General features: G+C 38.6%; 4 protein-coding genes across 4 annotated transcripts; all 4 read right to left on the bottom strand.

Annotated features, from left to right (window-relative positions):
- Positions 1–13,316: 13,316 nt before the first annotated feature.
- Positions 13,317–27,718, bottom strand: LOC122402017 (KIN17-like protein). Its single transcript, XM_043404510.1, has 4 exons — positions 27,470–27,718; positions 15,279–15,364; positions 14,699–14,923; positions 13,317–14,635 (listed from the first exon to the last, which is right to left on the bottom strand). Exons 2-4 carry the CDS (start codon positions 15,357–15,359, stop codon positions 13,979–13,981), a joined length of 963 nt encoding a protein of 320 aa, XP_043260445.1. The 5' UTR covers positions 15,360–15,364; positions 27,470–27,718; the 3' UTR covers positions 13,317–13,978.
- A 539-nt stretch (positions 27,719–28,257) lies between these two features.
- LOC122402040 (hyaluronidase-like) lies at positions 28,258–31,632 on the bottom strand. Its single transcript, XM_043404551.1, has 5 exons — positions 30,347–31,632; positions 29,909–30,123; positions 29,409–29,835; positions 28,857–29,061; positions 28,258–28,760 (listed from the first exon to the last, which is right to left on the bottom strand). The coding sequence occupies exons 1-5, from the start codon at positions 30,409–30,411 to the stop codon at positions 28,527–28,529; spliced, it is 1,146 nt and encodes a 381-aa protein (XP_043260486.1). The 5' UTR covers positions 30,412–31,632; the 3' UTR covers positions 28,258–28,526.
- A 2,200-nt stretch (positions 31,633–33,832) lies between these two features.
- LOC122402000 (glycylpeptide N-tetradecanoyltransferase 1) lies at positions 33,833–37,153 on the bottom strand. The gene is made up of 8 exons (XM_043404489.1): positions 37,077–37,153; positions 36,264–36,499; positions 35,972–36,182; positions 35,783–35,899; positions 35,549–35,719; positions 35,289–35,469; positions 34,944–35,207; positions 33,833–34,879 (listed from the first exon to the last, which is right to left on the bottom strand). Exons 1-8 carry the CDS (start codon positions 37,151–37,153, stop codon positions 34,721–34,723), a joined length of 1,416 nt encoding a protein of 471 aa, XP_043260424.1. The 3' UTR covers positions 33,833–34,720.
- Positions 37,154–40,454: 3,301 nt separating this feature from the next.
- LOC122402019 lies at positions 40,455–52,533 on the bottom strand. Its single transcript, XM_043404511.1, has 5 exons — positions 52,389–52,533; positions 49,517–49,557; positions 45,003–45,101; positions 41,119–41,193; positions 40,455–40,987 (listed from the first exon to the last, which is right to left on the bottom strand). Exons 1-5 carry the CDS (start codon positions 52,531–52,533, stop codon positions 40,784–40,786), a joined length of 564 nt encoding a protein of 187 aa, XP_043260446.1. The 3' UTR covers positions 40,455–40,783.
- Positions 52,534–72,089: the final 19,556 nt, after the last annotated feature.

Raw genomic sequence — 72,089 nt, 5'->3', positions numbered from 1 at the left:
AAATAAAGCAATTATAACAACAATATTTTCGGATGATTCAGAGATAGGACATTTTGAAGCTGTGTTGTCATTGCCACAATAAATGAATAATAAAAAAATAGTAAATAGGAAGAAAATCGTATACTAACTGTTAGGGAGATTATTGGAAAGATTTTTTGAAGATTTAAGAGCCGCTTAAATTTTTTTCATATTGTTTACAAAAACCATTCTCAGTTTTCCACTTTTCATCCAGTGTAAAAGAACATTTTAATAAAATTATATTTAAGAATATGAAAGTATAAGGTTTCAAACTTTGAAGCAACTCCACAAACGTTCTTTTACAATCATTTTTTACGTATTCACGGTAGTTCAACTATTTTGAGTGTTTCGATCAAGTGTCTTAAAATTCTTATCATCGATTGTGTGGATACTATTTCAGTACGATGATAAATATCACTATAAATATCATGAAAGATTAGAAAACCAACATTATTGAAATATTTGTCCGATTGATTTACAGATCAAAGATAAGGGAAAGGGGCTCCATTGCATATAAAAACTTTGTAATCCAAATTCTCAGACCTATTTGTAATCAAATTCCTATGAAATAAATTACTTAAGGAATAAATTCTACTTTTTACTAATTTGGGAGCGAAGGGGTTAATCGATCGAGTTTCTATAATTGTTTACAGCGTAAATTCGTTCGTTCTGTTATCAGTCACGTTCCACGGCGTATCGAATCTGACGCAAAACGTGATACAAGTGAATGATTCTAGAATTAATTACATCTTATCGATCGATGGGTACAACTAGGACTTCGCGTCGACGTTAATTTCACCGAATACGATTAACTCGATGAATGTGCTCCGCCAAGCAACGTTACGTCAGATCAATGGCCGTTTTCGTCGACGTTTGTAAACACTGGCCGCTTCTGGTTGACAACTCGAAACGAATTTAAAAAATGGACATTATCACTGGCTGGTTCAATGTCACTGCAGTAACGTATCAATAAGTGTAACTTAATCGTGACTCATGAGAGAATACAACGGGAAAAATGTTCGTCGAATAAACTTACGCGATTCTACGCGAAAAAAACGTGCAATAATTACGAGAATATCGGTTTTGAAAATATGTGATCGCATTGAAAATCAATTTTCTTCAAAGCTCATACGAAAATATTTCATTCCGTGTGTTTGACTCATTTTCTTACAGGAATTCGTTTGATATAGGGCATTCTGAGTATCTTGCAAGAAGACATTTTGTTGTTTCGTGGAACGTTAGCTTCTTCGCGAGCAAATATCGATTTGTCGATGCTGATATCTCGAGATACACAAAGGCAGTGGATCTTATCAGTAAACTTCTTCGGTAGAATATTGCCGTCTTTGTAATAAAGTGTAACACTGCCTGAAGATCAAGATTAGGAGAGGAGTCGCTCGAAGAGGCGACCGCGATCCGCGGTTCCCAAATAAGGTGCCTCGAAGTAGATTAATCGGGGTCAACGTGGCCATTCGCGATTAATCGGGGACGTCAGCAATACCTTCCTTTTCTTTCCCGTCGTTTTCATTCGTCGGTGCTCGAGCCAGGCTCGAACTCGGGCGACGCGATCGAATTCGCGAATTCGAACGCGCGTCGACGTAAAACAGACGAGATTCGACCTCCATGCTATTTTCGAGCGGACAGCGTCGCCGATTCAATGAAAATCGTCTCATATTCTACTTACTTGCCGACACTCCCTTCCTGCATTTAGAACGACGCACGATGAGTTAGAATCGCGATAAAAATAATTAACTGATCTCGATAAAACTGTACAGAGTGTTCGTGTCATTAATAACCAGCATTTTTTTCGTACATGTAATTGTATTCAAAAAATGAAGAATATACAAGTCTTGTCGTTTTTTTCAACCAATAAAATAGTATGTGACAGTTTTTTATATTTGCAATAATTTTCAAGCAACGAAACATTGTATGCTACATATTTTTCTATTAAAACAAATTTGACTATTTTTTTTTGGAATATTTACTGTTTAAGAAGATTTTAAATTATTTTGAAAGGAAAATTGTAAACACCATCTACGCAATGACCTTAAAGATCAAACAAGGTCAGGAATGAAAGAAAATTGATTATTCAAGTGTACCACAACCTTGATAAAAAAGCCAAATTTTTAACATAACACTTTTCAAATTAAAGGTTACGTAATACTTAGCAGAAAATATCACTGTATCTTAATTTAAAATCATTGTTAATAGATAGGCAGTTGTTATGCTTTAGTAAATATTCGATAAGTATTTTCATAGATTTTTAGACTTGTTAAGATTACTTCGATCTTAATCAAAGATTGTCGTTAAAAATATTATCATCTTTTGTGTTTGTGACGTTCATTTCCTGAGGTCATCCGCGCGTTACTTGAAATCAATTAACCAATTAGTTTCGTCGAGCTGCGAACGAATACTGGTTCACTCTGCTACGCGCCGAAAACGCGTACGGTCATTTGAACTTCTCGGGTCTATAATAATCCAGTGACTCGTCCCTGACAAACTTTCGACGGAGTCGTCATCGTTTCCGGGGATGGATGATTGCTAGCGCAATTATTAATGATTCACGACGCGCAGAATGTTCGCGTTAATAAAAAAGAAACGACCACCTTGGACTTCAGATAGCAATTTTTATCAAAATGTTTGTTACCGTTCTGGAAACATTCAGACAGCTTTACGTATCGAATGCACACAAAGTCTAAACAATTTCTTTTATTTAAACGTGTTCTATTTTTGTCCAAGGATGACCGAAGGTTGAAATTTTACGCGTGGATAACATTGCCATTTTGCCAACTCTAAATATCAATTTGTACGACTCCCTACTCTAAAAAGAAAAGTACGCAAATAAGTGTTCGTTAGAACCCGAATCGTTTTGGAAAATATTATTTTGGCTGCACTTACGCGTTGCATTTAGTTTCATTTATATGTATGCTACGTATCTGTTCTCCCATGCTTGAGTAAAGAAGACGACAAATGAAATAAATGAACGAAGTGTCAGCGCGTTCGAGAGTAACGGAAACGCGAGGGTGGAAAGGTTTCGATGTTTCAATCTTTTGTTCAATGACGGAGTACAAGGAAAATTATATGCTTGACCCGCGAAAGATGCTCGGCCGTAGGGGTTATCTAGAATTGGAGCTCCATGTGCTTCGTACATCTGAGAATTCGATAAGACGAGCGTGTGGGCACGGTGATGCCGTCGATGCATAGAAAGATAAGAGCACACGACGCCATTTCGTACCGTTTAATCATTTTTCGCACACGATAAGGAAACGCAATTATACGCGAATACAGCTGTTATTTGTAGCGAGGCGGTTCATTCGGATGTATCGATAACGATGATGTTTGCTATTTTTACTAGATTAACACGAATTACATATTATCCTTTCACGATATACCGAGTCGGTGGAAATATGTTGCGCGTTAGGCTCCAGCTGCGTCATCGCCATTGATGGCGTTCGTCGCGGTACAACCAATAGGGTATTCTAAGTGGAAAGAAGTGTGTCAATTAGGTGGTATATCAAAAGTCAATTCAAAAGTATTAATAGTATTCAATAATAATGGAAGCAGAAGTCAACGTAAACAAAATCCAATTCGTAAGAACACAGAATCGCCTCTCGTTTTTTCCAAACATTTCTGTCCCTATTATCGGTATCATTATTGGTAGATGATCATTGAATTTCAGAATATTTGTATCTTTATGTAAAATTGAATAACTTTGGAATTTTAAAGAGCATTGAAAGAATCAGCTGTTTGTATTGTGAAAAAAAATGGGCGAAGTCATGATCGAATAAACAATTACAATATTTTAGAATATTAGTTAGAACAGTCTATCACTCTTCGTTATGTCTTCTTCAGTACTCACCAAAGATCGTTATTCTATAGTTACAATTTATTTTTTCACACAGAATCTATACATGCTCGGTTATGCTCCCAGAGCCCACACACATTCATAAATGTATTAATTTAAATGTACAGGGTGTTCGGCCATTCCTGGGAAAAATTTTAATGGGAGATTCTAGAGGCCAAAATAAGACGAAAATAAAAAATATCAATTTTTTAACTGAGGCTTCAATAAAAAGTTATTAAAAAATTAAATTAAAAAATTTCAAATTATTCTGAAAAAATTATTTTCGATTGCAGGAGTCAATTACAATCATTTTTGGTCAATAGACATACCCTCAAAATCCTAACCATTTTCGAGAAAAAAATTACGTACTGAAAATATAATTTCAGGCAATAAATGTCACTCCAAAATTTCGTGCGTATCTTTAAAACGTCATAACTTCTGAACGGATTGGAGGATTTTAATGTTTCAGAAGGCAAATAATGCGTATTTTAGTGAAGAATATGTAGAGATTCTAACAATATTGAAAAAGTTGTTCCTTGACCTCGAAAAGTGAGAAAAACCACATAAAAATGGTCCAATTTTCAAACGACCATAACTCCTACGATAGTGAATATATTTCAATGAAATTTTTTTCTGAAGTAGAGCTCATAGGTATCTACCAAAAAGTATTAGACAAAATTTCTGTACAGCGTTATACAAATTTTTAAGAAAAATCGACAGGGGGTAGGTACTGAAATTTTTCGACAAAATTAAAAAATTTCAAATCGTTCTGAAAAAATTATTTTCGGTTGCAGAGGTCAATTACAATTATTTTTGGTGAATACACATACCCTCGAAATCCTACGCACTTTCGAGATAAAAATTCGCAGATTGCCGTTCTACAGGAGGAACTCTAAACGTTAATAACTTTATAGCGAAGCCTTAATCAACAAATTGGTATTCTTGATTTTCGTCTTATTTTGGCTTCTAGAATCTTCCATTCAAATTTTTCCCAGATTTCATTTAATTTTCTTCTTATCAGAGAAGAGAGAGCATTTTGTTCGTTTCTTTTATATCTAATTCTTTCTGAAATTTATTTCTAATACCTTTTAGAATTGTTACAACAGTTTTCTCCATTATAATTTTTCTTTCCTTGCTTTTATTTTGCCCTGAAAATTGATGCAAACAATTTGCACTATTCACAAGATAATCTAAGTTACATGTTCCGGGAAGCGTTGAACCTTAATCGTGACAGTTTTCGCAAATTCAGCAACACGTGGACGCGACAGAGTTACTAAGTTACTCATGTGTGATAATACTGCATCACTATAGCTACACACGATGCAGGGGAACCCCGAAAGATATCTACTTTAATTATTTTTTATATAATTTTACAACTCTGTCATTTTTCATTATGTGCTCGATTATAGAAGTGATTTGCAAAAAATAACGTAGCATGCAATTTATCTAATTGCCACGTAGAAGAAATACAATTATTCAGTGATTTGCACATTTGTTTACATAATTCTGAATTCTAAAAATGATCGTGTTATTGTGCTTTGAGACTCGAAATGTAAATACTCGCTATGCTTTATTTACATCTTGCCTGACTGCAAAGTTTAAAGAATCTAAAACTCTGTGCAACTATAATGTAAGTTTATGTTCTAAGAAACCGATTAGAATTAAAAGAAACAGAGTTAGGAACCATAAAATGGAAAATTATGCAAAATATTAGATCCAGAGACGCTGAAAATGTTGCAGAAAAAGATACACAATATGTTAATTACTATATCGAGATTAAACGTTCAAGTTTGATTCACAAATATAAAATATAAATATAAAAGTTTCAATTAGTTCTAATATAATATTTATTTTTTTACTTTTAACGTTTCTTTCCTAGAAAAGCAATTTTACATTCGTTGGAACTTGTATTGCACATATTTATGCATAGATAGAAAACTTGACGCTTGAATTTAGAAATTAAAAGTTTATCAAATAACCTTTGTTTATAAAAATTTGCAGTTTCATTCAAGCCCTAGTTACGATTATGGTGATTTTAAGTGATTATGATGCGAAACCACGTGAATCGAACTTCTGTAGAAGATGTTTGATAAGTCGATAGAGAAGTAAGATCCGAAGAAATGAAATATATATCGAAGAGTCAAAGGATCGATGAATTTGAAAATCGTAGAGTAAGTTAAACCGCGTTGACCTAACTAATTCGAATCATTTAAACGAAGTTTAATTTTATCTCATCTTTCAAGCGTCGGTCGATGAACGTTACTGCCCGTGTTAGGCCTTTAAGGACAATGTTAAGTCATAGAGGGGTTTACTGACCCAAGAGCGTACAGCCTATGCTATACACCGTTGGAAAGGTCTCGCCAAGGCGAATCGACTGATACCGTTTTTAACTTCGATATCAGATGGGATCATGTCGAAAAATGGCCTCAAAGTTCGAGATTTTGCGGTTTTGAACAAAAGAATCCGGTCGTAAAAGCCCATCCGGCCCGAGGGACCTCGGGTAGGCACCTGAGGGAAAACCGAGCGGTGTAAGCGATACTCTAGCAGATTGGGACGGCAAATGTGCCCCACCACCTTCATTTCAGTGCCGTGTTGGGCTGCGTTTGCCGCATGGGCCCCGTTCGAAATGCCCAGGGCGAAATCGCCAATGGATCAGTTGTTTTTCATGAACATAATATATTCATGATAGACGATTCGCAGGTATGAGTTGGGAATGTGCAGGTTAGTATTCAGTATTCACATCATTATGTTTCGTTCAATCAATAAAATGTCACTCCATTCACTATTGTAAGTGACGCATTAGTCTGAATACTAACCTGCACATTCCCAACTTATACCTGCGAATCGTCTATCATGAATGTATTATGTTCATGAAAAACAACTGATCCATTGGCGATTTCGCCCTGGGCATTTCGAACGGGGCCCATGCGGCAAACGCAGGCCCAACACGGCACTGAAATGAAGGTGGTGGGGCACATTTGCCGTCCCAATCTGCTAGAATATCGCTTACACCGCTCGGTTTTCCCTCAGGTGCCTACCCGAGGTCCCTCGGGCCGGATGGGCTTTTACGACCGGATTCTTTTGTTCAAAACCGCAAAATCTCGAACTTTGAGGCCATTTTTCGACATGATCACATCTGATATCGAAGTTAAAAACGGTATCAGTCGATTCGCCTTGGCGAGATCTTTCCAACGGTGTATAGCATAGGCTGTACGCTCTTGGGTCAGTAAACCCCTCTATGACTTAACATTGTCCTTTTCGAATCGTCGAATTAGGACGCGTAGGTCGAGGACGTTGTTCGATAAATTCGTCCGTCGCTAACGTGACGGCTGGCTTTAATTGACGAATTGTTTCGAAAGAACGGCTGTACTTCGTGGAATCATTAGGGCGGTCATCCTGAACAGTTTTGGACGCTTTGCTTCGACGAGAAAATTGATCTCGCGAAGAAATCGAGAAGTTGCGAACTCACGAACCACCTAATCGTCCTCCTTTTTTTACAGTTGCGCCCAAACGATCGAAAGTTGACGAAAAAATAGTGACCCTTTAAAATAAAATGAAATATTTATTAAAACTGGTTTTTAAAAAAATCTATTTAAGAGTTAACTATTTTCAATAGTCTCATATTCTTCAATTTGAACGTTTATTATTTATTTAAACGATGCACAAAAATAAATACGATTAAAATTAGTAAACTCACGTGGGTCTTTTGATGTTTGTTTAAAACTATATGATAATCTTTGTTTAATGATATTGAAAGAAATCTTTATTAGTCGACTTTTACTGCATGTGAATTCTGATGTGGGGTCGCTTATACAATTATCTTTCAGACTGCAAACTATACATTTGTGGGAAAGAATATTTCGATTTTTAAATTGTAAGCTTTGCAGTTATTCGAACAGATGGTCAGAATTTTACGGAATAAGATGTAACAATGTTCTAGATATGTTTAATCACGCTGATCTCGAACGAGATTTCGAATCTCTTTCTCAGATCGTTGATCTCGATCGTTGTTGCAATCTCAAGTAACCGAAGGCTGGTCTATGACTGATACAGAAGAAAGTTTCGCTGTTACTTTTAAATTTGAAACCGACTGCGCGTAAACAGACGTCTCGTTTGTATTTGTGCCGCGAATACGACTCATTTCGATAAACTTACAGCTCCTGTGACCCACGTAAATAGATAATAGAGTTATATGTATAATAGCACTGTCGAAACTGTATAAAAATTTGTATATGTTTTGAAACTTATTATTTTGAAATTTAGCAATTCGAGCAACTTCAAATTTTCGTTCGTGAGCTCCAGGACTCGAAACTGTGAAAATCTGAAAGTTTCCTAGAAAACCTATTTTTTCAAATCCCTCAAGCCTCAGATTCAAAGTCCCTAAACTATAAAAAATTGGACTCTCAATTTCTCTAGCTCTAAGCCTCGATATCTCATAACAAATGCAATCCGAACTTTAATTTAGATCCCCTTTTGATGTTTAATACTTAGAAATATGTAGGTAAATAAATTTTCATTAGAAGACCAAACTTTAATAAGCAAATATTGAAACGAGGTTACTTGCAATTGACAGTGAATTAATGTTAATGACAGAGATAAAATGAAAAAATTTGTAACAACCAAATCTTATAATTTATATCGAGTCAAAATAATAATGTAAATTTTGGTATCGATCTGACTGTAAGATGAAAGAATTCTTTTTATAAATGGCGGTTGAAATAAACTGCACGTTACGATTCTAGCGATAGCAGTCTACGTTGTTTAAAAGTTATAACTGTTTATCTCGTAAGTAGCGAATTCCTAAATCCAAATGACATATCGTTCTATGTTTCTGATTACTTCGTTGATAAGTCTTATCAATCAAATTCTACCTGAGATATTAGACGTTTTGTTGAAAATTCTCAAACTTTCATACGTTTAAATATTAGAATCCTCAGTTAACGTGGTTCTGGTTCTTGCTCCCAAGAATTCTAATTTTGTAGTGTAAAGATTCTCAAAAGCAAACAATGATTTGATCCTCATTGCAATCTCACGAACCAAGTCCCAGAATTTCCGAGTAGCAAGACTTAGAAGATCTCGGTGTACGAATCGTCGGATCTTTGGGTCATCGAGATCAAACTTCGAAGGTTCGGTATTATTCCATCGTCAGAGACGTACCAAACGGAGACCCTAACTGTTATAACCACAATAGACAAAAAACATAGGATAACTATCCTATAACCGCCTGTAATTTCTTCGATTTAAATGTTTTTGATTACAAATAATAATCTAAATGTTAAACAAAATGTTATCACCACAATGATCAAAAATCGTAGAATAACAATTATTTCTTCGATTCAAATGTTTTTGATTACAAGTAATAATTATAACTCTTGAACAAAATTTTTCCTTGCCCATAATTATTATTGACGAGGGTCAATAAAATAACAGTTACCAATGAGAGAAATTTTATTTCAATCGCTGATAACAGCTATTAACGAGAAAAAAACAGTTGCTCATAACTAGACTGCGGATGTTTATGCATTCATGGGAAATTTTAATCCTCAAAAAACTACAGAATGCATTTAATATGCAAAAATATAAGAAATACTTAAAGTAAGATACGAATTATTATATTTAGGGGTTGAAGCTTCTGCGAAGCTTCAGTTTGATTAATTCTATTAATAAAAATGTGAATTTGCATAAAGATCCGTAGTCTACTCATAACAGTCGTTAACCCCATAACGATCATGACTCAAAATGTGCAGGTCGATAGCTACGCTTTTAGGAACGAGCTCTGTTTAATTTGACCGTTCAAGGTTTCGGGTTCCACACTTTATTACGCTAAAAACGTGAAATACAATTAACAAAAAAAAAAAACAGATTGTTACGTGGCCTAGAAAGAGATCGAAGAAGACTGATCATTAGGAATTTCGTACTACTCGAACGATCGTAACGTCGTAACAGCTCTAACGTCAAGCGTGTACTTTCCAAAGCAACAGAGTCCCTACCGTTCATGGTGATTATCCTCGGCTCGGAGGAGGCTCGTTCGAAATCCTTCTTTCTCCACCGTGGTATACCGGCGACAGTTGTTGTCGGAGAGTTCGGCATTTAAAAGTAGTCGAACACCAGGGGCTTGTCGAGCATTGCTTGTCACCGCACCGGGGCCGTCGCGGCTTCGTCCCGGGTCAGCAACGGGGCAACATTTTCCCGGAGGGGACCGTTCGTCCCGGTGGCACGCGCGGCTGCGCCGTCAAAGAGAACGCTACGCGACCGCGCAGAAAGGCAACAGGAACACGCAACGGAGCGCTGAGCAACACTGCCGATCCGCTCATGGGTCCCCCGAGTCGGTCAGCTATGTAATCGCTGCCGTACCGATGAACCGCTCGAATCCGTACCCGCTGATTGGCCAAAACAGCTTCTTATCAGCGACGATTATTCCGCTGGAACTGGTGCCCGTCGCACGAACCGCCGACCCCGCTTATCATATTGTGTACCGATCGCGAACCGCAACTTTTGAAATCCAAATCGAGCAACCGACTGATCGGGAGATCGTTCCATTCGCGGCTGACTCTTTCCGCCTCTTTCTAACGCAGCGTCTCTCAAACCGGGGCCCGCGAACCCCTGGATGGGACTGTTCTCTGTGGGAGGGGGGAATTCCCGTGTAACGACTCTAACAAGGGAAGGTCACGACCTGGACTGAGCGATTTTCAAACAAGAATGGACTGAAAATGTTGGATCACACCAAATTCTAAAATATTAGTTGTTCAAAGTTGGCCATTTTTATAAAAAATGCCTTGAAGGATGAATGACTTCGTTCCTTTTGCAAACTGTAGACTTTGTTGAAACGAATAAAAGAAGTGTACGTGATAATGCTCCATGATTAATGATTTAACCAAAAATTTAAGGTTTTTCTTGCAATACACACGCTGAATTATAGTAAAGGATTTCATAAGTATGGTAGTTGCAAGTCAAGTTCGCTACTCTACAACGGAGGACTCTGGTTCCGAATTTCTATAGGGAAGATTTATCTTGTACAAAATTAACAGAAAATGACAAGAAATTTTCCTATAAAAAGAATATACCTCTGCAAGTGAATTTTTATTTTCATAAAATTCACGTTTCGGTCATCAACCTTAGGAAAAATTCTACGAAGACATTATATTAGATTGAGGAAAAAGGAATCCATTATTTTTCACATAAGCTTCATAATATATTTATAGAATTTATTCTGAAGAAGGCCACGCAAGGATGGTCGAAACGTTGATTTTATAAAAATATACATTTATCGAAAAAATATTTTTGTGCTGACTGCTCTCATTAAAAGCCACGTTTCTTTCATCAGAATTACAAATAGTTTAATTTTGTTACCTTAATCATTTCTCTTAAGAGAGTATTCCGGTCAAGACATAGAACTTTTAGGCCTTCTCTGTTATTTTTTAAAGAAAAATTTACTCATATTTTCAGTATACACAGTATTTTTTTCAAGCAAAAATAATGAAAATTCTACGATCTACAAATCATCGAAGAAACTTCCTCTAAGAGACTGTCCTTACAGTTGACACAATTCCAGCCGTTCTGTTAATCTGAAAAAAGGGGAAAAAGTATCTTCGTTAGAAAGTGTGTAGTTATAGCATGAACTAGGAAGAAATCAAAACCTTGATAAATAAAGAAATAGCGTTTGAAAGCTAAAGTTCCGAGTTTTTACCCTTTTTTTCATCTTTAGCATATGAAAAAGTTAAAATTCAAGTAATAAAGACACGTTTGTTGCTGATTTATTTCAAATGACAGTCAATGCAGAAAATAAGGTTTGAGAAAAATACTGTGTGTAGCAAACGTATTCAAACCTCTATAATTTTATTATTTTTGCAAATCGAAATTGCACCCATATTTCCAAGCCATTTGTTCAGAGAAAATGAAATAAAGAAACGAATTGATTTTTTCAAAATTCTAGACAGGTATACCTCCTGAGGATAAACTCTATCATCCCTTCTGCTGATCGATACATCGCAACGATCAAGGTTAGGTCATATTATGTAATCGTGGAAAGTACGTTTATCGAGGTTCTACCCTGCTTTACGTGCTTTGTCTAGCATGGTATTACGAATTTGTAACAAATTCTATTCTGGACCTAGGAATCGGTTTTATTAAGAATCCACGAAGCATCAAGAAACGTAGAAAAAGGATTTCAGATAAATACACATGTTATACAAACAACATGATAGCCAAACAAATATAGGATTCGAAAATTTTAAAGAAAACTCTTCGTTCCTGCTATTGATATTTATGTTATCATATAATACAGGATAATGAACATCGGAAAAATGAATATTCTAATATATGAAAATACTCTATACTTTCTGAAAATCGTATAATCGGTTTCCATCTTGCGATCGAGTATGTAGTTATCTGATAAGTCCAGGTAAATTGATAATGATTCAACCGAATCCAAGTATCAAAACGAACGTCATCGACGTCGAAGAACCTAGAAGAAAGCGAGAGTGACCGAAGACTCGTGTGTCTCTACTCGAATCGTGGCACTGTAACGTAAAATATGAGCTGTACGAACGCTATAATAGGCAGTATAATCAAGCCGGACGATTATCGATGCTTACCAAGCTAATTCAGTGCGTCGTTTCGTCGTCGAGTTTGCGTCTTCGTTTTAGTTAGAAGAGAAAGTATCGCTATAAGTTGTTTCGTATCGCCGTTCCCTGCGTTTCCGTCCTCCTCTGTTTTCACCTCCATCGACGCGATGCTGGCCGTGCTCTTAATTGCTTTATTTGCATTCCACGTTGCACACCTATGGCACGATTTGCCAAGTCGGACGCTTAATGAATGTTTACGTTCGACGTGGCGTTTCTTTCAACCTTCCTTTCTCTTTTAGCTTCGTTCCGATTGTCTCGTTGGATCCGCCGTCGGAGGATACCAGCAACCATCAACATAGTGCCATTTCGAAGATGTCGTTTCTTCTATCGGTAGACTGCACGAATCGTACACGCGTTAGAGTTCTCAATGCATACATTTGTAATCGTAAAATTGTTGGGTGACAGGCTCATGTTCTTCTTTGTTGACAAATTACACCGATAGTGTACGCAATAGTATCCATAGAATATGCCTGAACGAGTCAAGTTAGATTAATCGTGATGCGTTTAACTCCATTGTCTGTTCTCTGGTTGTCGAGAAATCGTGGTTTAATTTAAGATTTCAAGCAATTTTTCTTGAGCTTTCAAGATGTTCTGGAGCATACAACTGTAGAGAATCTTCTTCTAAAACTGAAATATAAGAGAATCCTGACGATTTCGCAATGACTCTGAAAAGCTACGATCTGAAACTCCAAGCATGCCAAGATTAGAAAATTGATGAGACCCTAAGTGATTTGGAAATCGCGAGGAAATCGAGTGGGTATGCACCAGGAAGATATCTCGTGCTGACTCTTTGTTTATTCTCTACGAGACAATGGATACAATATATGCTTCGAAGCAGTCAACATGATAAAAAAAACAAACGCCTACGGACGTTTACAATGTTTGCCAGTTGTGGAAAGTTAAGGTGTAAATATAAACAGACGTAAATTCCTTTATTAGACGCGCGAGTACGTTAAATAGTTAATTAATTAATAATAATAATAATTAAATATATATTAGAATTTCATCTCTCTCTTTATTCCCCTTTCAGCATCTTATCTCCAATGGCGATTAAGAATTTTCTTTTCTAACGCATCCATTTAACAATCGAGCTATAACGAGACTTCTGCCACCCAATCCAAGCAAATTCAAACGAGCAGTTTACCCTTCGTCAATAACGCCTACTACATTAACGAAATAGTACATACAATACAAAACAAAGCGTCATCCTTTTTCTATTAAAAAAAAAAAAAGACAGAGAACGAAGAACCGTCTCTATTTACAGTGGATCAAGCTGAACGGTTAAATCGTAGCTCAGTCATCGAACCGAACAATAGAATGCAGATTGGACTAGGCAACAAACGATCCTAACAGAAAAAGAAACAGAAACTATCCCGTAAGACGAGCAGAGTATTTTCATCTATACCAATAATGTTTCCTATTAATTCTGACCAGTTTGACATCTAAAGTTAACTAGCCACGCGTTTTCTTGGCGAGAGGAACGTCCTCTATACGTTCAGAAATCTTTCTTCTTATCCTTGTCCACGAGGACGTTGTCGTGGTAGCTGATCTCCTGGCCGGCGACCGCCGGATGAAGATAGTGCGGTTCGACGTCGATCTTTTCTTTCACGTCAGAGTCCAGGACCATCGAGTGATGAGGACCTCGATGAAGAACCGTCGTCGTCGAGTGATGCTGCTGTTGTTGCTGTTGCTGCTGCTGCTGCTTCCCGGACGACTGGTGCTGATGTTGGTGCTGATGCGAGTTTTGCCTCTCCTCCTCTTGGCTGTACCTCTTCAGCAGTTCCCTCAGTTTGTCCAGATCTACATCTTCCTCGAACTTGGAGAACAGTTCCTTGGCGCCGGACTCGTCCAGCTTCTCCGAGTCCTTCAGCTGTTTGAATATCTGCAAGAACCTCTCGTTAGCCTCGACGCCGTCTCTGGTGGTGTTCTTCGAGGAGTTCAGATTAGGATTCAACAGCAGGTCCGGCGTTTCGTGGATGATGTTCACGTTCTTGTCCAAGTTCTCCTCGGTCAGCGACTGAAGCAGGGTGTTATAGTCGGGTTTGATCCTGGACGTCTCCATGCACGAGCTGCAGGAGCAATTGGTGATGATTTGAACCTTCTTCTGCATCGTTATCGGGTTGTTCTCTTCGTCCTTGCAATCCAGAGTCACCTGAAAATTATCATCCAAGTGACAAAGTTCGAAACGTGTCGCGACGTCTGTTCATTCGCTTACCGTGTGCCAGACGCTGTCCAAAGGCTGACAGGAGTCACAGTAGGGTCTTATCAAGTCACCGGGTGCAGAGGGTTCGCTGTGAGGCACCATGTATGAGAAACAAGCCCCAACGCACACATTGTTGTCCAACTCTTGCGAGGAACACTGCGGCCACGTGACTACCTGCTTGATGGGGGTTGTCTTGCACCAGCTGTGCTTGTCCGGGTATAGCACGATATTGTGGACCTACAAGCAATGATTACGCCCAACGTCACTCTTTGATTCGAAATTTTTTAATAACTCTTTAACGAAGCCTCAATGAAGAAATAGATATTCTCGATTTTCGTCTTATTTTCGCCTCTAAGATCTCCCATTAAAATTTTTCCGAGGAGTGACCCTGTATATTTTACATTAACATAATTTTCAACAATCAATTTTTTCTCCAATAAAAAATATACAAGTCTTGACAAAACAATAGTTACTAAATGTTTTTTTAATAATAAATCGAAAGATATAGTAAAATAAAGTGCAGTTAGAGCTTACTATCACAGTAATTGGTACATTTACCCTACCGCACAACGAAACGGAAAGATCTATAAACCTTGTGCTCTCGATGTGCAAGCAGCAGGGTCGACTGAACGAGCAGCAGGATCGCCACCCTTAGATCACACGTCGATCCCATGATCCCTGAAACAGGTTAAGAAAGAGAGAGGGTATCCGAATCTTTCCAACTAGTGATGGGGTTTGAAGCACTTCGAATCGATTTATATACAAATATACCGAAAAATTCGAATCGATTCGAATATGATTCGACGCTTAGAACCCTTAAAAGTCTTGATGAGTTCTAAAAATCTTGAATGTCTTAGAGGATCTTAATAGAGGTCTTTATAATCAAATTTATAATAAGAATTAAGTTATAAAATTTAGCTAATTTAGCAATAACTAAAAATAGTTATTTGCAAAACCAACATTTTTAATCAAGAATTTCTGTTATAGTAATTAGTTATTTCTGTTATAGTAAATTGGCTACAATAACTTTTGATTTGTTTACTCTTTTAACATTTTTCCGTACATGATAATACATGATTCTAAAATTTGATATAATACCACCGATGGTTCGCATATCACAGATTGAGAACCGCTGCTCTAGAGACTTTCACTTTTTTTAGACATTTAGACCACTTTTTAAAGGATAAAGAAGGTATAAAAACAGCATTTCAAAAATTCCTAAACTCTCGAATTGCCAACCTTTTTTAGTCTGGGATGTTCAAGTTAATTAATTGTTGGTAAAAATGTGTAGAATCGCGTGAAAATTATTTTGATCGAAGACGACATATCATATGCAACGACCTAATACTATCTAATCTCTTAACACTCTCAAATCTATCAAGACCTTCGAGACTTAAGATACCCATGACATTTAAGAGTTCTAAGCTTCGAAACGACTCGAATCTTCGTAGTTTTAAAAACTTTGAACCATTTAAAAGTTCAGATTCGAGTGGCCCATCGCTATTTACAAACTGATCGGGCGTCGCACAGTGTGTCCAGCAATGGACAAAATTAAAAAAAAACTGAAGTCTATGTTTTATAAATTCTTGTATCCCAAAATGTTAATGAAGAAACGTAAATTTTAACGCTATCCATAACTTTTACTGAATTTACCAATTTGTTGTTGAAAATAATGCCAAAAATGTATTGTAATTTTCGGTGAAAGTTTGTGTTTTTAATTTGATTTTTGCAAGTTATATACAGTATCATAATACCTTCCAAACTGCTAAACAATATTTTTACAGTATTAACAATTTGTCCCAATTATTTGTGTTAAATGTTTATTAACTTTGAATTGAGCTTAAGAAAAAATACCAAAAAGTACCTCGATGATTTTTTATATGTTAATTTAGGGCACATTAAATTTTAATTCAACACCAATTTTAGCTGCTCGAATTTGCTCGAAACAGAGAAAATGATCAAAATCATTATTGCAAGTACTGATACCTGCTCCGAATCAGAATCGGAACTACTCTAATAAAAAATGTTTTTTAATTAATTTACAAGATAAGAAATTGTTTCTGTATCTATTTTACATTTCAATTAAAAAGAAATAAAGGAAAAACATTACACAGATGAAAAGTTACGATCGAAATGATCGCTACGATGTTTCAGGCATTTCCTCCAAACCAAATCAAAAATCTTTTCGAACAAAAGTTACACAGCAATCACTTGACAAGAAATTAATAAAACAATTTTTAATTCAACAAAAAATCAAGGTCCCTTCAAATTTTTTAACAAAAATGTATAATTTTTCACTTTGAGAACGTATGAGAGGTCATAGGTCGAAATTTGACTAGTTTAGGAGCCATGATTTTTGTCCCGAATTCCCATTTACGCGGCACACTGTGCGTCGGTGTGAAACAGTCGTCAGGTAAGAAAAGCCATGCTTCTAACCGCGGGACCAGACTTTCTCCGTTTGATTCCCGAGGATACGTTTGTCGTTGGGTATCGTCGGGTTGGAAGAATTTCGCGATTGCGATTCGAGGCGCGGCATGCACGTGTGCACGTCGTATGCGTTCGTCCCCACCCCGAATGAATGAAAGCCGTGGGTCTCGTGGTGCGACTCTCGAGGTCTCAGGTTCGACGACCGTCTGAAATTACGTCACTGGGATTTGTCGTGGTGCTGCTTCTCCGGCGCTGCTCTTCCGTTTTCTTTTTTTTTTCCCCTCCTTGGCGTGAGTTTCGTTTAAAAGCGACCCGCGCGACCCGGTACTCGTAAACTTCTGGGGACCCGCGACGCGGTCTTTCGGCGAACACGGGGTTGATGGAAAGAGAAACACCGAGAAAGTGGAAGGTAGCGGGGTCTGTCTATTGGCAACGACGCGATCGGGTCCCCATTCATAAATCGTTAGGTCGATTCTCCGATTCCCCGACGTGCGGGGATGCTCGAGTTTTAAGTCGCCGAGATTTCGAGATAACGGAATTCCCCGTGGCCTTTAGGGATCAAGGGAAAGAGGAGACTTTCTCGTCGACGTACCGGCCATAAATAGCGCCGGATTTTGGGATACGAGGCATGAATACGGGATGCACTCCGTTCCGCCGATATATAAAACTTCTCCGAGGTCGGAGGACCGAAGACCGAAACTCGAGGAGAAAAAATTACCAGATTAAGGGTTAAGAATTATTCGGAACGAAACGCTCTAGACGCGGTCCTCGTGCTACCAGGAAACGACAGCTGTTGGATGAACAACCTTCCATTGTTGCTGTTGAATTTTTAACCGTCTCACGATGTTACAAAAATCAACTCTAGTGACGACGTTTTATATCTTAGATGTTTGATGGATGAAGATGAACGCAGCCCTTAATTTCAGAGTAACAAAGGTAGTGTCTAGAAAAACATTTTTGTTTCTAGCTGCACAGCCATTATACACAGCTTTCCTTGCTGCTCAACTATAAACACTTCCATTGCATTACGTTTGTTTCCCTTTCAACTATAATAGTGTACTAACTCGCTTTAACCAGTCAGCTGTGTTTCACGACTACATCCGTCATGCGTGAAATTTAGTTACCATTTGCTATTTAAATTGTAATTTTAGCGAAAACTAAACTTGACTTGAAAAAGATTCGAGGCTGTAGAGTTCGTCTATGCCTAGCCACGGCAAACCACGTTTTGACACCGTGTACAATCGGACGTGACGTTTCTCACCCTGGAGTACAACGCTACTTAATTAACGTAGCCAGGAGCGATCGGTAATGAAGCGATAATTCTGCATCAACGAGAGAGAAGAGGGACGAAGAGTATATATATAGACCGGTCGGATCGATGGCGACGGAAAAAAGCGTCAATCTCATCGTACGATCTTTCTTGATCCTTCGGAGATCAGCGGGAACAAGTGGCACGAACGACAAGGTAAAAGGATGTGCAGGCCCAATTACGAGAGCTCGGGGCCCTTTTTTGGGGGAGCCAGAAATCTCAGATCCGTTTAACTGCGGAGGATCGGGAACCCTCCGTGCATCCTCCGTCCTTCAGGAATTCACTTTGTCGTTGGACTCGCGAGTTGAATTCCTGACAAGAGAAGGAATCTCGTCCCTCTCTGGACAATTGGTCCCCGGTATTTCCAGGAGAGGATCAACTTTTCGTTCCCCTCCGATGCATTTCAATTCCAGACCACGGGGCCTTTTCTTCTACTTCGTCCTCTTCTTCCTCTGTTGCCCCTTCGTCCACCACTTCATTCGTGGAACGCCTTTTCTTTTCCGCGTGGTTTTCGTTCCACTTTATTCTCACGCCGTCGGCTCCACGGTTTCTTGCGCCCGGGCTTCCGAGAAGCATGGATGCTGTCTCGTTGCCGCGCGAGAGGACACTCGATCGCGGATCGGCGGACGAAGGTGTTGCGAAATTATTGCGAACCGTCCCGCGGACCCGATAAGTACGCCGATAATGGAATACCTGAAACGCGTGGCAAGCTGACCGGGAAACAAAGACACGCTTACGTGGCGCGTTCGCGACAAAACTACAGTGCATTCCGCACGCATCACAAAAATCATTACTTTGGCAACCGGGATTTTTTTAATAAAATGAAAAACAATTTTTTTATAAGCAATGTATTGTCCATATTTATCAACGACTTTTTGTCATCTTTACGTTCGTAAAAGTTCTTGTTTCTGTCGTCAAAAGATTGAAACACATCATCATTCGAGAAGTTTTGCAAATAAGGAAACAAATGATACTCGGGTGGTGCAACATTCACAGCAACTAGTTATGAGAGTTAGATTCAAACGAGGAAATTTATAAATGAAATATCGACGTATCCCTGAAGGCTATGCATAACACGAAAGAAGTTTAGTATAGCGTCGATTATCACACACACAAATGGAATATTAGTTACTCTTTATACTTGGAAATTTGTATTTGCCTCGAAAATGTTAGATATGAGTTTCGTTTACACTATGAATAGTATGAGAAAAAAAATGGTGGAATTGAAAAATAAGTTTTGAAGATAGTTTCTAGTTCAGCCACGAAATATGTATACTGTTGCTGGAATTTTAAAAAATGGATTGAAACTACTAGAATTTGAGAAAAAGGTGAGTGATAAAAGCAGTAACCATTCTCAGAAAAGTGTAAAATTAACGATGAACAATCAATTAAATCAGACAACGCAGAAGTGAATATTAAATCAAAATGAGCGAAAATTTAAAAAAGAATTAGATGCCTTTCAAATATTCATCATATGAGAAATAGGAAACTTAACCAAATTTAAGAATTATTTATATACGTTTTATAATACGTTTACCATGTGTTCTTTCATATACTTTTTAAAATTATTTTATTACATAGTTGCAACTTTAGTTTTCCTAGACTGATTATTGGAACGACATTTGTCTTATTAGTTCTGACAATAAACGTTTTAATGTATAGGTATCCACAGCTGTGCAAACCTAATGCCCAAGTTCGTTTTGATCACTTTTATACAACGTGTAAATTCTGAAAAAGTATTGTAATTATATGGAAATTTTATTAGAAATTTCGGAAATTCTAATTAACACAAAAGTTTACCTAAATTCTACATAGAAATTTTACACAAGAATAACAAAAAAAAAAAAAGAAAAGCACTATAAAATTAATCGTTCATATACTTTGATAAAAGTAAAAATTATTATAACAAATGATAAAACAAGTTATTTTGAACTAGGAAAGCTTGACACGCGAAAAGTAAATTGAGACAAAATTCTTTTAGAGGCTATTAAAGCCATGTTCGAGGAATAAAAACTATTTTAGTGGTCATAATTTTGCGTCGATGACGAGCACTACAGTTAACACTTTGAGGAGAACGAACCATCTACTTGTTAGGAAAACATTCTGGTATCGATTGAAATAAATTTCAGGAATAGCGTGAAAATCGTAAGAATCCTACGAAGCTAAATTAATTAACGCTGCGAGTTTACATGTTAGACCCTGCTAGCGTAAATATTGAAGAAATAATTTCGCTTCAGTTATTCGAGCAGCAGGTGTCGAGGAAACGTCGACGTCCAGCGGTATCTTTTTACAAGACGACACCTGCCGCAAATTAGCCTAAACACACGATAGCCTAAAAATTAGGCCTCTCCACTGATTCTTGTTGAATTACCCTATAGTATAGGGCTTATACGTTCCAGCAAGGGGAAGTGTGCGGTTACTCGGCCGCCCATCTTATTCTTACGAACGGAGATTTGAATGACCGAGTAGGATGCAACAGGGACGCACTTAATCCGGACGAATCTCACGGCTTACAATAGGTACCACTTCATCCATGCTATCTAAACCACGATCCCTTCTTTGCACCCTAAACACCTTAGCCAGTCATAGTCAAGGTCGATGTAAAAGAAAGGACTATGTCAAAAATCGTCGATTTTTGGCCTTGGTCAGGACCGAAATATTCTTTTATAACATCTTTCTACACATCAGAGTGTAATATCTATTTTGCTCGAATATAATGAAAAAGTTATGAAAAATGCATTCAAACAGCCGATTATAGTATGGTTGTAATTTGTTCAGTATTTTTTTTTTTGGTATATTTGTTTTTATGGTATAATCAGCTGTTTCAATGCAGTTTTCATAACTTCCCATAATATTCGAACAAAATGGATATTTTGTTTTTAAGAATGTGTAGAAATATGTTATGAAAGAATTTTTCCTGTTTGTCTATATATCGATCTATTATCTATCTATTATCTGATCATGATATTGTATCATTATCAGATATTTATATGCCATTTAATTAAATTATCTTGTTGCATTAGTTCTATTTGTGAGACAAGCATTCGTTTGGCAAAAACAAGTAGTACTTGAACTTTAATAATACAAAGTGATCCATGAGATAGCCAGCAAACTTTTCCAGTATACTTGGCAAGTTCTGAACTGAATATACATACATATATTGTGAATTCAGTTTTATATGTTTCGTTACTGTGTGTGTAACTTCATTTGATAGTTCACGACCATTCCTCTGGTTGCGTAATGATGTCAGAAACTATCTCTAATTGCAACTTTACTCGATGACAAAGTAGTGACCACGATGATGGGTTTACTATCTCAGTGATCTACAGCAACTACGTAAACTTAATTCCACGACACTCAGTTTTTAGTTTTCTTAGAAGCTCCATAATAAACATTATGCAATAACCTGAACAAGGGGAAGTGATAGAATATGTCAACACAATCTTCTGACGAGAGATTCTATCGTTAATTATCGAATCAAAAATTAAAGGTGATAATCAATAATTTATCATTGACTTCGATTTATTAACGTTATAAGTTCATTTTCCGAAGAGCAAAACAAAAAAAGGACGATTGGAAAATAGTAATTTCATTTCTAGTTATTTTACGTCAAAAGTTATAATCCGAATAAAAACATTGTTTTGCAATTATTAAGTTTTTAACCGTTCAAAGCATTCGAGAACAAACTTTCGCTTCACAATAATCTCTAGTCGTGTCGAACGTGACTTTTAGTAACATGACAATGTATAATGAAATTGTTATCATTTAAAGTTGAACATTTTATTTTTTACATAAAATTGTCAGTCTTTTAACAGAAAATGGAAACTTACTGTCAACATTTTAGTGGGGATATTTGTAGTAAAAACAGTGGATTATTTAAACTTTGGCTAACAAAATATGTAGTTCTGTATCATTCTGGTTGAATCGATTCGAATATGATTCGAAGATTAGAACTTTTGAAAATCTTGATAAGTTTGGAATATCTTGAATATTTATAATCGTGAAGATCTTGATAGATTTGGAGGTGTTAAGAGTTTCGATAGCAGTAATCTTATAATAGAATAGATTCAAATATAAAAAAGGGTAGAAGAGAAGGTTATGTGAATGTTAAAACAGTTCAACGTTGGTTTTCACTAGAAAATGAATCAAGAAAAAGGCTGGAAAATGCAGTTAACAATGATGTTTCAAGGAATATTATTCAACAGAATCTACAATAAACAAGAGGAGTAGCATACCAAATGAAAGAAAGCTATTCGTCCATTGTGCATCATTTGGCTCAATTAGGAAAAGCAATAAAACTGGAAAAATGAGATGCACAAAAGCTTAGTCGAACAGGACTAACCAATTCATTGCTCTGAGGAAACAAGCAAGATCCATTTTTGAATCGTCAATGGCTGGAAAAAGATGAAAATCCAAAGCATTTGCCAAAACCATCGCTTCACCCAAACAAAATAATATAATCATCCGAGGGACTTACTCACTACCTTTAACCACCAAATCTACTACTACTACTGAGTTCTACTGCAAAGAAATAGAAAAAATGCATTAAAAATAAGTAAAAGAACAACTCGAATTGCTAAACAGATGGAAACCAATCTTACTGCACGATAACGCGAGGCCTTCAAGTACCAGGAATAGGAATATTCCCCAGTTCTTTTCAAGCATTTAGACCACACTTTTCAAATGATAAATTATTTCGAAACGAAGAACGTATAAAAATAACAATTCGAAAATTTTTAAACTCTAAAAGCGATCATGTTTCTTAATCTGGGATATTCAAATTAATTAATTACCATTAAAAATGTGTAGCATCCGGTGAAAATTATTTTGATCAAAATACCATATAGTTAAAGTAAAAGCGACATTTCGTGTGCATCAACCTAACGCTATCGAATCTCTTGGCACCCCTAAATTTATCAGGACCCTCAAAACGCAAGATATTGATGGTATTCGAGAGTTCTAAGCGTCGAATCGTATTCGTACGAAAAATCTATGACCATTCAAAAGCTGAGATTCGAACTCCCTAGTGATAAGTTGCGAGCCAGTGCAGTAGAGGAGATGAAAATAAATACGGCCCTGGCTGGGTCGTAGCCAGAAGTCCAAAGCTCTTTGTTGCTGCGCCACCTTCTCTTCTCGCCTCTGGGTCCGTGTCGGTGGCGTGGAGGACCTCCGGCCCACCGCCTTCTCCACCTTCCTCTCAGTCCCGTTCCTTCGATTTGCTCGTGTCGTCCGGGGAACGAGGGACGAGGATAAGCTGGCCCGCGGCGAGCGAGCGAGAGAACAACAAGCACAGTGTGAGTCCCAGAGGGGGAGGGGAGTGGGTCCTGCGCCCAGCCGCGAGATTAATTTGATTTTCAACCAAATTTGACGAGCCCCCGAGCCTAGGCGGGCCGGCACAAAGGGTGCCGGCGATCTGTGCACGCCACGGACAGAATCTGTTCGTTTGATCGCCGCCTCTGTTCCCGCGGAACCTTTTAAAAAGCGCGGAATTAAAACCGTCCACCCGAGTTTAACACCTACGAAGGGCTGCCGCGATGCGTGACGCGACGAGCTTCCAGGAAGCGCCTAATAGGAATTCATATTTCACTCGGACTTTCCATCCCGGCGGGGGAAGAATTATGTTTGGCAAACTGGACGATCGAACGGAGAACGCGCGGAGAATCAACGGTAAAGATTCTCGAAGACCCTCGTGATTTAGGGACCTAGCCGGGCCGACTGGTGCCGGGTTTTGGCCTCTGATCAATTAGGCGAGAGGAAAATGATTTAGCGACCGACGAGAAGGGATTGTTAGGTACCAGCGAAGAGTTTCGTGATTAAAGAAGATTTAGAAGCTGCTGGTGGGTGAATGACAATGAAGAATCAGCGTCGGGGGTATCCGTAGAGGTAGAGGAACGTCTAGGGGACGATCGAACCGGATACGGCCCTGGTGCCTTGGGCACAAGAGATTTCATGATCTCTTTGCCGGAGTACTTAGACGCGAAAGAAAGAGAACAAAAGGAATACAAGGTAGAACCAAGAGGCAGAAGAAGAAACGCTAGGAGTAGGGCGATTCCAGCATCTCGACCAATGGAAGGCGAATAGGTGCAGCTACGTGTACGCGATACCGACCGCACTATCTTCGGCCAGGTTTTATCTAAACGTAATCGCGTCTGGGTTAGAATCGCCAATACGCTGTAGAGGTTTTGTATTTTTCAAATTTCTTGCCCGAAAAGGGGCGCGACGATGGTGCACGCCCACGATCCGTTTACGCTATAAAATCATCCGTTACGCATCTTGACGCCGACGAAGCTCGAGGAATGCAAGGGGCCCGATCATTGTCATAGATTAAAAGATAATTTCAGAGCGCAATACGGTCTTCCATTTTAATGAGAAATCCCCTATCTCACGATTTGGTCTAGCCCAATTTCGCATTTCGCGACCGTCCTTCGCTCCTCCTTTTTTCCGGCAATACGGTGCCGTGGCCGAACTAATAGGGGGTCCCACAGGGTGAGGGTCCAGAAGGGGAGCGAAATAAAAGAGGAAGCGGCCCCCGAGGGAGGGTGTACAACGCGCCAGAAGCGAGAGAGTGGACCGGAGGCGCGAGGAAGGGTGAAAGAGCGAGACGGAAAAGGGGGGGGACCCAGAAGAAGGAGAAAAAAAAGGAGTTTGCCAACAGCACCGGAGGATGCTCCGAAAACACGCTGGACGTGTGGCGCCATCTCGGCTCCTTTTTTTTCTTCCTCCTTCGCCGCCACTCTCCGCTAGCCCCCCGCGCTTGTTCGTCGTGCTTTTGTTGCTTCGCCCATACTAATTCTTCGCGAGCTGCACGGCGTGCCCGGAGTGTGTGGGGAGATATCGACCTGGGTAGGGGGGTACGGGCCCGAGCTGGAGGGGCCCTATGCAGCGGCCAGTGTCGGATTAAGCTACTTTCGCACCCTCTTCATTCCCTCGATTAGATCGCGATTTTAAGCCCGTCGAAATTTCAACGCCCGACCGCCTCGACACTTTTAACGTCCGGTTCGATCATCTTTCGCAAGAAACGTGTACCATATTATCGGGGATCTTTTGTCCGCGACGTTAGGATCGACGTACAAGGTGCTCGAGACACTATTCCACGAAGACGATGTCGCGAGATCGACCGGTCTGTAATTTTTTAATCGAACCGCGACTCTGGAGGGGGGGGGGAGAAAATAGGAGGGGGACGGTGTGTGTATCGCTTTAAGAATTCTCTTTCCGGTGTGGTGGCACCCGCGAGAGCGCGGACCACATACCTGCAAACGAACGTTCTTAAAAGGGAGGGCAGAGCCCAAGAACAGGTCGTTAAAATGTAATGACATTGTTGTTTTTAATGCTTGCCTCTTTAAAACGGGCCCTTTCGTCTTCCTCGAGCCTGGTCGCTACTAGCTCTCTCATTCTCTCTTCCTGCGTCTTCCCTGTCTTCTAACGAGCGAACGAAAAAAAGCGACCGCGAGTTCCCCGTCCCTTCCGATCCGATTTTCTCTTCTTCCATTTCTCTTTCACCGGGGCACCCGTTTTGAAAAGCGACCCCCTCGAGGATCGACGGAAAAAAAGAAGTTTGATCGCGAAGAAGAAGATCCTTTATTCCGACCGATTTCGCAATCTATCGGTTGCTAGGTGTTCCTTCCACAGAGTGACGGCAATTTGTACTTCATTTTTTTAATGATTTTTTCTGGTAACCAATAACCCGTTATCCGAAGAGAGGGGGGAAGGGGAAGGGTTGGCTGGGATACCATACCACCGAGGAATGACACAGCTAGTTTCGGTTGCTCTTGCAGCCTGACCTCTTGGATATCGGTATCAAGTGTCATGGACCCCCTGGAAGATCTCGATTTCTTTTTTTTTTACTTGGTTACGGGTCACACAGTCTAGTCGGGGAACGTTCGTAAAAAAGACTCGGTCCCGGTAGATATTAACAAGCATACAAGTGCACGGATGTGTGAAACTTTTTTTTTGAACGGGAAGAAGTAACTGAACGACTTAATGAGAGGTTCAAGACGCGAATTAAACCGGAGGTATTATTGTCCATTTTCTGCGGCCCAATTACTTGAAAGGCGCGAACACAGTCACATTAGCGAGAGTTGGTCCCGAGTGTTCGGCGAGCTGGGCTACCTGCAGCTTTAAAAAGATGCGCACCGTAAGATGTAATTAACTACAAATCGCTTCTTCGGGGGAACGAGACCGGTTAATGATATTACGAAGTTTGCGGGATGAAGTAACGCGCTCGATGATAGTTTCGATCTCGTGCCTGGGATTTTCGCTAAATTGTCGTGAAAATGTTTAGATCCGCTTGCGAGTATAATTCTTTTTGTTAAAACGTCTATTCGATCTCCTGGATCGTACGATAATTTCAAGATACCCGCGCTTTCGCACGGATATTTTTGAGATTAGTCAATTAACCGCACAATGGCAAGTTCGGTCGGTCGCAAAAGGTCTTCATTAGAATGGACCCCGATGGCGAGGCGGCTACCGCGCAACGGTTTAGCTCGGAAGTTAACTGTTGCGTCTAAGAAGAGCTATCATTAACTCGAGAATAGGGTCTGGTATTAGGATTAGTGGGCAAAACGTTTCGGATAGGGTGCTTCTAAACTATTTAGCCGGCGGAGAGCCAGCTACTTGGCCACGGTCTCGCCACTTTCTAAGAGCCTGCGATAATCGCGACTTACTCAGCTGGTGTTAACTTTCGTTTGCTTTGACAAGACCACCTGAAAGGGATCGGTTTCGGACGATAATTAAGGAGTTCGAGTCGTGACACCGACTTCTTACGTTCGTCGGAGGCACAGGTTCACGCTGTCTTCTTCGTGTTCGCTCGAGGAAATCGGTCACGTCGTCGGGGAACACTTTCGAAGGGCTCGAGCGGAAAAATGACTATCGTTCTGGCTGTACGGTCACGACGTAATCCTAGGTACGAAATTCCCGCGGCCAACTCGATACCGCGATCGAATCACTCGCAGGACACGGATCACAGTCTGGCAACTCTGGCAATGATCTCAAGCCTTCGGCCAGTGTGCGGCTGCAGCCTTGGCTTTTCTGAAGAAACTGTCACTCACCTCGGTGTACGTCAGCGACGTCGCAAACTACGCACCACTCTACGAATGCCGAGGAAAGATTAGCAAATGGTACGAACGAACGATCGGGCGGCGTTGTTCGCGATTCTCGCTCGGTGTGCGGCCGGATCTCTGCCGCTGGCTCAGCAGCGGAGACTACCGGATCGTGGCCGATCTGTAGCGACAAATTTGAAGGACGGTTTGCCTCGAAACACGGAGATCCGATATGAGGCTGAGCCGAACCGAGCTGAGCTGAACACGAAACTGTGCTGCCGATCTCTCGTGTTCCGTTCTCCTCCTCCTCTTGCTCCACCTCCACCACCACCACCGGAGTCTCCTTCAGCTCCTCCTTCTACTCGGTACGTTCGGTTCCGCGCCGTTCCCGTTCCGTTCTCTGTCTTTCTCGTTCTCCAAGTTTCTCCAGGTATCCTCGGGGAAACAGAAAGAGAAAGGATCACTCTTCGAGCAAGATGGAGAGGGCAGGGATCAACGGTAAGCAAGAGAGATCTTTGACTACCTCTACAACGACGTCGCGTGTACTGTAAAAAGCAAAATCGCCCGAGGCCTTACACCTCGAACCAGTAAAACTTGTCGTACGCTAGTGCTAAAGTGCGCTCGTCGCGAGCTCCGATGCCCGTTTCGCCGGTGACTCGCGATAAGAATTTTCGGAACAGGAAAGTCCTAGTCCTGTTATCGTACCGTCGTGAATCGTTACCCACGGTGAACGGATCTGGTAAATCGAACGAGGTGGTCGAATATTACGACGTTTCGTGACCCACGATCCAGAGGAGGAATGAAAGAAGCGATAATTTCGTAGGAAATTTATTTCGATCGTTACTCGACGCCGTGTCGCGCGACGTCTCCAAGTAACATCTCGTCTAGTCGTCTTTGGTTTCAGCGATACACACCTCCCGTCCAACGTCTTTCTCCGTCGAAGGTCGAACAGCTTTTCCACGCGCGTCATGTATGGTAATCGTACACGTAAGAATTAAAAACTAGGGACCGTTCAGATTCTCCCTCGACGATTTGCATTTTTCTAGCAAAATTGCAGCACCGGCGATCAGACCTGATCGACGGTGACGTCGACTCGATCATCCGTAGGATCGCTGTCGTACCGACTCGAGCTCAGAGCGGTTTGCTTGACGCGATCTATGATGGGGCCGAGATCGTTGTTCAGGTACTCGCTGAACTGCTGGCACTTTTTCTTGGTGTTGATATCGTTAGAGCTACCCCAAACGATGAGACCGTCGGCACCAAGATCCGAGATCTTCCGAAGAGTGGCCTCGAGATCAACCTGCAAAGATAAATCCGTTTTCAAGACCGACCAGGTACGTTATCAGGTGACGCATCTTTCGATTCCCTAAAATGTTTTAAAAACGAGAGGACTCGCCTTATTCAAATACGCGTCCCTTTGATCCTGGTACTTGTACCAGTAATAGGGCAGAACTTTTTTCCTGGGCGTCGTCTGCCGTGCTATCCTCAGGGCCTCCTTCACCCTGCCGGCGACAAGGCCCACTTTTTCGATACTGGTTAGGCTCGACCTCAAGTACACCGACGGCAGGAGAACGTCCTCCAGCTCGAACAGCCATGACATTCTGAAAAAAAGGAACAGACGATGTTGGTTGCACGCTGTTTCCTTATCGGCGCTGATTAGATAAGACAAATGTATCCGAGAACGAGTTAGATTTTAAACACGACCAAGTCCTTGGCATTGACACATTCCTGCCCCAGGTACGTTAATCTCGACGAGAGTCTCGTAATCTCTCCTCGAGGGTCTTTTCACGGCAACTGGAGCACGCGCTCACCTGGCAGAAGGTGCTAACCAAAGGAACGAAACTGACACCGAGCGACTGTGATAATCGATTAGGCATGCTCCGGCGCGACGAGACGCCTCGAACAAGTTGTTTAAAACGCACCACGAAAGTCTTACTGAATCGCGTACTTATCGTTCTCCAGCATTGTCGTTTTATCGCATTGCGGACTGGGTTGGTTCGGCGTCAGATTGTAGCAATAGGGATAGGCGTAGTAGCCCCAACTGGCAAACGGTCTAGTTTCCTTGGCAGTCTTCAGCGTCTCTTCCATGAAAAGCTTCCCGTACTTCTCGAAGCTTCGTTTCGCTTCTTGTTCGACGAGCCGACTGTCCCAAAACGGATGCTTGCTTCGAACTATTTTTATGGAGAAATCCTTGTACGGCTGCAGGGAGGCCCAATTTTGTCGAAAGATTGGCCTCCAGCTTTCGAAGTCGATCACCCCGACGCCGTGGAACGATTCGTCCGGTATCTGATTGATCAGGTGCTCCCGAAATACTTCCAGATGCTTGGTGAGATTACCTTCTTGCGGAACGCCGCCATTTCTCACCACGACCGCTCCTGAATAATGTTTCGTTATTCCTTTTCCATCGACAAAGCCACAGGGATAAAAAAAGAACGTTCGTCGATTTACCATTCGAGTCTTTCAACAATGCCGGGAACATTCCAGGATCGTAAAGTATCGCTATCTGATCACCGCGGAACTCGTCCATGGCGTTCTGCAGGATCCCATACTTCTTGGACACTTCCTCGAACCGCAGACCGTACTTATGGCACATGAAGGTGGGCACGTTCCAATAGACGTCGAAACCGTGTCTGCCTTCGTCTTTGGGGGTGACCGGTCCGAAGCTGAAAAGAGAATCACGAGGCATTAGCGGGCCGAGAGTCGAGCGCGGCCAATGACACGAATTAGATAAGATATTTTCAGTCCTGAACTTGAACGCCTTATGGGTATTTCAGTAGCCCCAGGATGCACTTGCCAACGTTCGCGACGGTCTTTTCCTAGCGAAATAGTACGATGCTTCTATGGCTATTTCGAGTTTCACGGAGGAATGATACGCGTGTTAAGTACCCAAATATGAATCCATCGGCCAGGAGTACAGGAGCCAGCAGGGTCAGCAACAGCAACGGGATCATCCTCGAATTAGGTCGACAGGATCATGAATCGTAGGCAGCTCGTGATGGAAGCTACCGTGGATGTCTGGCGACGATGCAGAGCGAACAGGTCGCAACGCCGGTACTTATTGATCTATCCTGATGGCGCGTAGGATCGGCTGACTTCACGACGATCTCTGCTAAGTTTGTAGCGAATAAACGCCAACGACGATGATACAACAGCGGTGCGACTGAATTCCGCTCGATTTCAGGCCACTATTTATTCCACATCGTATGTCTCGTGTTCCCCACCTACGTCCTCGTCAGCGCTTCGTGCTGTTATCTGGCTCCGGGTATTGTTTGGTGATTTCTCGTTTCCGTTTTTTCTATTCCTTTATTCTTCTTTTTTTTTTTTCGCCTGGGCTTCGCGTGAAAGGGCATCACGCGTTAGAGATCAATCTCGCCGACAATAAGAGTGCATCGAGCTCCCCATGGAACACACTGCGAGATCAATGCAGCCGGCCTGCGTTCGCCGTGAATCGAAGACCCTCATCAAGGATGAATGACAACGTTGCATCTGGATCGGGATATGATCCGACAATAGAGACGCGATCGTCTTTTCAGAATCGACCCAGGCTTCTTTCCTTGGATGAAATGTGGTTTCCGTGGTGTTTTCGGTCGGTTACGCACTTTGTTCAATTATTTTCGCGTTAAACAAACCGCGACTGCAAATTGACATTTTTATTGCGCTTCGTCGGGTCTCGGTGCAATTGATACATTCTATAATCGTAATTGGACATTATAGCGTGATACTCGTTCTGTTAATTGATGCTCGTAAATAAGGTTCCCGTGGTTTGCACGTGTATGCGGGTAGCTTATGCTTATTTTAATTGTCCTTATACAGCAAAGTTCGACTCGTTTTGCAATCTATTTCTATGTAGGGAAAAATTATCAGGCAAGGAAAACGAACATGTTTTACGAAGGACGTGTTCCTATTTTGCGAGGTAAGATCGCGCGTAAATTGCTAGGAAGGTTATATTACAATTGGTTGCTAGTTTCGTTTATAATTGTTTGGCGGTTACGTTCGTGAATGATCAATGTTTCCCGCGAAACGACGCGGCAATTTATCGAGCCCGAAGATAATGAATGTATCCTTTTAATCTTAACGGCCGAATTGATTAGGCGAAACACTTTTACAAGGGTGTTAAAATTGTTTTTGGTCGTGATCGTCTTTTTTACGCGTTAAGATAACAAGGCGATAACGACCAAGGTAACAATATATTTTTCCCTGTTAATCATATGCATAGATAAACTTTCAAGGGCTTTTTGTCACCTTTGATGGAATTAAACTGTTGATGCTCCATATAAACCTATCTTCTTTTTGTAATCGTACGTAGACCTTTAACGTTAAACGTTTCTAAGAAAATGATTCGGGTAGACAGCGTTACTCGATACCTGTTGAAAAATTCATCGATGTTCAATAATTTAAATCATTTATCACACACGGATGTTCAAGATTCAGCCACTATCTAAACGAGTCTGTAAATGTCAGCTGCTATAATCGCTACAGGGCCGTCGTTTCGCGCCTTTTATCTTGAAGAGACCTTGCATGACGCTCGTGCGTATATTGTGTGTTACATATTGATCTGCAACGGTCGTACGAGGACCTTGGCTCGCATTAAGGGCATATATCGATGTAACGAAGAAACAGATACTGGTAAAGATCTTTGATGAACAAAATCAAACGTATCCTACTCTGAAAATTTTTTTTGTATCACAAATTTTAGGAGTAGCATATTCTAACGATGTCGATGTTCACGCAACCATAAATTAATCGTGATACTGAAGTCGGAACAGCGGCGTTTCCCTTAATGACACTCCTTAGAAACTGGTTTCTTTCTGTGTCCGTTTGGTCTCACCGCTATCTAATCGGCGCCGGAAGCGGGACCCTTGTTACGCAATAACATCGTTTGAAAGTACCGGAAAGGAAAGCGGCGCTAAGACAAGCAGTATCAAATCGTAGACACTTCTGTGAAAACTGTAAACATATTAAGTGCAATAAATAAATTTATACTTTATTCTGTACAGAAAGGGTACGTTCGGGACAGTGGATTTTTGCCGTCTAAGGGGAAAGTCACTAGATCCCGTTACCCCTTCCCCTTTTCGGCACGCGCTTGGTCCTCGCGCCAAGACGCTTAACGTCTGCGCGACATAGATGCGCAGAATTAATTTTGATACGTGTAACCTATATGTGACAGATTGACGATGCTATTATTTGTTCTTAAAATAAGTTATTGATTCAAGGATTTAGTTATTATTCGATAAATATATTTCATTACGTTTTCAGAATTAATTTCAGTACATGTCACTAAACTATATCATAATTGAGTAAGAATGATAATTTTATTATGTTATATGCGAATAATAATATGATTTTGTATAAGTAAACTGCAACCATCTTGCTGCCCTGTTATGTTGACAAATGTTTAAATTTGTTTGAAACTTTAATTCATATTTGTACAATAATATCGGTATACTTTGTAAGTTTTGGGGCATTTAAACAGGTTTGGCAACTGTAGCCTTCAGAAGTGCCTTTTTGGAGCACCATGACCATTCCTGAAGAGTGATAAAAGAACTAACGAAATGGTATCTCACGAGGTCAGCAAAAGGTCATTGTACTAGATCTTCTCATAAAATATTTAATAAAATTAATAGTGCTTCAGTATTTTTTTATTTTATCTTTATAATATGCAGAATACATTGAAATTACGTACACTTTGAGACAATCTAATATATGCTATGTATTCCACATATCTTAAAGTAGTATAATGTGCTCATTCTGTACGTTTTCCATATTTTAATACAGTCTGATGTACTGTATATTTTTTATTCTTTGGAGTATTTTGTGCGTGTGTGTATATGGATAAACATGTGTGTAGTATCACTATACACATCAGGTAACGCCATCTAGTGACAAGAATACCTCAAAATATAGAAAGAACATACAATTTAAATTAGAACATCTCAAATCTTGAGAGTTTAGGATCTGTCTTTTTTTTAATAAACTCATATAACACTTTAAATTCTGTTTGACGTGCAGTATATACAAAATTGTATATTTTACATTATAATTGAAAATTACATTACATTAGTTGACTTTAAAAATCTTTATTTCCCCACTGGTTAAAATTTTCCAAAAGAAGTTGATTTGAGTATTTTACATTTCAAAAGCATACATACATTCTTGTACAAAGAAGTATTAAATGTTTTATTAAATTTAATAACTTGTCGACTTATGAAGGAAATGATACAAATAGTACCTATAGAATTTCCTTAGTATAAACTATACACATTTAAATAGTTACATTTCCTTCGGTGCGATGCAAATATTAACAAGTATCGGAATTAGATCTAGAAACGTAATGAAAGATATTTCGTAAATGTTTTTTTATTGAATAAATAACCTAGTTTATTAATTACATTTGATTCACTGGCAGAAAAGTATTTTGTAGTGATTTATAAGTTTTGGAAGGTTAAAGTCACTCCATCGTTCGATATAATGAGTCAGCGTTCACGTCGAACATCGTCGTACGAGATGTGGACACGTATCAAAAAGAAATAACGGAATCTAGTGATTTTCTCTTTACATGACATAAATCTTTGCGATCGATCGCTATGCGTAAAGAGAAAGTGAAATTTATGGGCGAGGTTGAAGGGTCAAAATAAAAGGGTTAAACAAACACAGGAAACAAATTTATTTTCGACCTCGTTTTATTTAAACTCTTCCACTCTCACTTCGGCATATTTTTTTGCGACCTATTTAATCAAGAAGATGCTGAAAGAACCCGATCTCGGGTTACATAACGTAACGTCCGGGAGTTTTTATTGAAAACTGTGAATGCCTTCGCGATTGATGTACCCGCAGGAAAAATTCCCCTACCGCGTGGCTTCTGCAAATTACTAATGTACGATATTTATCTACATTGCTCGAGTCACGCACATACGTATATACACACGCGCTGCACAAGCGTATTACGATCTCGACCTTGACCTAATGTCATGATCATGAGTGAAGGCGGAGACGAGGATGACGTCCGCGAAACCGAGAGATTCAATAGGGCATCCTGTTTAATTTGACAAGGAATTATCGATTCCTTTTACATATCGAATGCGCCTTAAACGCCCATCGGTAGGAGTCGAGGTCGTGCTTGTTCTCGTTTCAACGTCGCTTTATTTTCTTTTCTATTAGTTTCGTAACGTCCATTCCCCTTTTTTATATCGTTTATCCTTTTGGTAAGCTTGCACGTGCGAAAATTTTATTTTCTAGACAACGATTCGTTGATCTAGAGTTCTACTGGAGCACCAAACCAATTTTTCCGGATGTCATGCTAGGGCAACGCCAATTGTACAAGTAATATTGAAGATTTCCGTCACCTATACCGAATTTCAAAGGCTCTAGAAACTCCTTGTTGTCCATAAGGTCTAACGCGTTGAACACGTCGAAACCGAGCTGAAAAAGTTACAAACGTAAATGTCTGCTTCGTATTATTACAAATGTAAACAGTGAAACTTACATTACGCGCTGATATTAATGCATCAGTCATAAGTTCGAGCCAAGGAGTCACGGTGGACACGTTGTAAAAACTATACGCGGCCTTGAGCGTCTTGTGCGTCACATGATGCATTATAGAACTTGGTAATGTATAATAACTAACCATGTCAGTGATTTTACCATCATTTTCCACTACGAAACTGTTGATTATTCCATTTTGTGGAAGGAACCAGTGTTGGAATTCGTCGATCGTAAAAGTCGGAGCCAAGTCGAATTTTTCCAAATACTGAAACATAAATTAACTCGACAATATATTGCAACTTTACGTTTTTTTAATTCCGTATCTTAATTCTACAACAATTATTACTTCGGTTAATATTTTGTGAGCTTGTGGTATGTCAGTTGAAACCAGTTTCCTAAATCCTGGTACTTTTGTATTTTCTGGTAGCTTGTATAATTTTAAAGTTCTCTGCATAGTCATATTGCGAGATAAGTGAGAGAACTTTATTTCAATTAGTTTCTTTGGATTAAGGGAACGATGCCAGTACCTACAGAAACGATTTAATGATAAAATAACTAGAAATATCGACACTTATTAACCACCTGCTACCACGTTCAGTTGCACACCTGCAAGTTGCTATTGGTTTCGGCAATACCACACCAGCAGTATACGCAGCCTGAAAGATACCTTGTAGATTAACTCTCCTAGTTATTTCACGTATTAACACCGGTGCAACTCTTTTCGATCTTAACTTCTTATGCACACATAAGAAATTTATTTCCACCATTTTCTGAGAACTAAAATTTCGTTTGTATATTAAATGCCGAAGGTCATATTACTGAAAAATATCTAAAACCTACTGATCGTATACACGAAGTGTAGCTGGGATAGCGGAAATGAAACCGACTAGACGTCCGCTTTTTGTGACTCGTACTCCACAGTGCCACTCCGTACACCAACCAGGAGGTTGCAGTGCCCTAAAAGGAACTATCTAAAAACTTACCAACTTAAAATAATTTATAAATTTTATAAACTGGTATTTTATCTACCACTTCAGAAAATTTGGTGGATAGTCAAATCTAAACATAGCATCATCGTCTTCCACATAATTTTCGGCCAACAAAGTATACAATTCGGATAAAACTAAAGGATCATCAAGATTCAATGTATCCCATTGAAAGTCTGCTGGCAATGAATATGGTTCTGGCCTTATGGCTGTTTTATCAGGTTCGATAGGTTCATTTTTCACAATTTTTTCATCTATATACAATAGATAGGTAATGTAAGTTTTTCTTCATAAAATTACATTAATGCTTCAGCAGATTATGATGAATTGTTTACCCATTTTTGGGACAGGCTGAGTACTCCAAAATTCATATGATTTTTGCATAGCTTCTTCTTGAGTCTTGGCAGCTTTTTGTTGTATATTAAACACTTCCATAGCCATTTGTATGTCTTTCATCCAGATATTACATTTGTTATGCATGTCATGTTCGTCTCTATGACCGGTATGGTTATGATTTTCACTAGTGGCATGCGCCATTTCGTTCTTCTTTTTGCGATGTCTCGTTTTTGAACTAAATTATACACATTCAAGTTTTACCACCTTATGTATTGTTAATGAATATGGTTTGGAACACACACGCTCACAGATAAACATCTTAATAGCAAAATGCAAAAGCTTAAAACAAAAGGCAGGAAGGGTCAAGGAAAGGATAAGAGGTCAGTTATTTAGATTTTTATAAAACGAACATTTATTTTACAAGGATTAAATGAAACAGAATTGGTTAATATTAACTACATAATTGTATACTTGCAATTTATCGGAACATTTATAAAGCAATGTGCTACAATTTTAAGGTGCTGCATAGTAGGTTACTGTGACGCGTAACCCTAATCTTACATTTTCGATATAATTCCAGATATTAAGACATAAAGATACAGAACATTTTATATTATTTTTAGTTTATACAAAAACAAGATCATTGACAATTACAAGACAATCGCAGAGAAACAAGTATAAATTGTGTCTACGGGACTACCGGCCATCCATCGCTTCCACGCATAGTGTATCAAAGGAAATAATTTTCCAGTTGTGCCATTCGAAAATCGAACAGTAAATGTTTCTCGTGGAATACACTATCGTTCACATACCTTTTGGATTTTCCATCTTTTTCATGAATTTCATCCTTCTTAGCCTCTCGTTCCACGACTTGACTCTTTTCCTCCATTTTAATATAGATTTTGACAATGCGCGTGCGCGGGACACGGTGGCTCCGCCTGGCAGATTTCGAACAGAAAAACGGGACGTCACGTGATAGTTGTTTTACAGATAATCTTTTTGAAAAATCATCTTTGTATCAACGAATCGAAATTATTATAACGTTATGACGATAATTCGAATTAATTACTTTAAGCATCTTCTTTGGCATACGTGTAATACGAATCAGTCGAAGTTTTTGAAAAATATCCATCGCAGTCGGAGGCAATTAGAACGCGCGCTAAGTTTCTCTATTTTTTCGTTTTAAAATTCGTTCATTAATATTGTCAGAAAGTAAATTGATGTAGGATTATGCATTACAGGTCGTGTATGATTGATTCTATTTGAAAAAGAGGTCACACACGTGGTATTCGAAAAAAAGAGCGGGAATATGGCGTCTATAGTTAATCAAAATTATCGAATGTTAGTTATGCAGTATTTCTATTCTAACAACTTGAAATTAATGTAATTTAAGTATATTATATTATGTAATATAATTTAAGTATTTAAAGATTTACGTCCATTTTGATGAAATTCCATATTCTGTATTAATCGATTCGAAACGAATATTAGGTTTAGGTTTTTCATATTTTAAAGAAGAAAAAATATTCAGGAAATGGCAGTCTGACAAGTATAGTTTTCTTTATTTCATTACCAACAGTATTCTTACATCTTCATGCCGAAACAATTTATAATTTCTATATCATAATATATATATTCATTCATTCATTTATTTATTTATTTATGTATATAATTGTTAGTGATCGTAATAGCAATAAATAGTCTGTAGTAGGCGAGTCTGTAGGTATGTAAACAGCTTTTAGGTACGCGTAATTCCAGTTTATCGATAATTCAAACTCGCGCGCGCGTCACGCTCGCGTAATTCGCGATTTGCATATCTGTTTGCTAAACACGGCATACGAGAGTGCCCGTGAGTTTCCAGCGCGCGACGAGCCAAATTTTCCCTTCAAGAAATTCCTTACCGACGAAAATCGAACGTCCTCGCTTCTGCTCGAACGATGAGTCGAATGGAAAATTGATTTCGGAAAGAACAGAGCGCTGTTTCCGGTATACAGTTTTTCCTTTGAAGATTCAGAAAATCGAGTATCGAGAAGAGGTAGTTGCGAGAAGAACTTAGAACGGTTTCGCGGTTTTAAAGAAACTTGCGACAATTAGGTGTCCGTCCGAACGAGGCATGTTCAAGAAATGGTATTAAGCAGCGCAGTAAAAAATATTTGGAAATTTTCAAGAACTTCCACTTGCATAGAAGACGAAAAAGAAATCGGATTAACGGTGGAAATTAATTAAGATTAAGATTACAACAGTAAAACGGTATTAATCGATGTTGCAAGATTGTTCAAGAACTTTTTCGTGTTTAAAAGACACTTCAAAGTGTTCGAGCATTTACAATTACGGGTTCCAGTGAATGATCAATGGTTACACCAGGAAGGGAATGGAAGAAAGTGGTTTCCTACGTTATGTTCTAGATGAAATAGTTGCGAATCATATGAGGTATTCGCAGGTTCTAACAAGTGCCTTGAGGATAATGTACGATCGGCAGGTACTGAAATTCTGAACGAACCAACAGGGATACACCGAACGTTTCATTTTTCGCGAACAGGCGGAATGAAATTCTTGAATCAGGGCTTCCGGAGCCGAGAATCGGCGCTCCTCTCTTCGTCGTTGCGCCCGTTGTTTCATCGCGGAAACGACGTTAGCCGCGCATTCGATCGAAACGGAACGACTCAATAAAACTAAGTCGCGCGGAAATTGATCTTTCGTTTTGTCCTCTCGGCGACGACGGGAGCCCGTTCGACCCTTAAACACGAACTTACACCTTAGATTTCTTTTCGTTTTAACAAGGCATAGCAACTACGCTACTACGAGAAGAGAACAATTCCTTTTTCCATCACTGAGAGACTCCGAACGGCCCTCGAACGTCGACTACAGGTGTCGTAGACGGGGGGTTTTTCTTTTTTTTTTTTTCTCGTACTCTGAATAACCTGCGAGATTCCTGACGTTTTCGTTCCTTTGGCGGCGGGTGAGTGATTATTCTTCGGCGCCCAGTTAACGAAGGGAAAGATGAGACTAATTCGACTACCTTACGCCGCTAAGATACATCATCGCCGTGTAATAATACGATACGACTCCGTCTGCGATTCGCAATTTATCTTGCGCCATCAACGAGGACAAATAGAAATATTAGGGTGTCCCAAAAGATATTACGGAATTTTAGTCAGTTTGGTTCTCGTTACTGTTTGGTCGGTGCATATGAAATGTCGCTTTTCTGATGTTTCATTTTAGTCTGCTCGGTAATTATTTAGAAGTTTGAAATTATATGAATTTTTAATTTCGTGTAATGATTACGATAAGTTGTTAGAATTTCATTGTAAACAACTAATGTTCAAATGTTGCGATACATACTATTGTTACCAAATCCCCTCGCCGTCAGAAAATGTAACCTCGAACCACTTCAATCACTCTTTCAATCATCATTCAGTCTCCATTTTTTACGGAATACAGTGTACTGGTGACATAAGTATAACTACAATTTTTTATGAATATCTCGGAAACTAAGCGACGGTAATGTGTATAGGGAAAAGTTGTTCAGAATGAGATCCTTGACAACATATTTCAAGGTCACGAAAATCGGTGAGGAGGGCAAACTTCTAAATAATTACCTAAAAACAATAAAACTCCATTATTAGCAATGATGCATACTTGATTTGCAAAATGAAATCAATCGTTATTTGTCGAAAATAACGATTCAAATGCTCGAAGCATTAAAGTATGAAGTTTTGGCACATCCTCCCTATTCTCCAGACATTACCTCTACAGACTTTCACTTCTTTAAATATTTAGACCACTTTTCAAAAGACAAAGAAAGTAAACAACAGCATTTCAAGAATTTTTAGACTCTAGAAGTGACAATTTTGTTAAATCGAACGTACTCGTACGTTAAAGTTTTATTCGTAAAAACGACATTTCACATGCACCAGTTTAACAGCAAACCGTCTATCGAAATAAAGTGCACGTATCAATGTATCATTGGAAAATTCTTTTTGCGCTGATTAAGAAAATATATCTTACATTTGTTCGTGTCTTCATTGGTCGCTTGATGAAAAAAATGAAAGTTACGATGCCTCGGCACCATTACTGGAAACAAACGGTGTCCATTTTCTGATCGAATGCGGGAAAATGAAGAACTAGCGCGGTATTCCGATGAAACACAGTTGTTCACGGTACGACAGACTTTCTCGTGGCAGTTATAATCGAATAAATCGAGGTTTCGAAATACGTCATATGTTCCAGTACACCTCAACAGTTAGAGCCTTGCGGAAAAGAAGATATGTTCGAGTGACGAGCGTGCCCCGGCATGGATCGTGACCGATGAGATGCGATGGGTGTGCACTCGCAGCGATTAAAGGAGAACATTAGGAATAGGGGTAAGTCGAGAGGTTGATCAGTCGCTTCGTTTTCAGGTTTCGACGACAGTTTTTGGCTGGCGAATCCAAGGGCCTCCCGAGACACTGTCGGAGGATCGTTCGACGAGGTTCTACGGCTGGTGTTTTCTAACCGGTTCTTCCGCGTTGCTGCTCCCTCAGCAGTGATATGCATAGAAGAGTGAGGCCAGGAGCCATAGAGTGCCAGTCCCGTAGGATCGGCTGCCCTCGACCCCGTTTCTGCCGGGTCGTTTGCGCTTCGGCTTCGACTTGGCGCGCCGTTTGCGCGAGAAAATGGCGTTGGTGGCGTTGGTCGGCGAGTCGATGTTGCAGTAGCTCAGATCGCAACAGCTGATGCAGATCTGAAACGAAATAACCGAATTTATTTCACCCGCCATGCGTGACCGTTTTCTCCCCGTCCGTATTTTTGCTTTGGCTCAATCGTGGACTGGAAAGAACAGCCAGGTACTAGGAAAAATTCGCTATTTCGCACCTGCTGCGTGTCCACCGGGATGCAACCGACCGACGCCGGGCCGCATTCTTCGCTGCTCGCGCAGCTCTTGCTCACCTGAAACGGAAACGCGTTTTATCGTCGATCGTTTCGCGCTGCTTTGTTTTTCGGGACGCAGATCATCGCTCCGTATGTGCTCGTTCGTGCGTTCGTTCTCGATCTTTCGCGGAAGGATGGTTTTGTCGTATGATGTAACCGGGGTGGTCTATTGATCCCCGTTGTCGTTAAAAGTCACCGATGTTCGTCTGTTTAATTCATGGCTCTTCGATCTCCTGTACGTAGGGTATTCGTCGTAATGATCGCCGCTGACTCCGAAACATCGGAGACGGGATTTTCGATAGAAATGGCTGGGAGCTCTCAAGTGGCACGAAATTGCCACATGTTTCGAAATTATTACTTTTCGTCGACTGCGCCCGGGCGTGCTTTAATTTTATTTTACGCGGGATCGACGTTCTGTCTGAAAATTGTACCGGCCGTTTCATCAGATCCGGAACAACCGAATAACTTTTTTAATTTTGAAGGCACGGAGGAACTTGAACGACATAGTTTGCATAACTTTAAGGCGCAAATACGATAGAGAAAGAAGTTCCTTTTCGTGGTCGAAACTTTTGCAGTTTCGAAGGTCATCTGTTTTATTTCGCAGCAAAATCCTGACGAATTATACCGAATACAAAACTAAACGACAATTATTTGAAATAACAGTTCAATATTTTATTGCCTGTGACGTTATTTGAAAGTAATCAAAATGTCGGTGAACAAGTTTCTCTAGATACATACAGTGGTGGACATAATTATTAGCACAGTACGCGATTTGGTATAAAAACGTTGAAAACTATTGAAAAAATTGTTTGTTTCACTACTTTTTTACAACCTACCTATACACAAAGGTAGAACAAAATTAATAAAATAGAGAACATATAATTAATGAAAATCTGTTGTATTATCGTCTGATACCTGGACAAAAGTATTGGCACATTTTATATAATACCGTATTAAATTCTAATTTAATATTTTGTAACATGTCCTCTTCGTTTCACTATTTCTTTAATCTATTTAGCATAGAATGGACCAATTTCTTTGTAAAATCACAGCTGATTTTACAAGTTCGTCTAAAAGTTCGTTAATGTTAAATTGTTTATGATGTATTTAAAATTTTTAAAAATTTCAACAATCAAAGAAACTAGGAAGTCTAAAGTATGTTATAGTCAGATCCATCTGTTTTACTTTTTCGTTTTATGTAGAATATGTATCTGGAAAGAACTAAAAACTAAATTGATTGAAAGTGATTTTATGAAATAATATAATATATTATTTGAAATTGCATGTCATGGGCTTAAAACAGGGTTCAGAAGCGAATAAGTTATTAAATTACTTCATTTATTTTAGTAATATTTTCTCAATATCGGTATAAACGTACAATAACAGATTGTAATGTTCCATGGATCCTTTTTGGCGCAGGGAAAATATCCTCTATCTCATCCATAAAAAGAAATTTAGTGGTGTCGATTCTGGAGTCCGAGATGGCCATTGGAGTTGTTCATTGCGTCCATTACATTATACGAAACAAGGAATAAATAGGAGTTCTGCTGCAGTTACACCGGAAATGACCCGAAGAACATTACAATCTGTTATGGTGCGTTTGGGAGAATATAATATTGCTATGGGGCATCATTTTGTACGTTTACCAACCATACAAGGTAATGTAATAACCTATTTCTTTTCATTCAAACCGTAGAATTCTATTTCAAGTTTATATTAACTTGAATGTATCTTTTGCTATACTTAAGTGCCACGACGATAAAGTTACCGATAGCAAACTTGATGAGACTCGAGTTTACAAACACTGTAACACTGTGTAGCTTACAGTAATGTACAATAATTTTGCACAGTTTCAACTGTAATATCTTTCTTAAATCTTCCGTAATTCCTAGTATTATTGTTTCAATCAGTGGGTATAGATTCTTTCACACTTTTAATTTTAATATCTTTCATAACAATGTAAAAACGAAGATATGAAATCGTCCTAGATAGAACGCCAATTTCGAAATTCTTACTATGACGATCTAGTCCCCCGATTAGGGCTGACGAGCTTCTGTTTACAATTTCCGTTAGAAAAATGATGGCGTAAGCTTCCTTCTTCCGTGTCACCTGTCGATCTTCCCACGAACGGCGTACGGTACCCAGGCATTAATTAACCGAACAACGAGCGGAAACTGTTCGCGATTGAAAAGCCCGTGGCACGAGGTGGTGATCTAATTGATCATGATGTTCATAATTGAAAGAGTTCTGGATAGTGCTTAGTCGGTGGGGGCTCTTAAGGGATCCTGCAGCGTCACCCTTCTGGCGCGTAAATTCGCTTCCGCAACTTTGTCCATTAACAAACAGGGAAATCGATAAATGTATTTAACACGCAGCGGCTATTAGCGTGACGCGACGGAATCAGTGATTGATTTTCATCGGTCGTCCGTTCATCATGCATGCAATGATTTCACGTACGCGCGGAAACCGTGTTGATTTTATCGGTACGACCTGACATGATTAAATCGAGTCGTGCACGAAGGAACGCGAGCATCCTATCGGGCTGGAACGCAAATTCTGTTCGTTTCTACTTCCCTCTACAAGTTCTTTAACTCGGAACTAGCCAGATTCCTGTGAACGTGAGATTGAAAAACTCGAGGAATATCCGAAGGGTTCGAATGCATCGAGAAGTTGGTACACGAGGAAAAATCGTTAAGCGATGCTCGCCTAGTTTTTTGAAACTTTGCACAATTGCAGAACTATTTGGATTACGGACTTTTCTTAACATACAATCTAATAAATCACTTAGATAGAAAAGAGTTAAACGAAAAAGGGACATTTACAAATTATTATTTGTATATATATATTAGTTAAAAATTATTAACTCCAAAATTCCCAAGTTTAAAACTTCGAATTCAATAGTATGAAATAATACTGTACAAGCCTAATGGTATTTTATACACTTCGAAGAAATATATGGCAATGTTTCTTGTATAAAGTAAAAAGAAATTATGTTTAAAAATGCCAAGGCTAAGGCCACTAAATAATGCTACAAAATTAAAAAAAAAAAATGGATCATTTTCTGTAGTAGACATCGTTTTCTTCCTAGTATTATGGATGCAACTGCAAGCATATTAGCATGGTATTTTTATTATTTATCTTGGTTGGTTTTTATTGCGTCTACGGCTGACTTGTCAACATTATATTCCGTGAAAAAGTAGTTCCCCTTTTGCTCGTTTTCCCTAGCTCGCCGCTAAGGAGTATCACATTTTTCATCAAGACCGAGCGCCACGCTTTTTCTGTTTAAAGATTTATCACAAGATTTATTGTCAGAGATATAGACACACCATTTTCTATCGCGTTCAAATGTTCCTTCCCCGACATATTCTTAACAAACTGTATAAACTAATGTCTGTAAACATTATAACAGTACGAATTCGTATAACTGTGACCCGATTGTTGTTTGGGTAATAGTTGGCCAGTTATGAATTTGTATATTTGGAGCACTTGTTTGTATTAACAAAGTGCGGTGTGTCAAACTATATACTTGTAAAATTCAACTTTTTCGTACGAAGTTGCAACATTAAATGTAGTTAATCGGAAATTTCTAATTATCCAATCAGTTCCTATGCAAGTGGACCTGATATTTCATATTTCAAGATTGATTTGTGTCAATAATTGCTATTTTTTTTTAACGAACAGAGCAGAGTTTGCGTTCCAACTCGTCGCAGTGAGGCGCTAATACGAAATCCCGGGCAACGGTTCAAAATATTTCTAAGGAACGAGGAAGCTTATCGGGCAGTTCTCGATCGTGGAGGGTCAAGTGTAGAGAAAAAAAATTTGCTTGCCAAGACGCTGTTTCCTTTGCTGTCCAAAATGTGCAGCGATCTGCAGAAGTCTCGGCCACCGGCCGGACACGGTGTGTCTATCGCCCATTCGTTGCACATCTGTGGACAAAGACCAGAGCAAATAAATAGGCGCCAGTTAGTTGGGATTTTAGTGGACAGTCGATTTCTGCGACCAAATTTACAGTTCACGCGATAGAGTGACCAGAAGTAGCGATAGGAACGATGCCGCGCCAAACTATTGGTTTCAGATATCGTGCCAAAGTTCGTTTCACAAAAACATTTTATATTTATCTGTCGAAAGTCGATCAACGTTTAAAAAAAATTTCACTTTTTACTTTGGAAAAATCGTTATTTGTGAAACTACTTTCTCCGATCTCGTTTATTTTTTCTGATCGTGTACTTCGCCATCGAGAACCTCGTGGTATTCCCCGTGGGATATTAGCGGGGGAAAAAGGAACTTGACGATCGGAGTTCGTTAGGGGAAAGAAAAACTGAAAGTCTCTATTTCGTTGGGACTAGATCAAGGGAACGAACCATCAGAGTTCCTAAAATCCTACGGGAAAAGCGCAACTGGAAACTCGTTTCTTCCAGCCGAACGCTCGTGACAACTATAGCGTCGCTGCAAACTTCCCGACGTTGTACGAAGTATCGAAACTTGAGGGAAGAGGGGGATACCGAGCGAAGGAAAAAGTAAGACAGCTGCCGGGATAACGATAGAACAGATAGTCGAGATTCCGCCACTGTTGGTTGGAAGAATTGCTAGATGAGCAGATATTGGATAGCGATGGGACTAATCCGATGTCGTATACATTATTACTGTTACGAGTATTGTATTACGGCACTAAAAAGGCATCAAAGCGATCTTCATTGCTGGTTAACTTACGAATTTTTTAACAATCGATGTATTCGTGCAAAACTATGGAGAAGGTTTTAAAAATTTATATCTTAATTGTATTTTTTTTAAATTCATTATTGCTTTTTCACCAGTGAAAACATTATATTTTATTGATGAAATGTGAAATCCTACGTTCTTTACAATTAAATCAAATTGGAGGAAAAAGGAAGATTAGTCATGAAAGGAGATAAGGATCGTATTGGATCAGACCTTCTAAGTCTTCGTAAGGCTTTCAATAAATCCTTTTTTAATTTGATTTCTTTGCCATCTCACAGTAACTTTTGGCACTGACGACTTTTGAAGGACGAAACGAGATATAAGAAGTTTTAAATATAATAGTTTGCAAATGATTTTGGGTTAAGGTTAACTACTTCACTTTCACTCAATTTTTCAGAATTTTCTGAACTTCAAAGTTTCATAATTTGATCATAGCATTATTTTACAATAGAACAAAAAGCAATTGCAATAAAACGGTTCCTATTATTTATGAAAAGTATTGTGTATTTCGAAACTTCAGTTTATTAAATTATAACTGCAATAATAAATAATTTCAAGCATGATCGTATATGGCCTTCCGCCATTGCTCTGGAACCATTTGTATTCCTCTGCAACAGCATGCTGGTTCTTTGGAAGCAAAAAGTTCGAGATTGTTCGAAACAAGTGATAATTAAACAAAACAGGATCCCGACTCTATACCGAGTAAATTATAGTTTTAGTTATAGATTCATAGCCTTGTTTCTAGTAACGGTTCAAAAACTTCAGTTCCTTCGCAACTTTCTCTACAAAGAAACCAAACGAACAATGAAAACCGAAAACAAACAGAAGACATATTTTCATAATTTGTATGAAAGTAGATTTCCAACATTATTAACTTTTGTGACGTACGAGATAGATTTTAAATGTATCTGCGAATAAAAGTCGACAGATTCGAGTCAAGGGACAGGGTGGCTTGGATTCCTACAACGCGAAAAGTGTTCCTGAGACAGACGACGTGCTTTGCTTTCATTGCCATCCGCTGAGCCATACATTAAATGCATGTCCGCCGTTTCAGCATAAGTGCATGTAGACATTGCTTCAATTCAAGAATACCCCTGGATGGACGAAAGCAACTACAGACGTTTTTGTTTCACAAATACCGAGATTTTCCCGAAAATTTTGGTATTTTCCAAACACTTTGTCAGTTGCACACTTTTCGTGAATTCCACGTAATAACATGATTTAGCTCAGTAATATTTCATTGAATACAATTACACAATGTTGATAAATAAGATAATTTTGTACACAAGTTTATAAATGATACCAAAAATTATTTTTCCCCAATGAAATAATTGTTTTTCTTAAACGCAAGTAAAGTAAATTTGATCAACATTCGAGAAAATTTAAATATACTTTGAAAATTAATTCCTATCTAGTGTCCGTTAAATGTTGTTTACGAATTTTGGTTGCATACAGTTAGTATAAATATGCATATTGTGTGTTTGTAAACGGACAATCCTGCGTGAAAATTCCATCGATTAGTTGTCAATGTGTTAAATAAACAAAAACTAAAACCGATATCAATTTAGATAGTATGACTCATATCAGCTTTGTGACAATGTTGTCACCCCTGGGAAAAATTGTAATGGGAGATTCTACAGACTAAAATAAGACGAAAATCAAGAATACCAATTTGTTGATGGAGGCTTCGTTAAAAAGTTATTAATGTTTAAAGTTCCGCCTATACAGAATTTTTTTCTCAAAAATGAGCAGGATTTCGGGGGTATGTCTATTCATAAAAAATGATTATAATTGATCCCTGTAACTGAAAATAATTTTTCCAGAACGATTAGAAATTTTTTATTTTCGTCGATAAGAATAAGCTCTATCGATTTTTTTTAACAATTCGTTTTTCATTTTTAATAAAGTTGTTTGACACGCTACGGAAATTTTGATTAATACTTTTTTGTAAAAAGTTTCACTGAAATATATTCACTATTGTAGGAGTTCTGGACATTTGAAAATTGGACCATTTTTATGGGGGTTTTCTAACTTTATGGGGTTAAGGACCAACTTTTCGAATATTTTCGAAATTTCTATATACTCTTCACTAAAATACGCGTCGTTTGCATTTTGAAACATTAAAATCGTCCAATCCGTTCAGGAGTTATGATATTTTAAACATACGCATGAAATTTCAGGGCAACATTTCTGGTCCCACATTAGATTTTCGGTAAAGAATTTTTTTCTCGAAAGTACCTAGGAATTCGAGGGTATGTCTGTTCACAAAAAATTATTGCAATTGACCCCTGTAACCAAAAGTAATTTTTTTAGAACGATTGGAAATTTTTAATTTTCTTGAAAAATTTCACACCTTTTCGAATTTTTATCTAGAAAATGGGTAGGATTTCGGGGGTGTGTCTATTGACCAAAAATGATTGTAATTGACCCCCGCAACTAAAAATAATTTTTCCACAATGATTCGAAATTTTTTAATTTAATTTGTTAATAACTTTTTAACGAAGCCTCAATCAAATTGATATTCTTGGTTTTCGTCTTATTTTCGTCTCTAGAACCTCCCATTAAAATTTCTCCCAGGGGTGATCGAACACCCTGTATATTCAAATTGTTAATGAGTTATCGTGTTGGCAAATAAGTGTTATTTTCTTTCTATTTGCTAAATATTCGGTTTCGCAAACTTTGTGGGAGCCAACACTAGTTGTACCGGATATGCTCGCGGACTTTCTTGGGAGAAGTTGTAAGTTTCTGAAGTCGCGAACCCGGCTTGCTCGTCTAACAAATTAATGCCATTGGAGCAGGTTACGTATCGATAATGCACTGAGGACGGTTTTTGTGTGTTCTTTTATTTCGTATGTTTCGGTTGACTTTGCACAGAAGAAGTGACATTTTTTGGCGATGTTCATGGTTTACATAAGCTCGGATCTGTTTCTATTGGTGGAAAATGTTGTGGATGGGAGTGTACGAATTTTGTCTGATAGGTGGTTGGCGATGGTAGTGGGTGTAACTATTTCTGATTGTGAGGGGAGGTGTACGGCGTAGGAACTTTCCGTACAGGGAAAGTTCCTGAGGTCCCTGGGATTGAAGACAATGAGTGCAGAAAAAAAAGGGGCAGTAAAGTGGCTGATGGCTGCTCACGTGTTCGGCAAATGTTACCCTCTTAGGGTTTTTGATTTTGACTGATTTTGGTGACAATGGATCGGTCGGGGACTCGAACGTCGGTCCGACCGTTGCCGTTGCCGATGACCGAAGGCACGCTAGCCGTAGCCATAAACCGCGGGGACAAGGTCGGGGGGCCCGGATGCACGCCTGAACACTAGTAAATAAATAAATAAAATTCGAAGACACGGATGACCAAGGTATCAAAACAGGCTTCGTCCCCATCGCTAGATATTGGCAATTCCCGGTGCGACTACCGGAGTGGGCAAAAAGTTAGGGGTGGAAGGAAAGGTGAGAGGACGGGGGGCGAGCTGGGGATCCGGGCCAAACGCGGAAGCGAAGTTTGTGAAAATAAGCGAAGATCGATGGCGAAACGATCCTCGGGGCTAAACGAAATTGCGGCTGGACCCGGCACGATACAGGCATTACAGACTCTTAAGAGAGCGTTTAATGGACTCCTCGATACCTGGTTATCGCTGACGTTGACGCAAGTGTAGCACGTTAGACCTGGAACACAACAGAGGGGCGTTGGAGTGAGTAATAGCGTTGCAGAGACGCCCAGCCAGGCTCAAGTACGAGACAAAGGGCGGAGAGTGGTAACAATTAAACACGCTTAGGCGTTCGTTCGATATAATTCTGCGCGCGGTACACTTTACGTCCGGAGGAAAATGGATTGTCCCGTCGAATGGAACTCACAACGTCGTCGAGTCGCGCGACAAAGCGTTCTTCCTCGGAACGCATCGTTAACCGGGGCTGCACCAGGCGCATTGTGTCCCGGTCCGGCGTCGTAATTAATACTTTCGACGCTCGAATTGAAGTAGTTCCTGGTAGCTTTGCCCTCCCCCGAGCTAACTGACAGTTCGTTCGATATAAACGTTTCCTTTTCCGCTGCCGAGCAACCAAATAGACGATTTATCTGAGCTCCATTAGGTCTCTGTACTAGGGTGGTCCTCAACTACAGGGGTCAAAATGATGTTTTTACTTTTTTTTTTTACGCAAACCCATAGATCGTGACACTTGACGAAGAAATCATTTATGCTAAATTTTAGCGTAATTGGACAACTAGAACACGTATTGCATTTGATTTGAAGTTTTGAAATTATAACGATTTCACATTAGAGTCGAATACACTTGTATCGTCTTATTCTAAATTTATTAACCGATGTTTTTTGGTGAAATTATAATAAAACAATAACATTACGTGTGATCTCAAATACTACCATTCAATTTATTATTAAACATCGCATATAACATAGGGAGTGAGTCATAATTCGTGGCTTTCCATTATGTATGGAAACTAAAACCGAATGTAGGCGTGCTACGTTTTGTCATTCGATTATTTTCGATTGAAAGGACAAGGAGACACGTACGATCGTGTGTCAAAAAATTATGTTTCTTTGCATCGTGCTAGGAGAAGGTTCTTTTCTTTTATCACGAGAATCAATAAAAGCCGCTTGATTGTTAACTTAGTAGAAGAGGAGATCTCAAAAACCATTTTTCGAGTACGCAGTTATAGTCTTCTGTTCTTCTTGTACGCCAAGTTTCATGCAATGCTAATAGTTTTTGAGTATTGATCACGATCACTTGCTATCAGATCCAATTTTACATAGATTCAATTTTAATACACAATACTTGTCTATTATTAAGAAGCTTTGTTTCAATAATTTGACTTTCGTCATGCCCCAACTTCTGATCTCCATTTTTGTACACATTCACTGTCTCTAAGAGCCGCTTCTTGTTCCTATGGCCTCATCGTTGAAAGTAATATACAGCTACTATTAATATACAGGGTGTTCGACCACTCCTGGGAAAAATTTTAATGAAAGATTCTAGAGGCCAAAATAAAATAAAAAATAACAACTTTTTGATCGAGACTTCGTTAAAACTATCAAAATCTGGAGGGTACGTCAAAATGTAATTGAAAGTTGAAAAGTAAGGACCACGCTACTCCGCGCACGAAATGTACTTTAGTTTATCTTCGATCGAACTTCAAAGGCGCGTTACGTTTTTGAAACCGTATATATTTCATCGAAATAGCTTCCGTGCATTCTTGACATCTTTCCTCGACGATCAAATAACCTCATTATACGGAAACTACCGGAGGCAGGAAGCTACGGTTGCTCCTTTTTTTCGCCGGATCTTTTCTTCTAAATAACGTATTTCGCAGAGAGCCATTGAAACGAGAACTTCTGTCTTTGAAGATTCGGACCTTTTTATTTTCTACTTTCAACGCGCGGGCGCATTTATAACAGTATTTACAGAGTTACTCGAACGTTCGGGGATGTCTGTTTATTGAAAATCCGGGGAATAAGAAATAGGGTGAAACCAACTTACGTGCAGGTTGTGTACCTTGCCAATCTTTGAATAAGTTACGTGATCCGTATGCATAATGAAAATGCTTTAAAACTACGACAATGTCGGAATCGATTTGTACAATTTTGGTTTGAAGACGCAGAACATTCAGGGAGATTGATCGAAGTTAATGACGACAAAATGGAAACATCGATCGGTTCCAATCGACGTTTAACAGCACGAGGGATTGCTAAGAGTCTTAACATATTGAAATTGAGCGTTAAAAACACTCAGGAAGATTGATTGAAGTTAATGATGATAAAATAGAAACGTCGATCGGTTCTGATCGACGTTTAACAACACGAGAGATTACTGAAAATAACATATTAAAATCGAGTGTTAAAAACAATTTTAAACAACTTGAATACCTTAGTAAGTTCGATATTTCAACTGGATTATTTTACTTAATGTTGATCTTTACCAAATTGGTCAATGCATTCTTGATTAAAGTTTCCGCTGTTCATTTGCACAGAGAAAAAGCAATTACATTTTGGCTAATCCAAATAATAACGAAGCGTCATTAAAACGAGTCGTTCTATTTCGTGGGAGTGGAGAGCGCGAGTTGACTCGGGGAACTATTTTACAGTAGCCGGAGCACATTCTCGCGCATCTCATGGTTACGTGGGTGGCTCGACGAAACGTCGATGCTCGGTTTAAACGAGACTTTAACTACTTATCGGAGCCGACGTTTTATAAAGCCTGGCAGCGGGCATGTTCCGCGATATTTCCGAACAATATGTTACAGGTCAGGTGTGTAGATCATAGAATGATTTGTGGGGAGCACGGTAATGGAGAAAGGAGAGAGGCGAGATCTGTAAGTTGTGGAAGGCAGGGATGGAGGATTAGTGGAGCTCAATTGCAGGATTCGAGGGGGGGTCGGGATAAGCTACTCGAGTTACTCGGAGTAAATCATAGATCTGTTTGCCTCCTTCCGCCCTTCCTCGACCCCTCCCGCCCTTCTCTCTTTCTTCGCCAACGATACCTACGGTAGATGTCCTCCTCGTCCGTGGTGACTCCTTTCAGGCCGTCCTTCTGCTTCGTCTCCTCCTTCCCGTTTCCGTTACCGGAGAGGACGTTTCTGCCGCAAGTTTCCGCAGCCAGGAGCAGCCCGACCATCACCCACGTGATCATTCCTCACATCTCTGGAACGACAGAAACGGGGTGCTGTGCGTTACGTAATTTACCCGTCGTGCGTCTATTTCGCGGCCAGCTGAGAATTCGACCGCCGCGAACGACGCCGTGCGATAACGCGAGCGCCGCGGCGTCGATTCGAGTTGTCGATTTTCAGCGGGATCGTAATTCGTCGATATCGCGAGCGCGCGCGCGCGCGCGTGCCACGGGGGAAAAAAATGAACATCGTGCGTCACAGGATTATCGCGCGTCCCGGTAAATTATTCTTATCACGGTTCGATGGATGACTTATCGCCGGCGCGATCGTTCCGGGCGATACGGAGGGCCGGATTAAAAAATGGCCCAATAAAGAATCAACGATCACGGGCGCTCCGTTCGAACGATGTCGCGATCCGTGGAATCGACCGGGGGACAACAATGGGAAAAATGGTCCACGGAGTCGCCGCGTTCCAGCCCCGAGATACCTGGAATTCCAATTTACACCAGTTGATCGGAGGATTTATCGTCTTATGGGGAATGAAAATGGCTTACGACGGCTGGATGGATGAGGCGGGGGAAACGTCTTTCGGCAGGGAAGACCCGCATGGTAGACGACTACGGGCAAATTCAAATCCGGATCAGGAATTACAGAGGGACGGTTGCGTCTAGTTTAAATCCTCATAGAACACGACGACCGCAAGGATTGGCCTCTGGTAAGCTACGTTCAACTCTAGCAGCTACAGATGTTCGCCGCGCTGATTATATCTGTATCGGTTCCACGACGGTCTCTTTTAACCCTTTCGGACCTGGTGACAACACATACGTACCAGAGATGGCGTGTAAAATCACTAACAGTAATTTATCAGAGAGATCACGAAATCATGATCACGCTCACGATTAAACTCCATTCACGACCGTGACTCGAAAGATGGCGTTTTAGTAGAGGGTCACGTTAACTTTGATCGTTAGTGTTCCGCTAACTCCACATATGGTTATGATTTTTGTTGCATACTGCACCTTAAACCCTCGTTGAACACTAGATTTATGGAACTTGTCAATTTGACGGGTTTCAGATTCCATACTCGACATTAGAGAACTTATAAATATTATTTGTTAACAATTTACATTGAATTTGATCGATTCAATGACATGAATTCTCATGATCATGAAATTTCATGAAAACAGAATTTGAATGTAATGGGTTTCAATGAAAATATGTGCAATTGTAGTCCATAAATTTAGTGTTAACGAGATATTAGACAAAATATGCTATTTTTATTTTTTCAAAAGTTATTACGAATTAAATATTTAACATGCCGTACAGTAAAGCAGATTAATAAGAGCCTGTTAAAACCACAGAGCTTCACATTTTAATGAAAATTTGCACGTAAGAGCTTTTTAGGGTCGCTGATTACCAGTTTGAGAACAGAATTTGAAAGTTTTAAATGGATCGCATGTGGGCGACTTGTAAATCTCGTTAATACATAAAATTACTCAAACTTGATATGTGACCCAAAGTTACATTCTGGTAGGATTAGGATTAATGCGTGCCAGTGTTTCCCAAAGTGGATCGTTAAGTCTTTCAAGGCTGCATTAAAGTGGATACAAACTTAGGGGTAGAGTTCACATTGTACATCAAACGTAATCGCTAGAGCCTGTGTATTTTTAAATGCTGTGGTCTCCGGTAAAACCGTATTCGATATCTTAATATTTGATAGTTATTGGAGCATGTTTCTTTAGCAAAGAGATTCTGGGGAGCAGCGAATGTTGAATGAGAAAAGGGAAATACGACCTACGATGTGTGCAGTGTTTCAACATTATTGTAAATACATACATCTAGTGATGAAACAAACTTCTATTTATGTTTCACTCTTCTATCTATTTCCTAGAAATACAAACATTCGCAGTTCAATAATAAGAAACAAACGAAGATAAATTCTATTAATACAGATGAGGTATATGAGTAGACCTTAGATCCAATGTATTTTTCTTGGATTTTCTACATATTCTTCGCTAAAATACGCGTTGTATGCATTTTGAAACATTAAAATCCTACGATCCGTTCGGGAGTTTGTCTATACATTTTGTAGGTATTCATGAGCTCAACTTCATAAATAAATTTCAGTGAAATATGTGTACATTCACTATTGTAGGGGTCCATTAGAACCTACTACTTCTTCCTCGAACCCCCGAAGCTATATGCAGCGTCAAAATTCATAGTGGCTATGCATTAGTGTGTGTAAGTGGAGGGGCAGTTACCTTCGGGCACTGGCCCGCCGTCTGATAACACTGAATTGACTTTTTCAATCCTTCTATGCCCATCCACACTGATTCAGTGAACAGTTTCTCAAGTGACCGTCATCCACGAGAAGAGGACGCTAAAATCATCTCCAAATTTTCAGTATGACACTCATTGTCAGATTGGGCCACGAAAGTCCACATAAGGTCTACTCGTATACCTTGTCTGTACTTCTACGTTCCAACATGTTCTGCTTCGCTCTTCTCCCACTCCTCACTTCGTCCTTCTGCAGTCCACTCTTCAGACTAATTTCCATACTATCGGTAATATAGCGCTCCAATTATTTACTCAACAGGGCAATCACTATTTTTCACGCGTAGGTCCTCGGTTACTGTTCGCCGCGCGCTAGGTTGCTCGAATTTCTCTCGTTACGGTGCACGAACGCAACTGTACGATCGAAAAACGAACGAAATTAGATCGATAACAGGGTCCGCGGGCGGGCACTCGTAGACGGGGCAGCGGAACAGAATAATCCTATCGATTAAAATCGCGGCTGGGTCTGGTCGGCGGGAATCTCGACGGACACGTTCCACTTAATCAATGGAATACAGATCGATGAATATAACCGTTTCGGCCGGTTGCGCTGGCCATGTACTTTGATATGAAACGTCAATCAGCAGCTTGATAAGGCTGATCCTTTCAATACACTTCTGTTAACAATTGTCTGGCGCAGCCTCGCTCTCGCCACCGGAGGCGGCATCCGACAGCCGCTGGTGGGATTATATCCCAACGAATCGATAGTCAGAGTTTCCAGGTGAATTCTCTGGGTAGATCACGGCCGAAGTAACACGAGTATTTTGACCGCATCCCAGCGCGTACGTCCGCCAAGAAATTCACGAGCTATCGAATCACTTCGTCCCCTTTTATCGTCTGATCGGTGGCTCGAACGCGAGCTAACTTTAATCTCTATTGGGAATAACGAATGATAATGGCCATTACACCAAAGTATCCTCGTATTTCTTAAATCACCGAGTCCACCTACTTCTCTCCGGCCCGTTATGTTTTCGTCATCGATCGCCGGGCAACTTTGTCGCGGAACGGAGTCGCCAAATGGATGCTGATCGGTTCTTTATCTCGATCTACCGCTCTTCTTACGATCAATACGATTGTATATCGAGACGTAAAAGCTCCATGACAAAACCAGTGCAGTTGCGGAATATATTGCTTGGGTCGTATACTAGCGGACAAGTATCGCTGTAGAATATTAGTATCGGTAGTAGAAACATACAGGGTGTTCGACTACACCTGGGAAAAATTGTAATGGGAGATTCTACAGGCCAAAATAGAACGAAAATCAAGAATACCAATTTGTTGATGAAGGCTTTGTTAAAAAGTTATTAACGTTTGAAGTTCCGCTCGTACTGAATTTTTTTCTCGAAAATGCGCAGGATTTCGGGGGTATATGTATTCACCAAAAATGATTGCAATTGACCCCTGCAGCCAAAAATAATTTTTTTAGAACGATTTGAAATTTTTCAATTTTGTCGAAAAATTTCACACCTTCACGAATTTTTTTCGCGAAAATGCGCAGGATTTCGGGGATATGTCTAATCACCAAAAATGATTACAATTAACCCCTGCAGCCAAAAATAATTTTTTTAGAACGATTTGAAAATTTACTTTTCACCGAAAAATTTCAGCACCTGCCTGAATTTTTTTCTCGAAAGTGGGTAGGAATTTGGGGATATGTTCATCCATCAAAAATGATTGCAATCGACCCCCGCAGCCAAAAATATTTTTTTTAGAGTGATTTGAAATTTTTTGATAACTTTTTAACGTCAAGAATTTGATATTCTTGATTTTCATTTTATTTTGGATTCTAGAATTTCCAATTAAAATTTTCCCCAGGGTGGCCGAACACCCTGTATTTTGTCGAAACTTAACACGTTATTAGTGTTGTAAATTTAGTTTATAATAGAAGAATGAATGTTCGTTATCGTAGAGGAATTTCGCGACTCCAGTAATTTAGCGAAATATTACATACGTAAGAAAAATGAACTAGAAAACTATAGAGTATGATTTTATGCGACGACCGTGTCATGTGCTCGTTACGACTCTCGATTTGGAAAACTAAAAAGGGGAAAGCAACCTTAATTCACACGACAGACGACCCTTCGTAACGAGTCGATCGGTTATAGTTGAAGAAATATCCAAATAAGAAGTATGCTATTTTCAAAATCGTAAGGTGACATATCAGTCGATAATTTGAAACATATGTTTGACACTTATTTCAGTATACACCATTTCTATTACTCACTAAACAATGAAAACACTGAGGTTATTGGTTTTCGAATGTATAAAAATATTTGAAATTTAATTCTACAATATCTAAATTATGAGATTCCTTCATTAATACTTTGAGTAATTAATTGCATAATTAATTCAAACACTAAGTAGACATATTTCTCAATATCTTACATTGTAAAATCGAGTCAGATCCGTGCCACATACGAAAATGCAAATATAGTAAACACGAGTCGTACTAGTAACACAAATTATAGCCCCAACACAACAGAAACGAGTTACGTTTGTGGTAAAAGCAATTGCGTCCTGTACAACTGTTTATTAGTCGACATTAAACCTTCTAATTACCGTTGGCAAAGCCAGATAAGCCATTGTGTGATTATGGTACACACAATTACAAATTAAGTAGTTCTGCAAGGAATTGATCTAACCATTCAAGAACTCTTTCAACGAATAAATCACATATACCATGTAAATACAGGTTGATCAGAGTATTCTACGTAAAAAAAGATGTCAAAAATGTGAAATAAAATTCTTCATACGGCGTTTCGTTTTCGAGAAAATCAACATTGAATACAAATAAGGTGTAGCGTGGAATAGAGTTACGGCTTGGGCATCAGCGTAAGTAGAAATAGTCGGTATTGATCAGACGCGCCAAGCAAATCATGTCCAATCGTACGCGTATCTGATAAATTTTCAAATTCAATTGTTACGAAACGAAGCATTGTACGAATAAATAATATTCTGCATTTCTGATTTACTCTTGTGTAATTTACTTGTACATTCTATAGCTTTGATTTAGAGATCAGTGACTTCTTCACTTACATACCCCAGAAATTAAGACGCGTGCTATTTAGTAAAGTGTATTAATTTAAATCATATCAAGACTATAGTTGTTCGTCTCTTTACTTATCTAATGACTCTGGTAATATATTAATGTTAAATATTAATAGAAAATCCATGTAGGACGAAGCAAGAAATACAGTGGCTCGCGAAAATATGTGAATGCTTTCGAAAAGAGTAAGTTACATTAACTTTTTGCGATCGTTTTTCGTTTACAGCTGTATCAATTCGACTACTGTAGTATCTATCTTCTCGTAATATTATCATTTGATCAAATTATCCGACAATTATTTCATAAGTATTTTAAGTATAATATAATATTCCATTTTCCAGTTGGAAAAGGAAGCAATGTTCCCAGAATTTGAAATGAAAGAGTAAAAGGGAGGTGGATGTCTTCAGTGATTTTTGAGAAAACAGTTTGTAACACTCTGTTTGGACCACACGATGACTAACAATAAGAAAAACAATAAATGGTGAATTTTTGATTACAATTTTGTCGTGAAACAGCGTGAAGGTGAAGACTATGCGACTGTTTGCTACCAGCATCGCGATAGAATCCAGCTACCAGCCTCAAAGGAATATCAGGGATTATGTGCCCTCAAAAAGGTCCTAATGTCCTCGATGCGATTCGTCGGCGGTCTGATATGGCAGAGAGCTGCCAGTGATAGGTCAACCGATCCGTAGAATTGAACCTTGATCTACGCCCGAAGAACTGGTACACATGGCTGACTTGGAACTGGGATATCCATCGATTGACATGTCCAACGGTCGAGTGGATCAGTTTACCCGCGGCCGATTCCCGTGGACGACATGTTCGACTAGGATTTAAACCAAACGGGATTAATCCTGCCCTCGGAGCGTGGTTAAACTCGACCCTACGACGTCTACGGATGTTCGTTTGGTTTTCCAATTAATTGGCTAGTGCTGCAGCTTGTTAAAAGCGACGCGTTTGAAGATCGCTCGTGCGTAAAAGGTGGGCCGGGTTTGTTGTTGCGGTTCAATTTGGGAATCGATCGAGCTACGTGTAAGATGGTATTCGCGTCTCAGAAATTAACCGTCGCGTTTGTCTAGTTCGGCGGTTCCTGTAATATTCAAGAAACTTGAGAGAATGTTTAGTCAAATTTTCTCTTCCACCTTCGCTCTGTAATAACGAACGACTACCACGAGCATAAACCAGCTTGTTAGATAGACAAGCTTATTCATTAAAGAGTAAGTCCTCCACGAGATAGCTTGAAGCCTTCAAAATAATGCAGAATATGTAATTAAAACAAAGAAACGTGTCTGGTGAACGGAACTTGTTTTCTCTTAAATATCATAATTTCTACAATTTTTTTAAAAATAATATTGTTCACGTTTCGATGTTTCATCATTGTTGTCATTCGCGTTGAAAGAAAGTTCATTCCAAAGGTGATTACATGTTTTATTCATAGTGATTTTAACTTTTGTGTAGAATGTTAAAAAATACTAAGATAATATAGTTTCTTAGAATTGACATTTGGTCACTCGTGGGTCCCAAAAATGTTCAAAATTGATTTCAAAAAGCTTAGTTCCAAACTTTCGATTTATTTTTTTACAAAGAACCATTTCCCTTCCAGATTACACTGCGATTGAATAATTCATATATAATACACGTGATGATTAATGTTCCAAGATGTAAGATATTTGCAAAGTTAAGCCATAAAAGAAATTGCAAAAACTGTATGCCCATTAATGTTCCGAAAGTTTCTTTTTCCTACATGCGAAGAACACGAGATGAAAGGTTATAAAGCATACGAATTATTAAGCGGGGGAACAAATTGGGTCAAACTTAAAATCATATTAAACGTAGTAAAGGTACCTGAGAGTAACTGAAATTATAATGTAACAGAATTTAAACCATAAAAGTTATACCCAGTCGTGATTATTCGTCGGTAATGCTCGACACTATGAATAATGCGTTCGTAGGTAGCGACCGCATAGCCGGAAGTGCGACATAACCGAACTAACCAATTATACACGTGTATGAGTAACTTGTAACTATAATTAACATTCATCATTAACCGAAAACTTGTACAAAACTGTGAATAAAATATGTACATAATTCGTAGGAACAAAACCAATATAAGATAAAATACACTGGTTGTGTCGACACTTTTTGCTCTTTCATTTTAAATTCTGGGAACATTGCTTCCTTTTCCAACTGGAAATTTATAGGCAAGAATTGACAGAAAATTAAATAATTGCACTATTCGGTCAAAATTATAGAAATTTTATGTAACGTAAAACGAGTATTCATAGTAGAATAAGAAAATGGTGGAACTCAGTTGCTTCATAAATATGTTATAATTTGTTTGAATGTATTTGTGGTGTTTAAAAAATACTTTGTGTGTATTGTTTATATCGACGTTGAATATTTTACTACTGTAATAAATATCTTCATTGACATATATTAAATAATTATTAGCTTAAACTTGAGGAGGGCCTCAATAATCCACTTTGATAAACGTCATCAACCAACTCTTGACAATATTGAAAAAATACTTGTAACGTATTGTAATTTAAATTATAATTGAAACTTTAAGTAATGAAATTATTTGAACATATTTTGAATATAATTTATATATTCCTGTATATTTTAGTATATTATTGACACATATTTTACATATGTCGCTTACATATTTTGACATACTTTATTGATATAAACGTCCACAGTCTAGTAATAAATATCTTAAACTTAGAAGTATCGCCGTGTTAGGGCTACTAAAAGGAGTAACTGTGTGTGAAATTTCGTATACAGGAAATGTTGTGTCCATGGCACAGTGTGCGCAGAAGTAACTCGACTGTAGGTCAAATTTGATCCGACGTTCGTCGTGCTCGGACTAGCTAAAAGGGAAGTTGACATCCTAGCAGAGCGTAAAGTTTTAAGACGGTGTCCCGCAATAAAAGCTAGATCACTTCTGAAATTAGATCCTTCTCGTTTTATGGTGTGCTTCGATCAAAGAAACATCGTGTGTCTAACTGTTCAACGCCACGCTGCGATCGAAATAATGCAAGGGACACGTAATATTCTTTAATAAATTACGTTTGACCTGGGATTTGCCACTCTTCCATTTGGAAAAGCTACTTCGACAAATGATCTTATTCAAGCTTGGATTTAACGTTTTGTCCTGCTTTTGTTTAGTCACGACGAGAAAGAATACAAGGTAATAATTGACGTTTGTAATTTTCGAAAGGAGGAAGGGGGAATATGCTCGTAGTCGAATAATAAAAGGGAGAGCTCGATTCATCGAAAGTCCAGAGACACTTTTACCGCGCGAAAATACAATGAAACTTAATTCCGCGTAATCAATGGCGCTTACAGCGTGTTCATTGAGCAATCTTTAATTCTTTTCCATCGTAACGGCGAACTGTCCTTTGTTCTTTTCCCGCGCCACCCTTCTCCCGCTGGATCCCGAGGAACTTCTTATTTTCCTAGTTTGAGCAAACTTCGATCGGGAATTAAGTTGCTCTTTCCGCTCGCGCGGAGACCGTTCAGGTTGACAGTCTATAACCGTTTTGGAACTTCCACGAGCAAACATTGGCCGCTCAGTTATTACTACCCCCGAAGGTCATCGATCAAATCCCAATTTATAGGCTGTCATTCGTGTCAGACGATGGAATTCGACTCGATGGAATCGATGATATCAACGCTCGGTTGAAATTTCCATCGAAATTTCTCGTCCGATTGGAGGTAAATATTGAAATTTCTGTCGCAATTAAGCTCGTTTCCCACCTGCGATCGCGCGATAACTTCGCCCGTTTTGCCAAACAATGCTCGATTTTCGATCGTTCTTGATGCCAGATTAGTTTTGTGTTGTCTGACAAATCCGACAACAAATGCACACTGACAATCCTCGTTAAAAGGCCGTATTTTTACCTTGATAAATGTTTCGCTTATTCACAACGGTTTTCACGTCCCTCCAAGGCGAATTAAAACATATTTTACGTGTATTCTTTAAGTATAGTAATAAAAAAAATTTTGTTTGACTGTATAAGCAGTATGTAATTTTTGTATTTCAAAAATACCTTGTTTAAAGTCTTCCTCAGAAACAAATTCTACTTAGTATGAATTAAGAAAGATATTATTGGATAATATATAAAATTTATTTGATTTTATATACTAAAGGAATGTGGTTATGTAAAAAGTGAACACATTGTATCTTTTTAAACTGGATAATCAAACGCACATTTTTTTATTAAACGTGCAAACACTTTTGAACAATACTCTAGTTTAATTGTTGCAATGGCTGTTCCGCGAAATGATAAATGTAATTAAGTTATCGGCGACTGGTGCAAAGTACAAGGTGTCTAATGCAGTTACTCAGTAATCATGAATTCCATTTGTCACCGCGTGAAATTGCTGTGCAAAAATGAAACTTCAGTACTGTCCACGAGTTTTTAATCGTTTGTTATATGTACCTGTATGTACATTTAACAAAGAGTGAGAGTTTCATATTTATTTTTAAGGAGTTACCAACATATGTAATTTTAATGTTTCTATGAAAGTAAATATTTCTAATGAAAATATATGCAAGTTTAAAGGCGCAATTTTATTATTTGAGAAAATACAAACAAATAAAATTTATGTTGTAAAAAATACTTTTTAGCGCTAATATATATGCAAATATCATTAATTTTAATTTATTTTCATATTATCAATTTTTGAACGAGAGTAATTTTGAGGATTGAACAGCCAGAGAGTTATGTTTCGACTCACAATCAGTATTAAAATCTTAGTACTTTGGAGTATTCTGCAATGATCAGGACAAGTTGATCCTTATTCTCATTTTTTTCTAACTATTCAAATCGTATTTGTTTAAAATAATTGCACAAGAAGCTTGAAAAAACTACTTTTAAACGAATATTACGCTCCATAGTATCTGTCACCATTAATCCCGAGTATGGTTGGTGACTTTTTATCCTCGTGGCAAACGCTAATCGAACTAGAAACTGAATAAACCGAACTAAATGAAACTGGAATTGCTCTCACGCGCGAGTAATAATCGTTAAAAGTGGAACGTACTGTTTTTTATATACACAAAGGTTGTGCACTACATATCCAGGCATAATTTAGACTCTGACAAAAATTTTTGTCGCGCAATTTAACTGGAAAAGTTTAAAAACAAAAGTACAATTCATAAGGGTGTTTCAAACATAATTTTGAATAATAAGGGAATGTCTTTTTTATTGAAACAGTTCAACATTAAATGTTCGTAACATTTAAAAAAATGAAGGTTCCAAAAAAATCTTATGCTACATTCTAGATAATCCTATAATTTATAATATATTCGAAGGTAATCGAATAAATGATACATATAACTCCGCTGTTTTGTAAACTAATCAATTTTGGACGACAATAAAAACGAGATTTTGCTTAACATGAACTGAAAAGATCTCGTTATACTACTTGCTAGTCACCTCAAGGGGAGGACTTAAAATTCACCTGTATTTATAAGCCGTCTCGATGGTGTACCAGCGAAAAAAGAAAAACATTCTATGAAAATATGCAAGTTTGCGTGTTCTAAAAATACAAATGGTGAAAGCGGGCACGATGGATTCCAGTCTCGTCTATCAAAATCGACCATTCGCGTATTTTATTGCACGGCTCGCTACAGCGCAGTGGGTACAGTCAGTATATGGTCAGACGCAGCGTCAGCCAGCCGAATTTTCAATTTTCGTTAGTTTTATCGCACGCGAAAGCGTACTCCCGCGAGTTTATTCGACTATGACTGCTCTCCTTCTCTCTCGCCTGTCCCCTATAATTTGTTTTACACTTTCCACTAGAAAGCGCGAAATTTCGCCCGCGGCGAGCGTCGGGCTTGATTTTTCTTTTTTTCTTTTTTTTTCTACCGGCCGCGTTCGGTTTTAAAACCGTAACCAGCATTCGATGCTCGGAAAATTGTCGACAACGCGAAAACCGGATATAGAGGGGGGAAAAAATTGATATCGCGTAAGCCCTTTGCAGAACCTTGGGAAACGATCGGGGGACCAACTGGCCAGGAAAGCTGGCGCAAACTCGGCACGGTTTCGCGTTGGATGCTTCATTGCTTCCCAATGACCAGTGGTAACTCAATTCTAAAACGCGGCTCACGGCTTGTTTCCGGCGTACAGAGCCGAACAGTCGCTAGATTTGCCCGGTTAAACGTTATTTTTATACCGTTCGCCGTACCCGCTGGCCACCGACAGCCTCAAATCGATCGTACGGAATTTCGTTATTAAAGTGCCGCGACGCGACGCGTTCCGGCCGTGTCGCGTGCGCAGGTATTCCCGTGTTACACGCGGGAAATTTACGCCGTTCGTGTTCACCGATATTTACGAGAACAGCGTCGCGTCGCGTCGCATCGTCTTGCTTTTCAATTTCATCTCGCGGAGTAACCGCGATTCCCCCCGCTCGCTACGTCGAGATATCCCGTTTTTCCGCGGGATTTATTGTTATCAGCGGGGCACGAGAGATAACCGGGGCTCGTCTCGGAATCCAGATTCGAGCAGATTATTATTTACACGACTTTGACGCGTCCTCGGCGATTGCTATTGATGTATTAGCTGGAGAAATGTTTATTAATTTCCACTATTCTACTGCCATTTCGCCGTTACTCTATGAACGTCTTTATTTACAGTGGCGGATACATACAGTTCGCGACACTTGATTAAACGTAATAGTATTTTTCGATATTATTCTGAACCCAACTGCAAATTGGGTTGGGTTTGTTGATTCAGGCATCAATCAATAAATTGGTATTCTTGATTTTCGTCTTATGTTAATGGTTTTAATGGGTCGATGATGAACAATGACTAGCTTATGGTCACTGGTGGTCAATAGTGAGGTTGACATCAAGGTCAATGGTCCAGTGAAGATCCAGAAATGGTCAAGAGGTGGGACCAATCGAAATAGTTTCCTTGTAGACAAGACAGTCTTAACTGATAACTTTAACTGAGGTTCTGACTGGTCTCCCCACCTTTTCATCACCTTGAACATATAAACAGAGTCACTGCGAAGAATTCTTCAGTCTCGTCGCGAATTCGAGAGTGTACAAATGGCCAGTAGGGAACTGAGGACCTCTGTTGACCTCTGCTGGCCGCTGCTCGCTACTACTGGCCAGCGCTGACCATGGCTGACCACTACTGACCACTATTGACCACTACTGACCAGTGCTGGACGGTGATGGCCTACGGTAAGAACTGTTTAAAAATTCTCTCCCCTCTTCTATTCTATCGTTTGATGACAATTTCGCTTCAACGAACTAATTTTGCCTTGCTTATCTACTGACAGCAAGTAGTAAGTCCACTCCATGTATTTATATTTTATTACTTTTATTGGGATACGAGATCGGTTCGCGTTTTATTCCAGCTCCTGGCATGGATTCAGCAAAATTCGATCATACGATCTCATGTTTCTTTAAACTCCAGCTTCGGGTAGATTGAAGTATTTTGCAATTGAAAATAAGGAATATCCTTCTTCTCTGCGTTCGAGGATTTTCAATCTTTCTTCAACAGATTGTCCTCTCCTTCTTATTTACCATGCTTAACAAAATAAGGGTTATTCCTTTTGATTCGATTTAAAGTACCGATAGAAGTATCGTAAGTGTTTTAGTGACACTTGAAAAGAGTGTAAAAATACACATTTACTAAAAACGAAGAACTATACGACTTGCAACATGGTTGCATTCGAAAAACTACGTAAAATATTCCCGATAAGCCAAAAGCTGTTAAACCCACCAGTTAAAAAGATCGTTCGATTCATCCGACTATCCGAAGCCGACCGTTTTAAAGCCGCTGTTGATATTCATAATACAATATTGCCACAACTGGATAATGAAATCAGTTTACAAACTGTCCAAAATCGTTTACGTGAATTTAATTTAATAGTACGAAATTTCAATTCACAGACCATTTCAGTCGAACAGAAGAACAATGGTTAGAAGTCGTGTGTACCGATGAAAGTAAATTCAATCGTCTGCGATTTGATGACAAAAATATAATACAAATTGTATTAAGCCAACCGTCAAAAGAAATTCGCTGCTGTGTGTTCCGTATTTTATAATCTTTGCGTGCATATAATACTGTACGTTCGAACAACTTCAATTTAATTTAGTGCAATTTATACAGTTTCCAGTCCAATTAGCGTTTGCTAATCCGATTAATCATCAGATGTTTCATCATATCGGGATTAGTATTTACAGAACTACATTCAGTCATGATTAATTATTTATCAAGTAATATATGTTATCGATTCAAGAAGATAATTACTATATCATAATGCAAATTCAATTAATTTCAATAAATACAAAGTTGAAAGTCTCACTATTCTTGTGGTCCAATAGTAATATAAAATGTAATTTATTTAGGTCTAATAAACCATACAGAGAAATTACAAAGGTAGTGAAGAAGAGGTGTTTTATAAAACTGTTTCGATAGTAATACACAAATATGGGAATTCCCCGTGACCAATTGGCGAGCTCTAAGTTTGGGGGTTCCCTTATAGTCGACCAGTATTCCAACGTAAATCATAAGCGTCTCATAATTCGTTTCCAATTCGTTTCCAATTTAAGTTAGGCCTATCAATCGATGGAATTCTGTTGTACTTTGTTTAATTACAGGGGAATTGTCTAAGATCTTCTAGAAAAAATCTTTATATTTTTATTATGAAACCTGTAAAAATTATAGCACAGCATTTCGGTTTAAGAAATGTGTTGAATGTTTGATTGTATTGGGTATTACTTTGTTTAAGTAATCAGAACTTGCACGCACCCATTCTTTCCAAGTGTAATTCCGATTCTAGAATCCAATTCATCCTATGCACTTGCTACATAATTAAATTACAACAGTATCGGGAGAAAAGGTGGAAAACTTTCCAGCAATTGTATAATAAGTATTCCTAGGCGATTTATGCTTTTTGATACGATTTGAAAATTCCAAAAATTCCTTATATTAATGACGACTTGTATCAAGTTATTTTGTAATAAATTTAAATATCTGTTCAAATTGATGAGTTCTGTTAATTTAGTGCTAAATATAGTGGAGAAAGTGTTCTTGTCTGGGGTTTGTTTTCTGGCTTGATACATGTCAAAAGAATTTCAATGGTTAAACAATGATGGATTACAGCATTGAAAGGGGAAAAGCAAGGCTTTGCTGTTTGTTATTCGGTATGACTGGCATTTGTGCACCATGGATCGTATGACTGAGTGTGAATGACAAATGTTTGGAACTGGACGAACGGGTATCGTGTGAATGTTTAGATTAGAGTATCGGTTTCAAATGATGTGCGTATGGCTATGTGTGTGTGTGAGAGAGTGAATTCTTGGAATCCACATGGAGGTTTCGAGTGCCTGGAGTGTATTGTACGTGTGTGATTTCGGTGTCGAGTGTGAAAGATAGATCGAGTCAGTCGAGAGCGAAAATACACAGAGTACACACTGGATCATTACGAGAGAATTGTACGGTCAAAATGAAAAAAGCAAAGGTAAATTTCAGTCAGGGTTGGTGTACTCTAGTTTCCATGTGATTAGCTTAATTTATTCTATTACCAGAGGACGGTTCTAAAAGTTTTCTACCTACAAAATGTACAAAATGCATTGCACTTTTGTGTTCCTCTCGTCGAGACCTGAAATTTAAAAAAAAAAACGAATTCGATCCGACAACTTCGAAATTTTAAACTTTAAAGTCATTTTTTTCAAAAATGGCTGGCCATGAACGTCTAGTATTTTACAGATTATATTTGGATATCAGCCCTTATAACTCTGCCAGGTTCAAATCCAAGGTTGACAGGTCATGACCTCCCCTTGCTAGTATAATGCTGTTTAGGAAGAGCTTTAAAATTATTATAGTTATTAAACTTTTTCCGAAGTTTTTAAGATCACTCCCAGTTTTTTTTAAAGAAACCAATTTTTTAGTGGATATTAAGACAAATTTGGCAAGCATCATAACAAATATCGTTATGTTCATTTAAATCTTAAAAAAATATTTGATATCTTAATAATTATGCATAAAAGGGTACATATTTGGATATAATATTAACAAATAATATTGATACCACTAAACTGAATTTTGTCTACGAATGAGGAAGCCACTTCCCCACTTACGATTTATTTTTGATCGAAATTTCTATATTTTTAAAGTACTCGTACAATTAACACGTGATTAATCATTATAATGCAATAGTATTACATACATATATATATATATATATATAGTAATAGTATATACATTATTAAATATTATACATTATAAACAATAGTAATAGCGGTTATGGACAAGTGCAAGGAATAAAGAACAATTTATGAAATGTAAACTTATTTAAACGTAGGAATTTAATGTATTTCTTGAAGTAAGATCGTCTTTTCCTTTCCTTGTTGCACTCTGTACACTCTGTACGTCTTCCACGTATATCGTCTGGAATTTCTTGTTGGACTATTTCCACCAATGTACCAACAACTTCTCGTCTCCTCTTTCTGACTTCCGAAGGAATGTTTGCGACAGTGGGCCGTCAAGAGGTCCTGATTTATTAAAGCCAGTGCTAAATTCCTCAGAAGCAGTTTCCCTTTTCATTCCATTTCTTCCATTTCGATTATTAGCAGCATAAATAATTTCCAAATTTATCCCTGCAATATTCATTATATCATAGATAACACTGTCTTTCGCCTTGGATAATAGTAACTTTCAATTTATCTACTGTGTCGATCAACTTCACCATTTTATAATTTAGAATTACTACAATCCAAATGAATTTATATAAATTATATTAATTTAAGATTTGTTGTAAAATTTTATCAATGCTATCGTCTACATTTATACGATATTTATAATAATATATGCTGAGTTTATTTAGTATGTCCTGATTTATTAAAGCCAGTGTTAAATTCCTCAGAAGCAGTTTCCCTTTTCATTCCATTTCTTCCATTTCGATTATTAGCAGCATAAATAATTTCCAAATTTATCGCTGCAATATTCATTATATCATAGATAACACTGTCTTTCGCCTTGTATAATAGTAACTTTCAATTTATCTACTGTGTCGATCAACTTCACCATTTTATAATTTAGAATTACTACAATCCAAATGAATTTATATAAATTATATTAATTTAAGATTTGTTGTAAAATTTTATCAATGCTATCGTCTACATTTATACGATATTTATAATAATATATGCTGAGTTTATTTAGTATGTCCTGATTTATTAAAGCCAGTGTTAAATTTCTCAGAAGCAGTTTCCCTTTTCATTCCATTTCTTCCATTTCGATTATTAGCAGCATAAATAATTTCCAAATTTATCGCTGCAATATTCATTATATCATAGATAACACTGTCTTTCGCCTTGTATAATAGTAACTTTCAATTTATCTACTGTGTCGATCAACTTCACCATTTTATAATTTAGAATTACTACAATCCAAATGAATTTATATAAATTATATTAATTTAAGATTTGTTGTAAAATTTTATCAATGCTATCGTCTACATTTATACGATATTTATAATAATATATGCTGAGTTTATTTAGTATGTCCTGATTTATTAAAGCCAGTGTTAAATTCCTCAGAAGCAGTTTCCCTTTTCATTCCATTTCTTCCATTTCGATTATTAGCAGCATAAATAATTTCCAAATTTATCGCTGCAATATTCATTATATCATAGATAACACTGTCTTTCGCCTTGTATAATAGTAACTTTCAATTTATCTACTGTGTCGATCAACTTCACCATTTTATAATTTAGAATTACTATGATCCAAATGAATTTATATAAAGTATATTAATTTAAGATTTGTTATAGAATTTTATCAATGCTATCGTTTACATTTATATGATATTTATAATAATATGCTGAGTTTATTTAGTATGTCACATCAGTCTCTTCACAGTCCCCTAGTAGGTTCTGGCGTTTAAATTATCGAATAGTAAATAACGCAGAGAAATAAAAGTCTTTCCTTTGATATAATAATCTGAATCGTTTGAACTTCATAATATTCGGAGAACAGTTTCAATTTCCGTTGTATTTTCTAATTTTGTAGATTTTTCAACTTTACAGTCGTGGATTATATTTAGCACATCGCCCGAAAAAAAATATAACGTAGTTGTTTTAGCGTCTCATGTTTTGCTTTTTAACCCGGGAAGATCTGCGAAAATATTCTCGCTTTGCATTTTACATTTCGAGGAGGCGCGTGTTTTTTCAAATTGTTGTTTCGCATTTGTTAATGAAATTTGACGGATAAAAATCTGTTTCGTTTTCAAGCGAGTCAGCATCTTGCTTCGTATCAGTGTCTTCAATTTTCCCGATTAGGTCTCTTCTGTAACTTCTTTATTAACATTTTCGTTATCAGGTTTGTCATTATTCTATTTTTTCGACGACGAAGCTTCTTCCGGCAATGTTTGAAGTTTTTACTGTCGTTTTCCGTAGCTCGTTAGCTTTTTCCAGCAAAACAAAATTCCACCAAAAACTAATCAGCAACATGTTAATCACACTCAACTCAAACAATGGGCAGAGCAAATTTAATTATAAGTCGGGTACAGGAACTTATCCCCTTCAAAAAATATACGCAAAACATAAATGCATCAGTCAGACCAACAGAGCGCCAGCAGCGTTGGTTAATGATGTTATTTACTGTTGCTTTACCAGCGAGTAACAAGCTAACGAATCGACGAGACGGTTTTTCTTTCAAACATTCTGATCATTACAGCGCGTACTTGCATAACGAGGTATTTTGTTTCGATACCAATTCAAGATTATCTTACATTTTTATTAAACATATCGAACAATAGGTTATCGATACGTTGCTCAGAAAATAGCTTGACACTTTTGAAATCATCGATACTTGCTAGTAACATACAGGGTGTTCGGCCATCCATGGGAAAAATCTTAATGGGAGATTCTAGAGGCCAAAATAAGACAAAAACCAAGAATATGAATTTCTTGACTGAGGCTTCATTAAAAAGTTATTCAAAAATTTCAAATCGTTCTGAAAAAATTATTTTTGGTTACGGGGCTCAATTGCAATTATTTTTGGTAAATACACATACCCCTGTAATCCTACCCACTTTCGAGAAAAAAATTCGTGAAGGTGTGAAATTTTTCGACAAAATTAATAAATTACAAATCGTTCTGGAAAAATTATTTTTGGTTGTAGGGGTTAATTACAATCATTTTTGGTGAGTACACATACCCTCGAAATCCTACGCATTTTCGAGAAAAAAATTCTTTACCGAAAATGTAATGCCTGACCATACATTGACATGTTTCCCTGAAACTTTTCGACAAAATTAAAAAATATCAGATCGTTCTAAAAAAATTATTGTTGGCTTCAGGGGTCAATTGCAATCATTTTAGGTGAATAGACACACCCTCGAAATTCTATGCACTTTCGAGAAAAAAATTCGAGTAGGTGGACAAAGTCGACAAAATTAAAAAATTTCAAATCGTTCTAAAAAAATTATTTTCGGTTGTGGGGACCAATTACAATCATTTTTGGTAAATGGACATACCCCCAAAATCCTGCGCATTTTTGAGAAAAAAATTCTGTACGGGCAGAAATTTAAACGTTAATAACTTTTTAACGAAGCCTCAATTAACAAATTAGTATTCTTGATTTTCGTCTTATTTTGGCCTCTATGCCCTGTATGATCACGAAATAGTCAATAAAATGGTAAAATGTGTAGAATAAAACGACTTCGTCTTCCAAACTTTTGAGCTATAATATTCATTACAAATTACCAATAAAAATGAAAACGTTACGTTACTTTGCGATCTGTTGGTCGAAAACAATTAATTTTTTTTTACTTTGTACGGGACACTTGTTGGATTTATAATCTTCCGGCCGATCGCGGTGAATTATTCGTTAGTCGACGTCGTCTCGTCCGCATTGTTCTCTCGTTTATAGCTTTCGAAGTACATCAACGTGTGTATTTCTTTCGCTCGAAAAATTCCGAAGCGGCCGAATTTCACGTCCAATTTATAACAACAATGCGCCAGCGGACAATTACCCGAAAAAAAGTCACAGAAACTATACTTCCGCGACGGAAAAGTTTCGGTTTGTCGTTCCTGTAACGGTCGAACAAAATTCTGCGAAGCTTCTACCGCTGAAATTTCCGCGGCCAGGGCTCTGTTCACTTAATTACTCCTTAATTGCTCGCCATCAAAGTTTCATCTTCATATCCGCATGCAATTAAGGGAAATTTT

The sequence above is a fragment of the Colletes gigas genome, unplaced genomic scaffold, assembly GCF_013123115.1.
Source record: "Colletes gigas isolate AHSC1104 unplaced genomic scaffold, ASM1312311v1 Colletes_gigas_Sc00031, whole genome shotgun sequence".
NCBI lineage: Eukaryota > Metazoa > Arthropoda > Insecta > Hymenoptera > Colletidae > Colletes > Colletes gigas.
Note: the sequence above shows the minus strand (reverse complement) of the source record. Positions and strands in the feature narration are given on the sequence as shown.

What these genes read in the sequence shown, in the direction of transcription:
- LOC122402017 (XM_043404510.1), bottom strand. Translation starts at nt 15,359, where the DNA reads ATGGGATCGACGTGTGATCTAAGGGTGGCGATCCTGCTGCTCGTTCAG. An exon ending in TTGCACATCGAGAGCACAAG is followed by an intron (nt 14,924 to 15,278) that starts GTTTATAGATCT and finishes CATTGCTTGTAG; the next exon opens with GTCCACAATATCGTGCTATA. An exon ending in TGGACAGCGTCTGGCACACG is followed by an intron (nt 14,636 to 14,698) that starts GTAAGCGAATGA and finishes GATAATTTTCAG; the next exon opens with GTGACTCTGGATTGCAAGGA.
- LOC122402040 (XM_043404551.1), bottom strand. Translation starts at nt 30,411, where the DNA reads ATGATCCCGTTGCTGTTGCTGACCCTGCTGGCTCCTGTACTCCTGGCC. An exon ending in GCCGATGGATTCATATTTGG is followed by an intron (nt 30,124 to 30,346) that starts GTACTTAACACG and finishes TTCTCTTTTCAG; the next exon opens with CTTCGGACCGGTCACCCCCA. An exon ending in ATTGTTGAAAGACTCGAATG is followed by an intron (nt 29,836 to 29,908) that starts GTAAATCGACGA and finishes AACATTATTCAG; the next exon opens with GAGCGGTCGTGGTGAGAAAT.
- LOC122402000 (XM_043404489.1), bottom strand. Translation starts at nt 37,153, where the DNA reads ATGGAGGAAAAGAGTCAAGTCGTGGAACGAGAGGCTAAGAAGGATGAA. An exon ending in AAAGATGGAAAATCCAAAAG is followed by an intron (nt 36,500 to 37,076) that starts GTATGTGAACGA and finishes TGTATAATTTAG; the next exon opens with TTCAAAAACGAGACATCGCA. An exon ending in TCAGCCTGTCCCAAAAATGG is followed by an intron (nt 36,183 to 36,263) that starts GTAAACAATTCA and finishes TATTGTATATAG; the next exon opens with ATGAAAAAATTGTGAAAAAT.
- LOC122402019 (XM_043404511.1), bottom strand. Translation starts at nt 52,533, where the DNA reads ATGATCACGTGGGTGATGGTCGGGCTGCTCCTGGCTGCGGAAACTTGC. An exon ending in GGACGAGGAGGACATCTACC is followed by an intron (nt 49,558 to 52,388) that starts GTAGGTATCGTT and finishes GTTGTGTTCCAG; the next exon opens with GTCTAACGTGCTACACTTGC. An exon ending in GCAAAGGAAACAGCGTCTTG is followed by an intron (nt 41,194 to 45,002) that starts GCAAGCAAATTT and finishes TTTCCGTTTCAG; the next exon opens with GTGAGCAAGAGCTGCGCGAG.